Source organism: Crotalus tigris, unplaced genomic scaffold, assembly GCF_016545835.1.
Source record: "Crotalus tigris isolate CLP2741 ecotype Arizona unplaced genomic scaffold, ASM1654583v1 scf7180000019302.1197242, whole genome shotgun sequence".
Classification (NCBI taxonomy): Eukaryota; Metazoa; Chordata; class Lepidosauria; order Squamata; family Viperidae; genus Crotalus; species Crotalus tigris.
The window spans coordinates 473416-545504 of NW_024097477.1; the positions used below are offsets into that span (position 1 = coordinate 473416).

The 72089-nt window shown below is 38.9% G+C and overlaps 2 long non-coding RNA genes across 4 annotated transcripts; both read right to left on the reverse strand.

Annotated features, from left to right (window-relative positions):
- Window positions 1–16724: 16724 nt before the first annotated feature.
- Window positions 16725–30836, reverse strand: LOC120316233. 3 transcript variants are annotated; one of them, XR_005558892.1, is made up of 5 exons: window positions 30815–30836; window positions 27432–27652; window positions 26444–26619; window positions 19905–20042; window positions 16725–18230 (listed from the first exon to the last, which is right to left on the reverse strand). It is a non-coding gene; the product is annotated as an uncharacterized LOC120316233 (long non-coding RNA). The 3 variants fall into 3 exon arrangements; XR_005558890.1 differs by having other exon boundaries at window positions 16725–19812; XR_005558891.1 differs by lacking the exon at window positions 30815–30836 and adding an exon at window positions 28291–28447 and having other exon boundaries at window positions 16725–19812; window positions 27432–27609.
- Window positions 30837–33194: 2358 nt separating this feature from the next.
- LOC120316234 lies at window positions 33195–44827 on the reverse strand. The gene is made up of 3 exons (XR_005558893.1): window positions 44526–44827; window positions 35022–35130; window positions 33195–33683 (listed from the first exon to the last, which is right to left on the reverse strand). It is a non-coding gene; the product is annotated as an uncharacterized LOC120316234 (long non-coding RNA).
- Between the last annotated feature and the right edge of the window lie 27262 nt (window positions 44828–72089).

Sequence of the window (72089 nt, forward strand, 5' to 3'; positions counted from 1 at the left end):
TTCTTTGGCTTTTTAATGATGCAAAACCAGCATAGAGGGTATGACTTCATTAGATTTATTTTATCTTTTTAGTAAAGGGAAATGGGGAAAAAATAGATAGATACACATTCGAAAGAAGATATATCAACTGTGTGCCTCCATGTACACCTGCACAAACTTCACAAATGTAACTTCTGCATCATGAAGAGTGATGGCTCTAACAATTCACACACACACACACACACACACAAACACACACACACACCCCCTAAAAAAACTCAACCGAGATATGATTTTGAAATGTTTCATAAGATTCCAATTTTTATTTGAAAAATGTGGCTTTTCCTTTGGAGGACCAATAGGTTAGTTTGTACAACACAACCATTTCTCTTTTCTGACTTTTTGAAGAGCATGGTCCTATTTAAATCCCAGTTCTTGAAGCAAATTGCCATTTCTTTCTTGTCAGATTTCTCCAAAGTGAATTGCTGAAGCAAATTAGGTATTAGCATCAGTAAAGCTGTTTTATCCATAGTATCAATCACAGCTCCATAATTGTACGGAATGTCCTCCCTAAAGATTCGGTGCTTGTATGTTTAATAAAACAACTAATCCAGGTCTTAGCATCCTTTGTTTGTATGAAAAATTCATAGCTGCAGTTCCTGTAAGCGTTGACTCAAGTTACATCTGCTCTCTACTGTAAAAGAAAATCCTTTCCAAGTGGTAAAAGGAGCAGCATAGATTGCTGTCAATAACACTCTAGGAGGTAACAGGAACCTTTCTACGTAATGCATGTATTGGACAATTTCAGACTATTTTGATTTGCAAATATTAGACTGGAATCTAAACGAATCTATAATTTGGAGGACTAAAAGGCAGAGAACATCTGTGAACACCAACTAGCTGTCAGAAGACACAAGGAAAGCTCTTTAAACTTACAAAACATGGACAAAGTCAATTAGAGTTTCAACTGGGAAACTGCTGCTATCATAGAACAAGACATGTTCAAATATTGCTAGAGAATCCCTGGAAACTTGGCATTCAGATAAATCAGCCATCAATAGACACACAGAGATAAACCACATTAACACACCATCCAAATTAAAAGCCTAGGAAGAATGTAAAAAGTAAAAAAGACTACATCCAATCCAGCAACCCATATTCAGATAAGCAGGGGTCAGTACCGGACAAACAACCAGGAGAAAACAATACTTAAATCAAGGAGCTACCAAAGAGTAAACCTCACCCTCACAAAAAGGGCAAATTATTACAAATGAACAGACAACAAAACTCACACTTACTACACTGATAACATTTCCTAGTTGGGTAATGAAATGTCTGCAAGCAAACAACCAAAAATAGAATAGAATAGAATAGAATAGAATAGAATAGAATAGAATAGAATAGAATAGAACAGAGATGGAAGGGACCTTGGAGGTCTTCTAGTCCAGCCCCCAACTCAAGTGGGACAATCTATACCATCTCAGACAAGTAACTGTCCAGTCTTTTCTTAAAAACCTCCTGTGATGGAGCATCCACAATTTCTGGAGGCAAGCTGTTCCACTGGTTAATTGTCCTCACTGTTAGGAGGTTTCTCCTTAATTCCAGGTTGCTTCTCTCCTTGATCAGTTTCCAAACATTGTTTCTTGTCCTGCCCTCTGGGTGCTTTGGAGAATAATTTGACTCCCTCTTCTTTGTGGCAGCGTCTCAAATACTGGAATATTGTTATCATGTTAACCCTATTTCTTCTTTTCTTTAGAGTAGCCAAACCCAAGTCCTGCATCCGTTCTTCATATGTTTTAGTCTCCAGGCCTTGGATCATCTTAGTTGCTCTTCTCTGAACTTTTTCCAAGGTCTCAACATCTTTTTTGTAGTATGGTGAACAAAATTGGTTGCAGTTTTCCAGGTGTAGTCTCACTAGGGTTTTATAGAGTGGTACTAATATTTCACTCCTCTGCTTATACAACCCAAGATTGTATTATCTTTTTTGGCGACTGCAACACGTTGCTGGCTCATAGTCAAGTGATTGTCCACTAGGACTCCAAGGTCCCTCTCACAGTTACTGTTTTTGAGCCAGGTCTCACCTAATCTGAACTTATATCTTTGATTTTTCCTGCCTAAATGTAAAACTTTGCTTTTCTCCACATTAAAACTCATTTTGTTGGATAGGGCCCATTGTTCAAGTTTGTCAAGATTTTTTTAAGTCCTGAGCTTGTCTTCTGGGGTGTTGGCTATTCCTGCCAGTTTAATGTCATCTGCAAGAGAGCACCAAGAACTGCAGAGTTCAACCTTTTACTACATTTATGCTCTTTTATTAGAGAAATATGTTCTGTACACCCAAAAGTGGATGAGTAGATGGATGAAAAAAAAAAGATTTACAAAGATTTACAAGTAGGGACAGAAGATAGGACTCTATTTGATATATTATAGTACTGGATGGATCTTTGTTTTATATATATATAAAACGTACCAGCTAATTAATGTTATGTAGCAAATGGAGGGAAAACACAAAAATTCTAATGTTTATTATTTAATATTTAAGCCAAATGTTATCTGCCTTCACAGCCACTTCCTTCCTATGTACATTCCATTGTTTGTGCTTTCGGCATACTGATGATAGTGTGTTTTCTGTTTGGTTTTTAAAATTTTCAACAATCCCCCAAAATTATGTGCAAGAGGTACACTTGATTATCAAATCTGCAATATGGGCTGTGTTGCTTAGCTACCTAAATCTCTCATTCAGTACACAGGAGTTAAAAAAAAAAATGTGTGTGGGGAATACTGTGTCACATCACACTAAATTTTATCAAACAATATATTTATCTTTTATTTGTTAAGACATTTACAAGTTACTCAGCGTCTAATTATCAAACAATTCTTTGCTAGAGTTTCTTATGCCTTGTGTACCTAAAAAAATCCAATGCATACAGTTATTATTTATACAGAAGACTCACATTACAAACAAGTAAATAGACTTTGTAGGCTTTAGTTATTATTTATTGATTTATTTCTAAAGGGTGGCAAAATTCCATTTTAAGACTTTTTTGAGCAATCATAATAAATGCTTCGGTTGCTTTGGGACTGAGCATAGAGGGAAAATAATTGTCAATTATCTCTAGATAACACATATGATTTTAGCCAGAAGCTAACCTTTAATGCAATCATGTATTATGTGATACCAATATATCTCTTGACTGTGAAATATGGAAGCCCTTATTAGTGACCAACAGGCTCCACAGTGGTGAATACTAAAATCTGCAAAATAACAAATTTGGAGTCACAACTAGAGATTCATCTCTTTTGTATGTGTGATACAAAAAAGAGGACCTTTGTCTCAATTCTAAGCTTGCCATCATGCCAATATTGACATATACCCACACATAGGCAGCCACATATTTAGGTATATTAGATATTCGTAGAATTAAAATATTCCTTAATGAAAAAAATGTGTTTGGCATTTGGTGGTTCCTTTCCCCTCCCCTTCCCTCCCCTCCTCTCCTTTCCTCTCCTCTCCTCCCCTCCCCTTCCCACTTTTGTTGATTAGGCAGTTGGAAAATAAAAACAACCTGATAATGTACTGGGTAATTGGATACAAGCCATGAGTTTGCTATGACATGGTTTGTTGAACAAGTCATTATGGACTGAGTTGACATCCTCTATCATGCTAAGCCATATATCAGGGTTTACAAATCACCATGGTTGAATGATCACCTTGTACTAAGTCTTAGCCATACAAACAAATCCCAGTTCATCAGTATTTAAACTGAAATCCAAAATTGCAAAGAAATAATTTAGATATTTGGCTTCAGCCACAGTCTTTTTACAAGGCCTTTATATTGGAAAAGCTGCCTGTGAATCTGTTATGTCAGATATTCATTGGTTCGGCCTGTCAAATGTAATGTTAGGAGAAATGTAACAAGTCCATCTCACCCAGCATTTTGATAATAATATTTATCTGAAAGGAAGACAGCCTGAATACACTCCTTTGTCTAAGCCTTCTAATAAATAGGAAGATTAGAGAGAAAAGTTTCTGCTTCTTAACAAATCTAAGACGACCTTCCTATAATTTGAAACTATAAGAAAATGGTTAAAATTAAGGGTAAATTACTGGGAGGAAATGTAATCTTCCTTTCATCAATGTAAAATATGTTTGTTATCATTTCATTTTTTTTCCTTCTGCAAGCCTTACCTATCCATCAAAGCACTGCTCCAATGTACCTCCATTTGAAATAATACTCTGTATTTCATTTGTGCTTTCCCCTCTCATTCAAGCTCTTTTAAAGAGGTTGTAACTGACTTTCTGCTCTAAGAGGCAGTTCCTAGCAGAAGCTACCATGACATCATGAAGTACATCATTTGTGTCAGCTTCATGAAGGGACTGACACAAATTGTATAATCTGCCTCATTTGTACAATGCTGCCATGATGCATGGGATATCACTTGCTCCACTTCATCTGATGACTGTGATTGGGTAGCTGTTTAGTAGCTTAGATGCAACCACTTTCAGCAATGCTGAGACCAGAAATAACTTCCTGTGATCCACAGTCTAGAGACAGATACCTTAAGACAGCATGTCAAAAGATCTTAGTCTCAACCAGAGAAACCTTAGCTGGCTTTTTGCCAGGAGAAGAAAGAGGTATCTGTTCCTTGTTCCTGTGCCAATCTCAATGGTGCAGGCCGGAAGCTACTGGCAGAAGCTGGGACAGGCAAAAGTGCATGGAGCCCATAAGGCAGCTGCCCATTTCACTCATGAATTGTTTATTTAAAAGGTATAATCTCCAAGTCCCTCTTTAAAGCAATCGGCTAGGTTAGCTGTCATTTTACTTCCTTAGGAGCCTCCATGCTGCTTTCCATGGCTGTAGGCCAACAGTTACTTGACTGTTGCAAGACATTTCCACAACCTCTCTTGGACACAGGCCAGCAAATTAAGAAAAAGGAACTCTGTTTGAAACAATGCAGTGATTAGATTTGAAGGAATCACATCTCGGCCCCTTTGTCTCATCTGCAAGCTAGAACTCTGATTTTTTCCATTCCATGGGAGAACATTGATATAGGCGGTCCTCAAATGTATGACCCACAGCTGAGTTAAGTGAATTTTGCCCCGCTGTATGACTCCTCTTGCCAAAGTTGTTAAGTGAATCACTGCAATTGTTAAGTTAGTATCACAGTTGTGAAGTAAATCTGGCTTCCCCATTGACTTTGCTTGTCAGAAGGTCACAGAAGCTTGATCACATGATCCCAGGACACTGCAACCATCATAAATATGAATCAGTTGCCAAGTATCTGAATTTTGATCATGTGACCAAGGGGATGCTACAACAGTCGTAAGTGTGAAAAATGGTCATTAGTTACTTTTTTCCAGTACCGTTGTAACTTTGAACAGTCACTAAATGAACTGTTGTAAGTCAAAGGCTACTTGCATTGAGACAAACCATGAAATTCAATTAAATATGACCAGATACTACATATATCTTAGCTAGGGATCTCTGTATAAATAGAGAGACTTCTACAAGGTCTATCTTGATTACCAATAAAAAGTTTCTGAATCCATGGTCCTTCTTCCAAGACAACTTTTCTTAAAGTTTCTGGAGTTCATTTTCTACAATGTTCCTACAAATAATTTAACTCACATAGCCCTGTTTTTGTGCCCCTCCCCCTCAACATTTTTAGATGTATTGACAACTTGCCCATTATCACTTTGCACATATCACAAGGTCTCACATTTATTGTTATTTTGGAATACTGTTTGCATGAATGATGATGGGTGCTTGTCAATCCATCTCAGAACATTTAGAACAATATTTAAAGAAGGCTCTGCTAAAGATGATTTTTCTGTGGGTAAAAGAAAGGAAAAAAAATAATGTCTTTCTGAAAGGCTGCTGAGAAATTTCAGATTATCTTGACTGCATTAGTTAACAGAAGTAGATTGTCAGTTTATTGAAAAAAGGTAGTTAGAATAAATGCCCACATGGATTATGGGACTTTCACAAGCCACATTTTCTTATTCTTTTTTTTTTTTTTTTTTTTTAAATATCTTACTTGAAATAAACTACACAGCTTTTAAAGAGTAGTTACTTCTGAGTAAAAAATGTAGTTTGAAATTGTGGAGATTCACATCTATGAACCACTTTTTTACTGTGTTTCTAAAACACCATGAGGCCTTCAAAGTTGTTATCTTAGTAAGGGATCCCCCATCCATTGTTGCAGTTAACCCCCTTCCACCCCTCTTTGGAAATCAGAAGTGCGGGCAAAAATAACTAGTCTTTTCTCTCTCTAATGACCTATTTTCAATTTATTCCTTGGCATCAAATAATACAACAAAGAGGGAGAAGGGCCAATCAATAGAATACTGAAAGCTTGGGTTTATTGATCTGTTCTCTTGGTTTTGCTAGAATCAAAGAAATGCAAGACAGAAAAGAAAGAGAAAGGAAACGGAAAAGGAAAGAGGAAAAAAAAAGGAAAGAAGGAAAGAAACAGTTTCATTACTATTCCAGTCCCAAAGAATTGTCTAAGACATTTTATTGTTTGTTCTTGAAGTCTCCCTGGAGAAGAGGGGTCTCCACCCACCTGTTTCTAAGTGAAAGAGGCAGAAGGTAATTACAATCTAATTTACTGAAGTCACTCATGAGTGGCCAGGAGAACAGCTATGTTTTGCATCCAGCTTCATCTCTAAAAAGCTCAAGAACAAGGGTAGCCTTACTTCCTAAAAGATAAGACATGTCACCATCAAAACAAAACAAAACAAAACAAAAAAATCAGCAAGGGCACAAATTAGCATGGGATTGATAGATGATAGCGATTGATTGATAGATCGATCGATAGAGAGATGATAGATAGATAGACAGATATATATACAATATATATATATATATATATATATATATATATATATATATATATATATATAGAGAGAGAGAGAGAGAGAGAGAGAGAGAGAGAGAGAGAGAGAGAGAAAGAGAGAGAGAGAGAGAGAGAGAGAGAGAGAGAGATGGAAGGATAGATGGATAGATAGATGGACAGATTCATACAGTATATGAAAATAATTCCTGGGATTTGTATGGGATACAGCACATTTCACAATCCTAGGAAATTCTTTGACTAGATACATATACATATGTGTGTTTATGGCATATCTACATGATGATGTTACAGGAGCTGCTAAAACATATAAGGAACAGTTGCTAGAATTGGGTATGTCTAGTTTAACGAAGAGAAGGACAAGGGGGGACATGATAGCAGTGTTCCAATATCTCAGGGGCTGCCACAAAGAAGAGGCAGTCAAGCTATTCTCCAAAGCGCCTGAAGGCAGGACAAGAAGCAACGGGTGGAAACTAAGCAAGGAGAGAAGCAACCTAGAACTAAGGAGAAACTTCCTGACAGAACAATTAACCAATGGAATAACCTGCCTCCAGAAGCAGTAAATGCTCCAACACTGGAAGTTTTTAAGAAGAGACTGGACAGCCATTTGTCCGAAATGGTGTAGGGTTTCCTGCCTGAGCAGGGGGTTGGACTAGATGACCTCCAAGTTCCCTTCCAACTTTACTACTACTACTATTATTATTATTACTATTATTAATTCCTTAGCAGCTCCTGACCTCTATAGTCCCATCTGGTTGGCTATGATTTCAATTTACTTCCAGCTCAGCTACAATATACAGTATTTGAAAGTACTGGAAGACTTATCTTTTCTTTGAAATCTCAAATCTCAGTGGAGTTTGTAGGTTGCCCATTCTGTATTTTCAGGCTCTTGATTTGCTCCACTGTCTTCAGACCTCTAGCAGGTCTTTCAAAGACAAAGGTGGTTTTGATGGCTTTGCAGCTCTCCCGACTAACATAGGAGCCTTAGGCATTAATTCATTGACTGATTGATTGTAACATATAAACATAGCATGCAGCAAGAAAAATACAGGGTACGATCAATGCACTATGTTCCTTTTCTGACTAAAGCTGGGATAATTTTTGTTTTTCCAGGATCTGTGACATTTTGGGGCAAGGCAATGATTATTTGAATCTTGTTATCAGGGTTATGAGATGGTACATCATTTTCAAACTACGTTTGAGGGATTGGAGAGCAGAAATGGTGATGCTGGCCATGTACAGATCCTGATTGTGACTGAAGGAGGAAACAATTTTCTAATGCTTCGTTCCCTGTGGAGAAATGGACCAACAAAGCAACCAACTATGAATTCAACTTCATAGAAGCACTTATTTTTCATTTGTCTCCTTTAAATGAATGCAACATGGCAAACCCAGCCACAACCCTTTTGTCATTTATTACGACACTGAGTACAGAAGAGAAAAGAATCATTGAATCACAGGGTTGAAGGGACCTTGGGGGTCTTCTAGTCCAACTTCCTGATTAAGTAGGTGATCTCATCCCATTCTGGATAAATGGTTGTCCAATCTCTGCCTTGAAACTTCCCTCTGAACTTGTGGAGCACCCACAACTTCAGGGGGCAAGCTGTTCTACTGATTAATTATTCTCATTGTCAGAAAATATCTCCTTAATTTTAGGTTGGATCTCTCCTTGATTAGTTTCCATCTTTTACTTCTTGTCCTGCCCTCCGCTTTGGAGAATAGGTTGACCCCCCCCTTTTCTCTGTCACAGCCCCTCAAACAGTGGTGGGATTCAGCCAGTTTGCACCAGTTTGGCAGAACTGGTAGCTAATTTTTTGTTGCCTAGGCCCAGAATGGACTTCCAGAAGCAGCATCCACACAGAGAACCGGTTGTTCACATATTTGAACATTGCCCTCAAGTACTGAAAGACTGCTATCATGTCACCCCAATCCTCCTTTTTGACAGACTAGACATATCCAGTTCCCTTAACCGTTCATCACACAGATTAGCCTCCAGTCCTCTTACCATTTTTGTTGTTCTTCTTTGCACTCTTAATAGGGCCTTAAGTACCTTTTTTTTGTACTGTGGTGACCAGAACTGGATGCAGTGTTCCAAGTGTGGCCTCACTAGTGCAGTATAAAATGGTACTATCACTTCACATGATCTTGATGCTATCCCTCTGTTGATGCAGCCTAGGACTGCATTGGTGTTTTGGCAGCTGGAGCACACTGTTGGCTCATATTTAAGTGGTGGTCCATTATTAGGACACCTAGATCCCTCTCACAGTTGCTACTATTGAGCCAGGCACTGCCTATTCTATATCTGCACATTTGTTTTTTTCTTGTTTAATTGTAGGATGTCCTACTTTCCTTTATAGAGAAGATGCAGACTTGCTGCCCTTCTGTAACCTGCCTCCAATGACTGGGACACCAGTGTATCAGCTGCATCAGCCTTTCATCTGATAAAGATTATACTGATAGAACATTTTATTTCCCCCTTCCTTTCTCCCTCCTTTTCCCCCTTTAAAGATGGCAAGAAAGAGAGAAAGAAGCTGATGGATGCTGGCGATAAACGGCATATTGCAGCAAACTTTAATTAAAATTATTGTTACAGTTGCATGTCAGGAGCCCACCGTTCATCAGGGAAAATTGATTTCCAATATATTTTCGCAAATAAGTCCATTGGTGTGTATTATCTGATGCTGTAATGAATAGAAAACAACCAAGAGAAGCAGCTGGAGGGACTAAATAGAGGAAACAGGTGTTTAGGGGGAGAAGAAGAACAAGGAACAAAAATTGTAATGCAAAAGTTGGACTGACACCGCAGTTTAGTCCAGCACATGAGAGCCAATTTTTATTTTTGAAGCGTTTTTTTACAGAAATAAGGAGGAGCACATGTGAATCAAGTTTTTCCTTCTTTAATTCTTCAGTTAAATGCCCCGAACAACTTATTTCATCTGAATGCCCCTTGCTGAGAAAGCAGAGTGGCAATTATTGGCCAGGTAGCCTTTTATCCAGCTTTGCACCCAAGAAAATGGAGGCAAACTGTGTATCAACGCTCTCCAATAAGGATGTCATAAAGGACTGGCTTGTTGTGAAATTAGTGTCAGCAAGGGCCATTAAAAACAGGACAAAGTCACAGCAGAGGGAATGTCATTCTAACAGGTCTGACCTTTTCATGTGTACTAATCAATTTCAAGACACATTGTCAAATAGGGTCTGGGCAGAAAGATTGATGTCAACAACTCCCCTCCCCAACTTTTTTACTCTATAAAGGAAATAAGTGGAAGAAGGATTCTGGAGTGACAAACACCTGTTCATCTAATGCGGTTGATGTTGGATTTGGAAGTCAAGTTGAGACGAAACTCAGCTAAGAGGACTGAGTGGACGTTCTCAGAAACAGGACTAAGTGTGTTATCCTTGCTCTATGTCACGAGTTTCCCATCTTGGTAACTTTAAGACCTGTGGACTTCAACTCCCAGAATTCCCCAACCAGGCTGGCTGGGGAATTCTGGGAGTTGAAGTCCACAGGTCTTAAAGTTGCCGAGGTGGACACTACCACTGTAAAGCCTTTCTATGTCTTTCACTCTGGGAATGCCAACAATCTGTACCATTTTTTTTCCCCTTACGATTATGAAATAGGGAGCAGGCTAAAACTCTGTCCCAAGACCCCCAAATTCAAGGGGGAGGAAACCACTTGGGTTTCTGCTGATTGGCAGCTGCCAGCAGTTTGTCAGTTCAATTCTCATTGGCTCAAGGTTGACTCAGCCTTCCATCCTTCTGAGGTCGGTAAAATGAGGACCCAGATTGTTGGGGGCAAGAGGCTGACTCTGTAAACCGCTCAGAGAGGGCTATAAAAGCACTGTGAAGTGGGATATATGTCTAAGTGCTATTGCCATACCTCGTCAAAATAAGAGCCTCACTTACTATGAATCCCATGTCCAGTTACACACGTGTGTTGCACTAGAATGCCATTTGTATTGATTCCTAGATGTGCAAACTCTCAGCTTTGCTCCTATGTGGCCAAGCATGTCTTGACGACTTGCCTACTACATGGCTATATTTTTGCAAATTGTTGTCCCTCTTTGAAGAGACACCAGGGATCAAGAGATGATGATTAAGCATTGCATTGCCCATCTGTTCTTCCACTCCTCAGTGAAACTGCTGTTTTGGCAGCTATCTTGGCTTCCAAGGCAGCATCTGTGCATGTGTAATCTTGCTCAACTTCGAAGTGGTTGGCTAGCTGGCTGCTGTGAGGTGGGGAGGGGCACAGAATGAGACATTTGCTATATACAGCTTATTTCCATTTTACCATCTCTGGCAACAGGCCTGTAGTTCAGGTACTGCCTTTGTGTTTCCCTTTTGCAGAGGTCACACCAATCCATATCTGCGCAAAAATTTCAAATCTGTCCAACTGTATCTATTCCCCTCTTCTTTTCTTCTCTTTTTAAAGATGCCAATAAATATGTACCCAAATTACAGAGTGGTATAAATAAAGCAGGCGAGGCAAAACTGCTGCTTTATGGGGCTGCAGATTGATAGACACATAAAGCAGTTTTATTGATGTGCATCTTTGGGCTTATGCAAACAACGGTCGTAGTTATATGGACAGCTAGAAGAAGAAGAAAAAATTATCCCTTTCTTTCCCTGCCATAAACTTGACCAAAAAAAAAAAAAAAAGGTTTTATAGATATTACATGGGACCTATACAGAATTTTCAGAGAGTCCACCATATTATTAGAATGGTATCATTATTTCTGTAATAATATTATAATAAGCAGGGTTACTGAAGAACCTTGTGTGATTTTAATTAAGTTCCAGATATATTCCAATAAGTTTCTTTCACATGCTGTCTGTGCTAAGGAAAGATAAATAGCAAAATGGATTAGGTCCGTGCTGTTTTGAAACGAGAAAGTAAAAACGCCACTCTTCCAGCAACTCATAAAGTTAAAGGATTGTATCTGCAATATATTATTCAGCCACTAAAGGTCACTCTGAGACATGCAGAAAATTAGAGAAGGCTTACTGTTAGTTTTAACAAGGGGACGGAATATCATGAGATGCGAAGCTCTGTGAAATCCTTTTATTTATATAACAAATTTAGAGCCTGCCCATCTGACTCACAGAGTGACACTGTTTCAGAACTGGATATGGATTATATAACCAGTAATCCATAACTTCTGATGGTGTCCGGTATAATCCATTTGGAGAAACCCTTGGAAAGATATTCTTGCATGATGCTGCTTAGTTTTGCCCCAAAGATATTTTAATCTTCAACTAAATGGTTACTGTAAAATAGATGGGTGTAGAATTGTTCTGTAATTCTCCTTGGAAATGGGAAAGAAAGCATTTGAAAACATTCAAAAATATACACTGAGCAACACTGAAATTTTCCTCTGAAATCACTTTTGAGATAGATTGGTAGACAAAGTTTAGCTTGTTTTAGTTGGCTGATTTTTTTAAAAAAAACTTTGTGAGCAATAATAAACCTGGTTTAGGCTTCCACTACAATATGGGGATATTTTTTGTCCCAAAATGTCAGCTAACTGAAATTTCCCAGGACAACCAGAAAAGCTATATAGAAAATGAGACTCACAGAGCAGATCCATCCCTAGGATCAAAACTGCCCCCTAACATTTAATGTACAGGACTCATAAGTAAGCACCCTATAATGTCAGTTGGAAATGTACATGCCCTATGATTGGATTTTTATTTTATTTATTAAATTTATTTGCCTCCCATCTTGTTTCAAAGTGACTCTTGACTGAGTCTCTAGTAGGTGGTAAGAATAACTTGGCATCAAAGGACCATCCATTATGGTGATTCTTACTGAAGCTGTTAGAGATGTAAGCAACCCAATACAGATAGTCCTTGACTTATGACAACCATTTCTGTTAAGTGAGACATTTGTTAAGTGATTTTTGCCCCATTTTACACCCTTTCTTGCCTCAGCCGTTAAGTTAGTAACAAGGTTGCTAAGTGAATCTGTCTTCCTCATTAACTTTGCTTGTCAGAAGGTTGTAAAAGATGATCATGTGACTCCAGGATACGGCAACTTTCATAAATATGAACCAATTGCCAAGCACCTGAATTTTGATCACGTGAGCATGGGGATGCTGCAACAGTCATAAGTGTAAACAATGGTCATAAGTCACTTTTTTCAGGGCTGTTATAACTTTGAACAAGCACTAAACGAACTGTTGTTAAGTCAAAGAAATAGCTGAGGTACTTGGAAGTTCATTTAGAAGAACATAGGAAAACATTAAAGTTCTTAAGTTTTTCCAGTATTTGAGAGGCTGCCATAAAGAGGAGGGGGGTCAACCTATTCCCCAAAGCACCAGAAGTCAAGACGAGAAACAGTAGATGGAAACTGATCAAGGAGAGAAGCAACGTGGAATTAAGGAAAAATTTCCTAACAGTGAGGATTATTAACCAGAGGAACAGCTTGCCTTCAGAAGTTGTGGGTGCTTCATCAGTGGAGGCTTTTAAGAAAAGACTGGGCAACCACTTGTCTGAAATGGTATAGGGCAGGGGTCTTCAAACTTGGCCCTTTTATGACTTGTAGACTTCAACTACCAGAATTCCTCACCACACACAAGTCATAAAAGGGCCAAGTTTGAAGACCCCTGGTATAGGGTCTCCTGCTTGAGCAGACTAGAAGACCTCCAAGATCCCTTTCAGCTTTATTCTGATTGATTCTGAGGAAAATTTACTCCATTTATTTATCCTGCCAGCTTTATTTCAAGATGCTTCAGGACTAATCTTCTACAATTACAACATATTCAAATGTTAACCATTCTTTTCCAGGGGTCTTCAAACATGGCCCTTTTATGACTTGTGGACTTCAACTCCCAGAATTCCTCAGGCAGGCACACGTGCCTGGCTGAGGAATTCTGGGAGTTGTAGTCCACAAGTCATAAAAGGGCCAAGTTTGAAGACCCCTGTTCTTTTCTCTGCCTCTTCTAACATAACTTGTAGATGCTTAGGGTCCATGAATGGATAGCAGCATCCCATGTCCTTGGCTGATCTAAGCAGGTTTAGACCTAAGGACAGTTAGTTCTTCAGTGGGAGACTACCTGAAAATCCCAGGGCTTTAGTTAGATTTGTAAGTTGCAGAAACATACAGGGAGAAAATAGTGGAAAACTAATTCCATGCTATTGCCAAGAAAATTACAGAGATGCTTCCCTGAAATCACTAGGAGTCAAGCTCTCTCAAGGGACTTTATTAGCTACAGCTGCTACATTTTGTGCCAGATGGAGTTTTCAGATCAGCTCTAAAAGTAGCCCCATGTAAACCGTGTTAACAAAAGTTGAAATGTAGATTCCCTTTCATTGTATGGGAATTGGTAAAATTCTTGCGGCTCCAGTCACAGATAGCTAAAAATATAATCTGACTTTAAAAAAAAAAAAATCCAAAGTAACACAAAGTGAAAGAAAAGCTCCGTCTAATTTTTTGACCATTCACACAAACAAAATAGCATTTGGCATTGCCTCAATATGCATGCAAGCAATTAATTCGAGTGCATCTTTTTTTTTTTTAAAGTATTTAGCAAGGGCAGGAATTTTTTCAGCATCTAATTGATATGCATCTAATATCTAGAGGAGTTGGTGTTATATGGATATTAAGAAAAGCTTCCTTCCCTTTCCTTTTGACATCGTGTTTTTGTTTAAAAAAAGAATCCAAATGGTTTATCAAAGTGTGTATTTTTAACTATTTTTAACTCTTCAAAAAAACCCGTCTTTTTAAAAAAATAAAAAGTGACATTTAAGATCATACATTTTGAAACAGTTTTAACACTGTTCAAAGAGAAATTTCTTTTTGGGAAAGGGGACAAACTGCAAATTAAAGGGAACAAGATGATAAAAACTGTCTTTTGAAAGATAGATTCCTAGGCTATGTTATTAATAACATATTGGATTAATATTTTAAGCATAATGGTTTTTTTTTTAATGATGGATGGTTTGGCTGTTCTAGAGGAGGATAAGTTAAGTTGAAATATGGTAGACTCATTTCAAAGCGATAACGTAGTCTCTACTTCTTACCCTCAACTTCCTATCTTTTACATGGGATAGTAAAGATCAATCTGGTCGAATAAGGGTTTAAAAGATGCAAATGAAAGCTTGCAATAATTGACCATTAGAGCCTTTTCTAAAGCCTTAGAACAGGGGTAGTCAATCTTGGCTCTTTTATGACTCGTGGACTTCAACTCCCAGAATTCCTGAGCTAAGCTGGCTCAGGAATTCTGGGAATTGAAGTCCACAAGTCATAAAAGAGCCAAGGTTGACTACCCCTGCCTTAGAACAACCATCTCAACCCTGAGGTCTCCTCCATGAATTAGGCTATCATGCTCATCGCTTGCAGCCACTTTGTCTGTCTGTCTGTCTGTTTTTCCCTCTCTGTCTAATTTTGCAATTTGTATGCTGTTCAGTGCCAGAAAAGACTCTAATGAGGCTAGGAGAAATCTTGATAAGTCAATTCTTATTCTAAGAGTTGTCTTTTTCATAAAGGCAATTCTCTTCCAAAACTCAGCATTGCTTATCTAAGAAGGATTGCCCAAAGATGGACAGAAATTCCCCTAGTCAAGTACAACAGATGATCTTAGAGAGATTTCATGAAATTCTGACTCTTCTTTCAAACCCCAGTGCTTCTAGAACTTCACCCTTGCCCACTAATAATAATAATAAAGTTGGAAGGGACCTTGGAGGTCTATCTAGTCCAACCCCCTGCTCAGGCAGGAAACCCTATACCATTTCAGATAAATGGCTGTCCAGTCTCTTCTTTAAAATCTCCAGTGTTGGAGCACTCACAGCTTCTGGAGACAGGTTGTTCCACTGATTAATTGTTCTCACTGTCAGGAAATTTATCCTTAGTTCTAGATTGCTTCTCTCCTTGATTAGTTTCCATCCGTTGCTTCTTGTCCTGTCTTCAGGTGCTTTGGAGAACAGCTTGACTCCCTCTTCTTTGTGGAAACCTCTGAGATATTGGAACATCGCTATCATGTCACCCCTCATCCTCTTCATTAAACTGGACATACCCCAATTCCAGCAACCACTCCTTATATGTTTTAGCCTCCAGTTCCCTGATCATCTTTGTTGCTTTTCTCTGTACTCTTTCTAGAGTCTCAACATCTTTTTTACATCGTGGTGATGAAAACTGGATGCAGTATTCCAAGTGTGGCCTTACCAAGGCATTGTAGAGTGGTATTAACATTTCACCTAATTTGATTCTATCCCTCTGTTAATGCAGCCTAGCACTGGGTTGGCTTTTTTGGCAGCTGCAGCACACTACATCTTGTTCACTTTTCAGTGTTCTCCACCTGTATATTCCATAGCTGATCCAACATTAGAATGAGAAAGCTTTAGCCTGATGTCAAGATTTTGTACCCTGATCATGATACCGAATAGATTATATAAACGTGGCTCATCAAGCTTCCCTTTTGCCTGTTTCTATAAGGGGCATAATTGCTCTTTCCATTCTTAAAGATATAGATCAAAAAGCTGGTAGATATTTCTTCATGTCATAAAGAAAGACTGACACTCCTAACCAAGGCTATCCCTTGAAAAGGCTGAAATCTACATGGCAATGCCAGCTCTCCATGAGAAAGGATGGGGAGGGACTCCATAACTCACCAGCTGGACATGAGATGCATAATTTATACTTTCAATTCTGCTTCAACTGGTTATTAAAAGGACTCTCATTGTTATTTACTGTGATAAGCATTCAGGAGTGATGTGATATATTTAGTTCCAAAGGTAACTAAGGAGACTGAAATATATATATATATATATATATATATATATATATATATATATATATATATATATATATATATATATATATATGCATACATACATACATACATACATACATACATAGTTACATACATACATACATACAGAGTCAGGTTATTTTGTAGGTCCTTCTGAATATGCAAAAGGCCAATGCCTTCTCCTCCTCCATATAATGAGCATTTATTGCAATGTATAAAGCACCTTCATTCTCTGTTATGTTGCCATCTGCTCATGATAGCACTTGCCATGTCACTGAAGTATTTATTCTACACATGAAAGCTGTCTAAAGCAGAAGTGGGCACCCATTGTCCCTCTTTATATTGTCCCATAGCCCTCATTAGCTATGAGGGCTGGCATTAAGGTTGCATTTGAGTTGGGATGCCAGAATTTCATCACCCATGCTCTAAAACATGATTGGACATCTTTGTCTTCTGGTATGGGCCACCACCACCACCACCACCATCATCATCATCATCACACCACCACTTGGGATCATTTCATGGCCTGGACTGTAGCAAGCAGTGAGGAAGGACCTGAATTCAAACTGGGTAGAGACAATCGTTCATTCTCTGACATCTCTTTTTCTCTCTGTTGCAGATCTCTCTCCCTCTCCCTCTCCCTCTTCCTCTTCCTCTCCCCCTCTCTCTCCCTCTCCCTCTCCCTCTTTCTCTCCCTCTTTGGAGATAACATCTCTGCATTTTGCCTGAAATGATGTCTTACAGTTGGATTTTGAAATTAGAACCTAGAATTCTAGAACTGGAATAGACATTATACCCATCAAGTCCAACCTTTTACTCAATGTAGGCATCCAGGTTAAAACACCCCAGACAAATAGCTCTCCAGCCTTTCCCTGAAAGCTGAATTAAATGAAGAAACAAGATCCATGAAAAATTTCTAGTGTTGCAAGTTGCTATCATTACCTAGACATAGTTGGCTTGTATTTGGGGCTCTAAATATGAGACCCCCCCATGCTATAAGCCTCTGTAATACCCAAATGGGTTAATTCAGTAAGGAGAGGGTGAGCCTTGTGGTACAGGGGAAACTAGAAAAAGAAGTTGTATGAGCAGAAAGGCAGACTTCAACAATGTGCAGCTAAGTTCTTTGGAAACTCTAATCAAGAATTATTAGCATACTGAGAAATGCACCGATATAGGAAGCCTTTTCAAGACTAGTCAGTGCTCACTCTTTCTCTTTTAATGGAGTGCTTTCTCTCCTTTTGTTTTCAATTTCCCTAGAGAGAAGCAAGCTAATTTCCAGAATTTATTATCAGAAGCAGACACTACACTGAGATTTTTGTAACCAATTTGAATGCTTCGCGTTGAGAGAATAGCTAAGGGGACAGAAAACAAGGTTGCACTGAAGATGGGGGTCACTGTAATAATGATAAAGACAATGGAGCACCATTTGAACATCTTTGGCATTGACAAATTCACCATCAATCAATTACAAAAGGTGGCCTTACTAGGAACAGCTTCCATCCTGCAATGATATCTGTGATACCATCAAACATCCACATCTGTCTAATCGATAGTGCCAAATCCAGCCTGAACATCTGGCTGACTGTGTGGTGGTGGTGATGATGATGATGATGATGATTAATGGGTCCAATCTAAAGCTGGCAACTCCTGAAGGAGAAACGTAAATACAAGTATTACAAGATAAGAAGATGCTCCTAGGCCAGCCAGGTGCTGAACTACCAATTGCAAAAAATATTTTTTAAAGACTCCTATGAAAAGTTCCTACTTTTTTTTTAATCCTCTTGATTATATTTTTGAACTTATTTTATGGTTGTGAAACAGTGGAAAGAGATCATTTCCCCCCTTGTTATAAATCTTCCCATCATTCTCCAGTCTTCCCATTTGCCTTCCCTTCTCAAACTAAAAGAATCCCCATGAGATAACTTGGGATTTTAATTGGAGCTTTGCAAGCTAAGCAGTCAATGTAGAGCAGTAATTCTTGACCTGTGGTCCTCGGATGGCTGCGGGCCTGCGATGTCATCACAAGGGGTCTGTGAAGGCTTGAAGAAATGATTTAAATCTGGAGTTAAGATCCATGGCCACCAAAGGTATTAAGGGGGGATCCATGCTGAAGAAAAGGTTGAGAACCACTGATGTAGAGGGACAACGATTTGGCAATACGTACAATGAAGGAATGGTTGGTGAAGATGATGGAACTCACTGAGATGTTTGTCTGGTGTCAATCCCTGTTTATCTGGGTGTTGAATGCTGGGAAGGAGATGTTGTGATCTTTTTATTTCCTTTTTAGATTTTCTATTGTCTCTTTTGAATGGTATATAAATGTTATGTCCCTGTGACTGTTAATGGCTGGTGTGTGTGTGTGTGTGTGTGTGTGTGTGTGTGTGTGTGTTGGTCACTCAACAGTGAGAAACTGGTGAAGTGGGCAGAGCAATGCCTGCATCGTATGAGAAGAGTGCACCTTCCTTCCCTTCTCCTTACCACTTTCTATAGAGGGACAATTGAAAGCATCCTGTCATATTGTATTACTGTGTGGTTTGGGTGTATTACTGTTTTGGACAGGAAGGCTGTGCAGAGAGTGGTGAGGACAGCAGAAAATATTATTGGAAGTTCAATTTCTTCTATTCAGGACATAGCATGTACGTGCTGCTTGACCCGGGTCTACAATATTGTCAGGGACACTACGCATCCTCTCCATGACCTGTTTTCCTTGTTACCTTCTGGGAGGAGATTATGTGGTATCTGAAGCAGAACAACTAGTTTCCACCATATATAACATATAACATCAACCCTGTTAACTCGCAAGACAGATATATAGATATATGTAGATAGATAGATAGATAGATAGATAGATAGATAGATAGATAGATAGATAGATAGATAGAGAAATAGATAGATAGATAGATAGATAGATAGATAGATAGATAGATAGATAGATAGATAGATAGATAGATAGATAGATAGATATAGATACATTATTAAATGTTTGGTGAACCATGAACTATTTTGCAGTGGGACCAAAGTCATCCATAGCTGTGAGTATTTTCAAGGTCCTAGGAAGACCTATGATCTGAGGCCTGCCACAAGCTACAGTTCTCAACATGTCTAATAATCTAGTATGACTTTGGTCGTTTTAGTAAAGCAGATTTCTGTCTTCTGGAGAGCTGGGAAGGGAGCTGAGTCAGTTGCAAAGAGGATCATGACACTGAATCTCCAGTAGAGAGATGGAATACTGAAAAAAAAAATGATATTAGAATTCCAGAGCAGGATGTAGAGGAGAAGATGAGGAGAAATGTGGAGGCAATGCTTGTTACCTCTTCTTACCTCTGCTTAATTGTGAAAAATATAACCACATCCCATGACAAGCTCCTGAAAATACACCTTTGGCAGGCAGTCACCCTCCAACAAACCCAGGATGGAGTCAGCCAAGCTGGAACATGGTTTCTGAATTGAAGCAGCAGACTGTGAAATAGGAATTACCGACAGCTCTTAAGTATATCAAGAGTACAGCCATATCCCTTAATATAGAGCCCATAATAGACATCTAGAAACCTATAAAGCAGACAATTCCTCTATATCATCCTTGTTAAATCAATGTTCTTATATTACCCTCATCATTTTCCTTTTAATGTTTATTGCGTTTTGCCAATGTAATTTATTTTTTCATATCCATCAGCCGATTAAAATTCTTCATCCTGAAGGCACATGGTGACCTACTGGAAACTGACCCTGTGTGTGTGTGTGTGTGTGTGTGTGTGTGTGTGTGTGTGTGTACCTTCCTCATCACCCTCTCCCACCACCCCCCAAAAAACATCGAATGTATACATTACAGAATTTTAAAGAAGAGGAATTCTTTTTTGACTACAAAGGAAAATTTTCATTTTTTTTAAAAAAAAGAGGTTTTACATCTCACTTTTCAAACATGAAGAGTTTCAGGATAGTTTCTAAGAGGAAGTTTTGTTTCATTGGGAGGGAGTCACAATGTAAAAAAGACAAACTATAAAAGGGGGATGGAAAAAGAAGATGGGGAAAGATAACAGTAATTCGGCTACTAGTCCGTAAGCTTTGTTTTACCTTGTGGGGGAGATGGGTGGCATAAAATTAAATAAATAAATAAATATATACTTCAATATACTAGCCACTGCTGGCATACAAGGCACCTCCAATCAGCACCCTCCCCCTCAAAAACCTGTTGTTTTTTTAAAAATCAAACTACTATATCTTCTTCTCTTCCCTAGGCAATCACTTTCAATGTAAGTGAGCCATGCAGCTTTTCATGGTTATTTTTTAAACTACTAATTGTTGCTCCCTGCTCCGACTCAGCCAACGTGATGCCCTTGTGCAATGCATAAATTACACATGAGGTTGTGGTGGCCCTGATTTTGCAGTCATAGAAAAGGATTAATCCAGAATGCTGTGGGAACAAGACCTTGCTGAAGCCACCTAGAGACCTTTTGAGGTTGGGTGACCTTAGAAATCCAATGAATGAATAATACTTAGATCTGACATTAACCAGCTTAATTGAAAATATAGGGCATCAGATGAGTGCTTTCTTAATTCAGTGGAAAACCCTACCTCCCACCCAGTTATAACATGATGGGTTATAGCTGGCAATTGGATCTTGGATGAGACATCCCATGTTCTAGGTTCTGTGCTATGAGGTGTTCTTACCATGAGTCAGTTGCAAAATAAAAGATTAAGATAAGATTAAGATGGAAGAAAAATGGTTTGCAAAAACCATGCCTTCTCTGAAATCTATCCAGTGGTAGCTACACCCTCTGCTAGTTATTCACATAATAGTTGCGCTGGAGACAAAAAGCTGTAGAAGTGAACAATAAAAGCAGTAAATACGTAATGACCTTTGTGAGCCTGACAGTATTAGTCAGAATCATTGTAGCACTTGGGTTTTGTAGAAAGTATATTAAAAAGTGCTGATTGCTTTGTTGAAAATTACGCACTGGGGTTAAGCATCCTGCTTTTTCATAAAGCTGTGACATTTCCAGCATATGTTACCAGCTGAGTTCTTTCCAAAGCTTAGAACAGGGGTCTTCAAACTTGGCAACTTTAAGACTTGTGGACTTCAACTCCCAGAATTCCTTCATTGAACAATTATTTTTTCTACTTCCGGTTCTTGTTCAAATACCTTAAGGTTCAAATAAACTTGTCATGTTATTTGAACTTTCTCTCTCCCCCCTTCATTACCATTACCAAATCTCAGTGCAATTGACAAGATGACTTTCTGCAGCTTCTTCTTTGCCCTCATTCCATCACAAATCTCACTGACATTCGGCTTCATTATATTAGCAACTGAGTATTAACTACTGAAGTTTTTTAAAGACTTAAGGCAGAATTAGAGAACATTGTGGTAATTGTGTGTTGTGCATTGCTTTTTCTTGACTATACACTACCTGGCATTTTTTGATGATCTACCACAGTGGTTCTCAACCTGTGGGTCGGGACCCCATTTGGGGTCAAATGACCATTTCACCGGGGTCGCCAAACAACGCAGTCCGCCATTTTTTCCCCCTTTTCCTTAGCTGTGCTACTCCTTTTATTCTATTGGCTTTCAAAAGCCAATAGGAATTGTCCAGGCTGTCTCTGCCCTGCTGAGCCCGCCAAAAGTCCCATTCTGCAAACGGTGCTGCAAGTTGTCTGCAGCGAAGGCGAGGTGTTTGGAAATTTCCACCCCTCCCTGCTGAGCAACTACTAAAAATGTAAGTAAAAGAGGGCTAGGGGTGGGAGGTGGGAGGCCGGCGGGTGCAGGGAGGGTTGCTGGCACGCGTGGGGCCCGACGGGTGCCTTACCTCCCTTGGGCTGGGCCAGCTGGTGGCCTCAGCCAGTGGTCGCCCTGCACCATTGCTGCCCCTTGCCAGCTACGTCTGAGCCGGCGCAGGGGGCAGCACCACGCATGCGCGGAGCTCCCGGGCAGGGAAAGTCCTCGACTTATGACCGGTTGGGTAGTCCTCGACTTATGACCGGTTGGGTAGTCCTCGACTTATGACCGGTTGGGGTCGCGGCATTAAAAAGGTTGAGAACCACTGTTCTACCAAGTCATGGGAAGCACCTTACACCCATTTGTTGAATGAATAATGTAATTTTCTCAAGAGCCCAGGATAATTTGGAGAGGGTGTTATCTAACCTGCAATTAAAAAGCTATATATAGTCTCCCTACTGGCCAAGACAACACCAGCTCTTACAAGTTTTCCCCCTCTTTTACCTAATATATCTTAGTCTGGTGGTTTTTCTCATTGTAAGATATGTTAAGAAGGTGACATAATTTGAAAAGTACTCTAAAAGTGTTCTACTTTTTTCTGTTCTCTTGCGGTGAGTATCAGAACAATTAACAAGAGAGGAAAACTATTTTGGTGTGTTGAATTAGAGTTCACCTTCACGAGCTGATAGTTGGATCCTTTACTGATGAAAAGTAGGAGAAGATCAGCAGTGTAGCAATTGCCTAGAAAGATGTGTTCAAGTGAAAACTGGACAAACCTTGGGAATGTTTTAATTTGTTGGGAATGCTGTACTTTGGATTCTTGCACACAGTAAGGAGTTAGAAGTAAATAACTTTTTCCAACTCTTTCATTTGAGTTGTATGGTTCCTTTTTTTTATTATTCCCCCTTACTTTTTAGAGTACATTTCTAGCTCTGATCTGCAACCATTTACTTTCTTGGCTAAAATTACACAAATGACAGCTTTAAAAATGAAATCCCTCACCAGGGTCATTTTGCATTCCAAAATTGTGCCTGCTGCTTCTACCACACAATCAAACTCAACCCCAGTCTACCTTGCCTGCTCTCCATAATTGAGGATTCTTTTCTCCAATGGCAATGGGTTAATTTCGTCTACTTGCAGCTGATCCTGAAAGTGCCACATAATCAGAACAATACTATGAGAGTCACATACCTCTCTCTGTCTCAGTTGTAATGCAGCATTTTTAGGCAATTAGAACTCATTTGAGGTTGTTTGTAAGATGCTTATTTTAACCACTGCGGGGATCTTCTGAATACTAGTGTCAAGGATGATCCTGGATGCTGACTTTTTTTCTTAAGAGGAGCTGCATGAAGCTAATAACACGTCACTGATCATTTGCTGTATGCTCCTCCATTAGATTTTGATTGGACAAAAGCCTCTTTGTTCAGGATGCATCAAGTATTAGGCTGCAAAATGTAACTCTTCCTTCATCATCGTTCATTGGTAGAAAAGAGGGTTTGCATGCAGAAGATTATGTTTGTTCCCTGCACTTCCAGATTAAAGAAAGAAACTTCTTCAAGACAAGCTTGATTCTTGCTGAATACAGCCATGCAGTTTTCTTGGAAATTATCTCCTTTCAGGCCCAGAGATCTTAAGTGGGCCCTCATCCAAGTAATAATCAAGATGCCAGATTGCTTCTAAGATCAGCCAAGACCAGTGAGGTGCTGATGTAACTTGAATTTCTATTCCAGTCCCCCTGCTTAAGGATATCTGTGGTTAATTTGTCAAAACCCTAGTTCTTGCATCGTTCAAATGTTTACTTGTAATTTAAACCAAATCCTTATCAGCTTCAATAGGACAGGTAAATCCCTAGCAATATCCCTGGGCAGAAGGATTACTCTCCATTTTTTATTTATATGTCTATGTATGTCCTTTGGAAGAACAGGTACTGGAGCTGAAGTTCAAATACTTTGGCCACTCAAACAAGAAAAGAAGACTCATTGGAAAAGACCCTGATGTTGGGAAAGACTGAAGGCAAAAGGAGAAAGGGATGGCAGAAGATGGGATAGTTAGAAAGAGTAATTGTGTCAACGCTGCTAATATTGAATATTCTTGCTTTGACAAAATATGCAGAACTGTCTGGTATTTTTAGAGTTAATTCAGATGACAGAGAAAAGGGAGGGGAAATAACAAAAGCCCTGGAAGAGGAAGGGAAGTGAATCTCTGCTCTCTGGGCTAATTGGAAGATGTGACTTGTGACTGCAAGAAAAGTTAGATGCCAGCAAGAGGAATTCAGATTCTGGCATAAACCTCCATGATGTGCCGTCAATTTGTAACACTGTTAATAAAGGCTTTAGGATAAACATGCCTGGAAGTTCTTTCATTAGTCGGAACCATGACAAATTGATGCAATGAGCATGAGTTTGGACAGATTCAGGAAGACAGTGGAGGACAGGGGGTCCTGGATTGCTGTGGTCCATGGAGTCTCAAAGAGTCAAACATAACTTAGCAACCATTCATCTAGATCAGTGAGAGTCTTAACCTTAATGATTGCTGTTCTCTCTCCCTACATTATGCCCTTTAGTAAAGGTTATTAAATAGTGTGGTTCTGGACTAATGTTGGTGCTGATTGGCTAGGAAATTGGGCTGAAATGGGTGAGTCAAATTACTCATTGGCATCCAGAACCATTCATCTAGATCAGTGAGAGATAAAGAAGTTGTTTTACATGATTTTAAAGACTCCAGAAGAGAATACCATGCATTTCTGCCACATATATATAATTTTTTTTCTGGACAGATCGGTCTAATTGATGCACCTTGGTATTTTGACTGCTATACTGCAGTTCTACTTATAATCACTTTTGCCTTGTAGCCGCCCAAACTAGGGGCATTAAGCAGGCTCAAGTCGCTATTGTGATACATTACAAATTCAAATTTCTTTTTTGTTGACAAAGAGTTAAAGAGTTAAATGGGAGACTAGAATAGCTATTTCGAGCTCAAAATTGCTATTCTAGTCTCCCATTTAACTCTTTAACTCTTTGTCAACAAAAAAGAAATTTGAATTATATATATATACATACATACATAAATACACACACACATATGCATAAACATACATATACATATACTTTTCTCTTTGGACAATTAGGCTTAAGACTTTAAAAGGAGGTGAAAACAGGACAGAAGATGTCATTGTTGTATCTGAGTAAGCATAGTTTGTCTTGCTTTATTTAAGTATATTTTCATGGATAGGAGCAACTCGTGGAAACAGAGCAGTCATGAACCTCAAATGGAAGCAAGCTGCTAAGAGAATGGGAAAGGAAAGAGCTGCTGTTGAAGTGGCAACAAAGGACAGGTAGATTATAGGAAGTGTGATGGAAACATTTCTGACCGCAAGACTTTTTTTCTCTCTCCCTCTCTTTTTTTTTTTTAACCTGAAAATGTTCATAAAAGATTATTTAGAGCAGTCCTAGTTGTAAGTGCTAATAGGTTTGGAAGGGATGGGGATGTTTTATCCTAGCAATTGCAATCCATTGAAAATTGTTGCTAGGTCAGACAGCTGCTTTATTCATTTAGTTTCTGGAATGTGGCAGAAATGCATGGTATGGCCAGTTATTCTCTTCTGGGGTCTTTAAAATCATGTAAAACAACTTCTTTATCTCTCACTGATCTAGATGAATGGTTCTGGATGCCAATGAGCAATTTGACTCACCCATTTCAGCCCAATTTCCTGACCAATCAGCACCAATATTAGTCCACAACCACACTATTTAATAACCTTCACTAAAGGGCATAATGTAGGGAGAGAGAACACCAATTGTTGGGGTTAAGACTGGATTATCCCACTGACTGATTATGAGTGTTTTTTATATTATTATTGCTGCAGAATCAGTTGTTAAAGTTGTGATTAATTCTCCTTAGTGGCTCGTCTAATCCTTCAGATTTCACATAATTGAGGCTATGGTTAAACCAGCTAAACAGCTGTTAGATAAGGACCTTTGTCTGCTGGTTTGGAGTAGACATTGAAAAGAAGAGAGCTAGTTTAACCCTAAATATGTCTTTGGGTTGTTTGTGCAGGGACACAGTGAAACATTTCACTGAATGCTTTAGTGCCTTGTTTCCCTTCCCCTCCAGTCTAATTAACACTATATTATTAATCATATTCTCTTACCTGTTACTTGTAAGTTAGTTCCAGTTGCTATCCAGTAGCAACAAGAAATAGTGATTATATTCCATCTAGGACTTCCTAGTGAGATTAAGATGTATAACATACTGGGAAGTTAAGATGAATGGTTGGCTGAAAAACAGAGGTTGAATCAGATGACCTGGGATGGAGGTTGATATCTACTGTGAAGAACAAAAAGACTTAATGATTAACACATTGATTATAACATTAGCTTTTCTGGACTCATAAACTTATGCCATAATAAAAAAAGTAGCCACAAGATTCTTTCCTGCTTTACAACAGGAGACTTGGTGACCTCCCTGGAAAGATATATATAGTAATGCAATTGATTGAAGGAGCCCAGCTAATGTGCTTGGATAATAAGAACATTACAAATTGAAAATCAACATAAAATTTAGTAACATGCTTCCGACTCAAGGTAGATTTACAGCCACATCTGTATTTTAAGAGGCCCTTTATTTATGCATTTATTTTTAAAAATGAAATTGCTTGGTCTTGCGGTCGATAATATGGATTAAAAGTACAGAAAAGAAATGGGGCGGAAGGTCTTTTTTGATGTTTGGTTTTTCTAAGGCTCACCCACACAAGCAAAACACACATACACAACAAATAGACCATATTAGCAGTTTTATACTCCCTCTCCTCATTCATCTAGTTTCTCAGAGGAGAATTAGCTAATATAGTTAACACAGAGAACATGTGGAATTATTTCTATATGCCTCTGAGTCCCCCCCAAAAAATGTGTACCACAAAAAGCTATAACACATTTTTTGAAAGTCCACATAGTCCCTTCTGTTGGGGAGAATCAGTGGTCAACTTGAGTGGGTAAGATCAGCTCAATGCCAAAGAGAGAAGTATAAATTCTTCAATAAATAAATATTGTGGAGAATGACATGCTTGAACAAATACTCAGAGAAAAATGGTACAGTGGGAACAAGATTCCATCTATCATCAAATATTAAACTTCTGTTACCTTTATCTTCTGAATATTTGTAGATTGGTTCAGCGCGTTAACAGCAAATCCAAAGAGACATTCACAACTTTAGGAAGTGACAAAAGCCACCTTGTATGTGGATTCTGAAAACTGTCAAGATTTCAACGCAGTAACACATCTGTAAAGGCACCTCTTGGTTTGATTCAGCTGCCAATTTCTGGGGGGGAAACAGATGGCCATCAGTAAGATGTGAGTTTAACCTTAAAGGAAAGCAGAAAAGTGGAGAAATTAAAAACAAAACCTTCACCAATTCTTTTATCTTTCCATGGTGGAAAAGATAGATGTTCTTTCAGACAGGTGAATGTTTTTTATATTGAATTCCAGGTAGGTAGACACATTACCGTTGGATGATTGGTGAATGTGCCATTTTCATTTTTAAAGAAAGCCATGAGACATGCTCAGAAGGACACCAGAATTTATCATCCCTATCTTTCTTCTTCTTGCAAGGTTACCTGGATGTTACATACTCAGGTGAGGATTTCAAGAAGATGAAAGTAATGAGCTCTGACTTTGCTACATGAGTATCTGAGTTACATCTTCTGGAATTCTTACCCAATTTGAATACGGATATTACCCAATTGGAAAAGATTGATCTATTTCTACTATCAACATATCTCCAGAATTTCAAGCACCATCAATACCAGCTTCAAGTAGAGGCACTGGAAAATGAATCAGATTTTATTTTCATCACTGTCACTCCTTTTATTATCTTTTTTTCCTGGAGTTTAGAAGTTCTATATTACATATTTAAATAAATAACATTGTCCTTCCACCATTAATAATGATCCTATTAAAAGCAAAAGATTAGAATCTAGGAGACTGTGAGTTCTAGTCCCACCTTTGACATGAAGCCAGCTATACACTGCAATAAACCATTTTGCGTCCAGTTTGATGTGTGGTTGACCTTGCTGTGTGCACCCAGCTGGAAATAAACTCCCCTTCTTGAAACAGACTTGGATAGGGTGCTCTTCACCGTACGTTCTAACAAAAGGCAAGTTGAGTAGAGGCATCAGACAGTTCTTGCTGGGAATTTTTAGAGCTGAAACCGTGAAATTTTAGAGCTGAAATTGTGAGTTCTACTCCCACTTTGAGCATGAAGCCAGCTGGATGACCTTGGGACAATCACCAGGAGACTATGAGTTCTAGTCCCACCTTAGGCATGAAAGCCGGCTGGGTGACCCTGAGCCAGTTGCTTTCTGTCAGCACTAGAAAGGAGGCAATGGCAAACCGCTTCAGAGAACATTACCATGAAAACTGCAGGGACAAGTCCAGGCAGACACCAGGAGCCAAAAACTGACTCAAAGGTGCAGAATAAATAAATAAGCATCAAGAAAACAATAGAGAGTGCCAAATCATACTTGAAAACATAAACAAAAATGCAGTAACAAATATGCAGGCCATCAACAAAGTTCTATAGCAGGAAATCAGAGGAATCTTTTTTTAAAAAATTTCAATTGGATGAATAATTAACATTTAAAATTGGGATTTCCTTCCTTCCCCCTGTGTAATCATCATTACATTTGAGATGAGTTATATCTTCATACTGATATGAAATCTTAATCTTACTGGTGTTTCCCAGATGTCATTATACCATCCTTAGATGGTAAGGAAGGATTTTGCTTTCGTTTCCTCCACCCCTTAATACGCAAACCTGTTCTCCAAACTAGACTATAAATGTCCTTCTTGAAGACAACATTGTTTATAAACAATGATTTGCATAGCTTCTGTTATTTGGGAGATGTACTTGATGGTATTTTTTCTCTCTCTCCAGCAATCTTTTTTAAAGGGAAAGAGAAAGGAAGGTAGAGAGGAAGGTCAAAATGGTCATCTTCCATGTTGCAGTAGAATGGAAGTTCATACCTCCTCCTCCTTCCTACAACTTGTAGCTAATGGCCAGATAAGATTTTTAAAACCACAGAATTTATTCTGGAACCTGAACTAAGATGCCTTGTAGTTCTAGTCTGGACAGCATCAATTCAATGAAAATGATTTTAAAACAAGTATTTATTGTCCAGAAATTCTAAGCAAAGACTTACTGTGCTGAAGATGCTTCTGGTCATTTGCATATCTGTTCATTTCCATAGAGTTGATGTTGTCCAGACCACAACTACAAGACATCTTAGTTCAGGTTCCGGAATAGTAAAAGGCAATAATTCTCCATATCAGCTTAGCGTGGTTATAGGTGCCAAACATGCATCCACATGCTGGTTGCACAAAGGATTTTTATAACCCTGGCACGTAACAGAATGTCCTGCAATAACTTTTAACTCCTCCCACTGTCTAGATGAACTATAGGATTAACTAACAGCTAAAATTGCATTACCCATAAGCCATCTCTTAAGGAAACAGCATTTAACCCTTTAAATGCTAAACATTCTAACATACAGTTCTCCCAATGATACAACATTAACCCTGTAAATGCCAAATACTTTAACACAGTTCTTAAGCTAACTGACTGGTCCAGCACAGAATTGTTCCAGGACAAAAAAGAGAATTGTATTTGAGAGGGAAGAAGAAAACCTCTCTTCAAACAATATGATATGCATTCTTCTTTCTTAAGCATAATTCCTCTCATGTTATATGAGGAAGAATAAAATGCCTCTAAGAAAAAGGGGGACTAATTGAGTTTTAGTATATATAATGAGAGTAGGTGCAATATTGTCATACATATGTAGGCAATGTGGAGAACAGGTTAAAATAATTCCCCCTACCCCTCCAGAATGTTGGTAGTATTTTTTTTTAACAAGTTTCACCATAAAGTAAACATCTAGAAGAAACAAAAGTTAGAAAAAGAGAAAGGAAAGAAAGAGAAAAGTGCAAAGAGAGAGAGAGAGAAAAGGACAATAACTACCTAACCTTTGGTGCCAAAAATATCAACTTTTTGCTTTGCACTTCACAAGCACCCTTCAGAAATGTTGGGATTACAATTCTCAAAGTTCCTGAAGCAACAACTAGAAATTATCTAGTTTATAAAAGAAAGATTTGACAAAAGCTTTAGTCCTACACTCATTTGGGAGTTAAACTGAATAAAGTCTTAGTCTTGTTTTTTTTTTGTTATTGTTTTTTTTTTTTTTTAGGGGAGGAGGCCACCTCTGTGAGACAGAATCACACAAATCTTAGTTATGTGGACTAAAACATGAAGACTGACCCCTTTTCCTCTACTAAAGAATGAGTAGTGTTCTTCAACTCTAAGATGCCACAGATTACTTATCTAATTCCTGGAACCTTGTCATGGAGTCTTTTGTTGAGTGCCTAGCTACATCTACCAAGGCACAGACAATATCCCTTGAGAGATTTGCGAGTGGTTAAACTAAACACACTATTAAAAACTAGAAATGGATGCAGAAATGTGTGTCACTAACCTTTTTTTTTATTGCGGTTGCCATCACCACACAGAAGAGAAAGGATAGGATCAGCCTTTCCCAGAATGCATTGCAAAGCCAATTTGAACTGACTTGGGTATAAGGATTGAGAATGCTCCTCCTCCTGTTCTTTAACAAGGGATTAGGAGCACATTTCGTGTTTCACAGCTGTAATTAAAATAGCAAGTCAGAATAATTACCTCTTCCAGCTAGAATCTGGTGCTGTTGTCCTCGCCTTTCTCCTCCTCCAATTTAGCTTCGTTTAAAATTACCTGCAATGTTGTTTGCAAATCATTGCATTTCCGTTCAGATACAGATTTATTCAATAATGGGGTATCTGATGATTTAACAGTGGTTGGCATAAAGCCTGTACTGCTATTGCTTTGATATTGTAAGATGTGAGAGCTAATGTTACCATATCTGATGTTGGCATATCTGATGATGGGTGAGTGACATAATAACAGTTTGGGAAAGAATCCCAACTAGCATGAGAACAGCTGTCAATGGCCAGGATCAGAGCTGTCCTCTTTTCTCAGATAAGAAAGGTAAAGAAAGCCCGGGGTGTCAATTCAGATCAGGTTGGAATAGTTCAATGATGGAGAACCTTTTAGAGACCGAATGCCCAAAAACCACCCCCGCCCTGCTTCCCTGCCCCACCCTACCCCCACTCCATTCCCTGTCCCACCTGCCTGCAGAGCCACCTACCACCTCGACAGCCCGCCACAGCAGATCACCCAGGTGGCCCAGCAGTGCCATGGTGGCCACGCCTGCCGCCCGTGCCCCACAGCATCATCTGAGTGTGACAGGGCGCGAGGGCAAAGTCTTGTCCCCACTGCCCAGCTGCCATCTCCTTGGCTGTGCTGCTCCGCGTAGGCTGTGCCTGGGGGCAACTCTCCTCTAGGGGGCTACTGGTGAGGAGGGGGATGCAGGGGGAGGCGGCGCTGAGACAACAGCGTGCGTGCCAACAGAGAGGGCTCTGAGTGCCGCCTCTGGCACACATGCCATATGTTGGCCACCACTGGAATAGTTCATACATATGCCATCTCATGTAAATTTGTTGGAAGGGACTCCATTATGAGTCCCTGCTGCCCTCCAGATATTTTAGACTGCAACTCCCATGGTACCTTGTGTAATGGAATGTGCACCTTCCGCAGCAGAGGGGGTGGATTTGGCCAACTCAGAGCTTTCCCAGAAAGATACCTAGATCAAGAGACTGCTCAGTCCCAAGCTAGAAGGGGGAGGGGGGAAGTGCTTCAGAGTAATCGCACCCTAGAACCTTAGCAACTTTTAAGACTCTTGGACTACAACTCTTAGAATTCCCCAGACAGAAATAACCAAGGTAATGAGCAATACAGCCATGTCTGAGGTTTTTCATCCCAGATACTGATCTCTTAACATGGGGGTCTTCAAACTTGGCCCTTTTATGACTTGTGGACTTCAACTCCCAGAATTCCTCATCCAGCATGGCTGGCTGAGGAATTCTGGGAGTTGACATCCACAAGTCATAAAAGGGCCACGTCTGAAGACCCTGTCTTAACAGAATATCAAATCTGTAACCAGATGATTGATAGCTCACTAGGGAGAACCATCATGAATCCAAATACTCCCAGTTGCAATTTGATGAAGAAATAATTGACTGAGAATTACAATATATAAGTATCAAATTCACAAAGCTGGTTTATCTGTCTTCCTCTGAGTGTTTGCACTGATCTATCTTCAAAAAAAAAAAAAAAAAAAACCCTACTTCTATTGAAGGATCTGACCTCTGCTGATTTCCGTAGATGGGATCATTTGCACTAATTTCATAGGGACGTTTTAAACCTGTATTGCTTTCTGGCAGGAAACATTTTGTTTTTATTGCTTTGATTTTTTGATTGTTTGTTGCTACAATATTTTAAAAAATGTTCCAGAATGCTAATCCAGGTTTTTGAAGTGAGTCTGATCAAGGAAAGGTACAGAAGCAGCAGGATTTGGTTGACAGGCAGATTGACTGATTGGTTGGTGGAGAGACAAAAGAGAGAGAAAAGGAATAAGAAGACAAACTGGAAAGAAAAGTCTTCACGTTTCTCCTAGATGTGGACAGTGAACTCATTTTCTCATACTAATCAGTTAACAAATTCCATTTCAGCCACAGTTATTTTTTTAATTGTCCCCTTCCTTTCTTACTCTTTTTTTAAAAAAAAAAATAGTTACACGATGGCTCTGCATTTTTTTAAACAGTCCTTCATTGCAGCACTCATATATACCCCTTCACAAATGGCAGCCATAATCAATGGTTTTTAAACACAGGTGGAACAATTAGACACAAAGAAGAATTGTATCCGCTAAGTACAATGGTTTATTTAAACATCCATTGTTCGTATAATGATCACTATTCAATTGGGGACAAAAAAGAACAAGTGAAAATTTCTCCCCCATCTACACCACACACTTTTGCTTTTGTGCTACCAATCTGAACAGAAAATAGAAAATTAACCACCCAGCAAGATAGAGGAGAAAGATGGACAAATAGGCTTGAAGTGGTATTGGCCGCGTAGTTACCAAGGCAGAGGGGCAAAAAAAAAAAAAAAAGGATGAACAAGTGCTTTTGAAAAGATGATCCTGGGTGTGCAATAATATTTACACCATTTTCACACACCAATATATTTTAAGAATGCACAGTCAAAGACTGTTGAAATTGAAAAATTCATTGGAGAACAATTTAGCCCCAAGCATTGGATGGAGGAATCTGAGACGAAGCACTTATAGGTGCAATTTACTTCCAATTACTTCCAAATATGTTATACTTACATATTATTATAGCCATACTATAGTTAATTACTGTTCTTGAGGAGTTGGCATTGTGCATTACCAAGCAACAGAGCCTCTGCTGTGAAATGGAGATAAAAAGAAACAAGAGAAGGGAAGTTGCTGGTTTGGTTTCGTATCAGGGCGGCATTGTTCACACATTAGTCTAGTTAAGTGAAATTTCCTCTGAATGCAGTCAGAGTGACTTTTCTTCTGCTTTTCCGGGACATGCCTTGTCCTATTTTAAGGTCTCCACAGAGCTGTCTGCCCCTGAACATAATATTTGGACAGAACATGCATTGCCTAAATTGAAAAGAAGTTTGTGCATGAAGATATTTGAAAAGAAGACTCATACTAATTGGGAATTTCTCAAGGTTCCCCACCCACAAACAAATCTCAAATTGTGATGAAGTTCATTAGGTCATTGTCCTTGCCTAGGTAGGGCTTCCAGAGTTCATTAGGTCATTGTCCTTGCCTAGGTAGGGCTTCCAGAGTTCGTTAAGGAAATAAAATGTGGCATAGGTATCATAGAACCAATTTGGTGTAATGGTTAAAGTGCTGGTCTTGAAACCAGGAGCCTGTGAGTTCTAGTTCCATTTTAGGCATGAAAGCCAACTGGATAATTTGAGGCCAATCACCAGGACACTGTGAGTTCTAATCCTTCCTTAAGTCATGAAAGCTGGCTGGGTGACTTTGGGCCAGTCACTCTCTCTTGGCCCACCCACAGGCTTGCTGTTGTGGGTAAAATAGAAGGAGGAAGGAGTATTACGTATGTTCACTGCTTTGAGTTACTAATAAAGTAGTAAAGGCAGGATAAAAATGTAATAGGTAAATAAATAAAAATAAATAAAACCAAATAATGCCATAGGTACCATTGGTTTAGGCTCAAGAAAAAACCTAGTTTTAATCCCACTTGGTTATGAGCTTACCGAGACAAACACTATGTTTCAGCTTGATCTACCTCCCAAGTATTATATGAATAAAACTGGGAATGGAAAAGTCTATTTACATTACAACCTTAAAAGACAAAATGGATCAAAACAGCAAAAGAGAAATAAAGCATGGCGAAAAATAACAATGATGTTGTAAAAGAACATGGAATTATGGGAATTATGATTTTGCTGGGTATAATTTTGTGACCTGCTTCAGATGAAGGAGTATTAAAAATTATCTAGGTTTCAATTAATTTGAACTGAGGTTATTTTCCCCCCTTTTCTTCTCCTTTGCCTGACAAGCAACAAACACAAATAATATTCAAAACCAATAGCAACCAAAAACATGGCCTCTTTTTTGACCTATTGTCAGCAAATTAATACCTTCCTCCTTCTCATCAGTGAGTTTACATGTAAGCTATAAAAGGTTCTCTACAGGTCAAAAGGAAGCCAAATAAGCTCAGATAAAATATTTCCTTTTAACTCACATTTATATGGGTGTCCATTTTCTGCTAATCCTGTTTGGATAGCCTGAGTCATCTTTCCACACGAATGCATGTATTTTATTTTTCAGGATGACAGGTTTTCCTCTTCACCCTGGAAAAGAGTGTTTTGCATCCCACTTGCAAAATTTGACAGATCATTTCTCAAATATGTACAAACATAACTTTAGGAAAAGGATTCGGGAAAAGAGGGAGTTTGCACCTGCTCGTACATCACCCAGAGTTGTCCTATGAGGGAGATGGGTGGTTTTTTAAATATGGTATATCAATAAATGATCAATAAAGCTTGCACTTTCCATCGCCATAATCTGTACTCAATATTTTTGCAGATTTTGTGCTTTGCAATTAGATAAATCATTTCCCTGGTGGAAGAGAACAATAGATGGCACTTGAGAACAGCCGTTTCTGAGGGAGAAGGGTAAACACATAGTTGTAAAACTGACAGAAAGATAGATGCCTACATAGAAATAACTGTAAAATGGAAGCATCATTAAGGAGTAAGTTTCTGTCTTTGGGGATCTGAGGAGGAATAGTAGATTTTTCACTTGGCATGGCTACACATGAGTGCATTATGCTCAATTTTTGCATTGACATGTGACATTTTAAGTTCCAGGGAAGCTCAACTGGGATATTGCTATTCCTGGAAGTGATCACCATTGGAAAAAGGCATGAGGACCAATTCACTGTAAATAGGGAATGAGGAGATATCAATATAACAGGAGTTCGATTTTCATCTGATTTCCAAAGAGGGATTTTATTACAATTATTCATTGAAATACCACCAAGGCAGGTGTGTTGTTTAGCACCATGCAGTCTCTGATGTGAGGAGTGAAACTATTATTAATTGATGCTTATATTCCTCTTTGATATGAATATGTGTATTCTTGACCGCCCTATAGATTAATGGCAGGGAAATTGATAAACTTTAGTTGTGCTGAATACATTTTTCCCAGTCCTGTGGTATTGCTATTAGTATTGGTTGGCATATAGAGAATCAACCAAAATTTCTAAGGAGAAATTTCCTAACAGTTAGAACAATTAACCAGTGGAACAACCTGCCTCCAGAAGCTGTGAATGCGCCAACACTGGAAGTTTTTAAGAAGAGACTGGACAGCCATTTGTCTGAAATGGTATAGGGCAATGATGGCGAACCTTTTAGAGACCGAGTGCCCAAAAACCGCACCGCCCCCCTGCCCTGCCCCCTACTTCACCCCCCCGCTATGCCCTGTCCACCCACAGGGCCATACACCGCCTCCATGGCCCGCCACAGATTGTCCTGGTGGCCCTGCAGCACCATAGTGGCCACACCCTCCACCCGTGCCCCTCAGCATCATCTGCATGCGATGGGGCGTGAGGGCAGAGTATTGTCCTTGCTGCCCGGCTGCCAATTCCTTGGCTGCGCTGCTCCACATGGACCGCGCCAGGGGGCAACTCTCCTCCGAGGGGCTGCTGGTGAGGAGGGGCTGAGGGGGAGGTGGGGCTGGGCTGACAGTGCATGTGCCCACAGAGAGGGTTCTGAGTGCCACCTCTGGCACACGTACCATAGGTTCGCCACCACTGGTATCAGGTTTCCTGCCTGAGCAGGGGGTTGGACTAGAAGACCCCCAAAGTTCCTTCCAACTCTGTTATTCTATTAAAGTCAGTTGCACTACAGTACTCAACTGCCAAAGCCAACACTGGAAACCCCAAATATCCTTCCAAAGATTTATAGGAATTGATTCAAGATGGGACATTGTTTGGTTACAGAACTAATGTTGAGCTCGTAGAAACAGTCAGCTTCTACTCATACTTTCTCCAATTAGTGCTGGGAAAGAAGTTTGATTGAAGTACTACAGAGCTCCTGTCAGACAGAGAAAATAACCTAGATCTAAATGGAGCCTTGATCTGATTAGCTTCCTATGATCCAGGAGTGGTGGTTAGAATATTGATTTATCATATTCCTCCCTTTCCCATTATTCAGATCTCTCTAAATGCAGCTCTGCATAAATAGGTGCATGCATCTTTAGAACTTGGTGTGTGCATGTGTGTGGGTGTGAGTGTGAGCTGGCGGGGTGGAGAAGACACTTGTAGGACCTTCTGTGAGCTTAATAATAGCAATAAGATGCTGCAGGCAGTTTTACCTCTATGAGGTTTTCTTTCCCATTCAGTCAGTAGAAGTCACTCAGCTGTCAGAATCATTCACGGAATATTGTTGGAGAGATGTTTATGAAATCTCCTCCTGATGAGTTTTTAAACCCCAAACGTGGAAAAGGGCTGATGCAAATTGGATAGCAACAGAATCAAGATATCTAGGTTGAGCACTGAGTGCCATGTGAAACATCCCTGAGGGATTGTTAGGAAAAATGACATGATCAGAGGACTGCTGATGCATGTTTTTTTGCCTGACTAATTGGGACGAGGGCCATGTTATCAGGCTGGGATGCGGTGTCTGAATGTTGCTCAGTGTGGTAGGAGATAAGCAACAGTGTCGTGTAGGCTGTTCCACTCATGCAGTCTTGTCACCTCTCTGGAGAAGTAGAGTTTGCTGTTGTATCTTGCTTGGTGTGGTCAAGCAGTTGATTTTCTAACAATAATTTTAGATGACTTGTGCTCCTGTTATTCTGCAAATAGTTTCACTCAGTGGTGGGATTCAGCCAGTTCGCACCATTTCAACAGAACCGGTAGCTATTTTTTTAATGGACTTCTGGAAGCGACATCCACACAGAGAACCGGTTGTTCATATATTTGAATCCCACCACTAGTTTCACTCCAATAATACTTCAAAATGCAAACTTGGACAAATCATTAACAGTTTCTGAAGTGACCCAGGGAAACTTTTGCTAGCCTACAGCACAAGGAAGCTTCTGCCCATATGCCTTGTGTTCACATCTCATTCAGTCTAACAGGCCAAGTAGTTAACCTCAACTCATTAAAGAGACTTGCCTGAATCAATTGCCAAAGTCATCCTCTTCCTCCTCCTCCTCCTCGACTCCAGGCAATTATGAACTGATATTTATCAATGGACTGCAGAGACTACAATTGCAATCGGTCTACTGTCCATTGAGGACCTGTATATTGCATGGGCCATAAAGAGGGCTAAGAAAATATCTACAGATGCCTCATATCCTGGACATAAACTGTTTCAGCTCCTCCCCTCAGGATGCTACTACAGGACACTTCATGCCAAAACGACTAGACATAGGACAATCTTTTTTTTCCCCATGCCATCATTCTGCTAAACACATAATTCCCACAGCATTGGCTGTATTTCCATTATCCTTCTCATCTTTTCTACTACCTCCTCCTATTGCTATCTTAGGATTATATTACTTTGTTGTTGTATGAACACCGAGAGCTTGTGCACCAGAGACAAATTCCTTGTGTGTCCAATCTATATGCAGTATCTGAATGTAGACTATAAATAGAGTAACTCTGGCAGATCATATACTCAACCCAAGGTTCTTTGGCTATTTGCATTTATAAAGTAATTAAAAGCTGATCTAGAATGAGCCATTTCTGAAGGCCAATGATGCTAAATCAAAATGCCTGGCATGGTTATTCCCCATGACAAGTCTACAATAGCTGCATGAAAGGCATCCTCTATCAATAGGGATTGTAACTATCACACAAATCCTAAGGAATCATAGGCAGAACATGCCAAAGAACATGGATTTGGTTGCTAACTTCTCCTTGGGGCCTGGAAATTCAGAGAGTTGAGATCCCAACATTTTTGGAGGGTGCAAAGTTGAAGAAGGCTACAGAGTACAGAGAACAAAGATGATCAGAGGACTGGAGGCTAAAACATATAAGGAACAGTTGCTGGAATTGGGTATGTCTACTCTAACGAAAAGAAGGACAAGGGGTGACATGATAGCAGTGTTCCAATATCTTAGAGGCTGCCACAAAGAAGAGGGAGTCAAGCTATTCTCCAAAGCACCTGAAGGCAGGACAAGAAGCAACGGATGGAAACTAATCAAGGAGAGAAGCAACCTAGAACTAAGGAGAAACTTCCTGACAGTTAGAACAATTAACCAGTGGAACAATCTGCCTCCAGAAGCAGTGAATGCGCCAACACTGGAAGTTTTTAAGAAGAGACTGGACAGCCATTTGTCAGAAATGGTACAGGGTTTCCTGCCTAAGCAGGGAGTTGGACTAGATGACCACCAAGGTCCCTTCCAATATTGTTGTTATTATTGATCATCGCACAGTCAGCCAGATGTTCAGACTGGATTTGGCATTTTGTCTACCTATCAAGTCCTTACCCAGGACCTGGGATAGGAAGATGTGGATGTTTGATGATATTACAGATATCGTCGCAGGATGGAAGCAGTTCCTAGTAAGGCCGCCTTTTGCAATTGACTAATAGCGAATTTGTCAATGCCAATGGTGTTCAAGTGGTGCTCCAGTTGTTTTGGGATTGCACCCAAGCAGCCTATTACTATTGCTACTACCCTTGCTTGCTTTTGCCACAGTCTTTCTATTTCTATTTGTAGGTCTTTATATGTTGTTGTTGTTGTTGTTGTTGTTGTTGTTGTTATTATTATTATTATTATTATTATTATTATTATTATTATTATAAAATTACCTTTGAAAGCACCTGCCAGTTGGAGCAGTCTGGACAGGATGCAGCGACTGCCACATCTTGTGGCTGCCAACAACTATTTTGCTTCTTTTGCTAGGAGGCAATGCCCTGCTTTTTCCATTCAATCAATCCAATTGTGTTGTTCTGAGGTGAAACGAAGGAAGAAAGTGCTGCCACCAAAATAGCCCATCAGTGCATTGTCTTCTTGCCTGCTTTTGGCTTCTTTGGCTCCTGTCACTCTGCTCTGCTAGGGCAATGGAACAAGAGAGAGCTTTGCTGATTCATTTCCTTGGCTGGCTGCGTGTAAGGATCCTCTCAGAGTTTTCTCTTTGCCCTTCATCAGAGAGAAGCCAGCATGTAGCATCTTAAAGAATCTTCAGATGAGAGGTATCATCGCTGGAAGATGCAGCTCACAAAAAAAAGATTTCCTGATGAACAGCTGGATGGGGGGGGGGAGGAAATACACCTTTCTGGTTAAGGAGCAATTTTCTTGCTAATCAGAATTCACACTCAGGTTACTCTCGGATCATCTTGTATCATAGTTACTGAAATTCTAGGAATGTTAGAAATAAGGAGGTCCTTGAGGAAATGAAAATGTTTTGCATGTATTTTCACAATGGGGAACAAATTGATGCAGAATGGACAGGACTGAAATAAGGCAGAAGGAAGCGCTGACAGCAGGCCAGGATTTAGCCTGCAAGTAAATAGAGGCAATCCTTATCCTGGGATAGGCCTTCAGAAAGAGTGCTAAGACCTGGCTCTGCTAATCGGCAAGGGGGTCAAAGAGTGACGGTTGGTGTGTGTTATGTTATGTTATGTTATGTTATGTTATGTTATGTTATGTTATGTTATGTTATGTTATGTTGTTATGTTATGTTATGTTATGTTATGTTATGTTGTTAGGTTAGGTTAGGTTGTTATGTTATGTTATGTTATGTTATGTTATGTTATGTTATGTTGTTAGGTTAGGTTAGGTTGTTATATTATGTTATGTTATGTTATGTGGTTAGGTTAGGTTAGGTTAGGTTGTTATATTATGTTATGTTATGTTATGTTATGTTATGTTATGTTAGGTTAGGTTAGGTTAGGTTAGGTTAGGTTAGGTTAGAATGATAGAATCCTACAGCTGGAAGGGACCTTGGAGGTCTTCTAATCCAACCCTCTGCCCAAGACAGGAGTCCTTATATCCTCCTGGAAAATGGTTGTCCAATCTTTTCTTGAAGACCTTCAGTCATGTCTATGGAGATTCTCAGTCATCCAGGTCATGGTTGTCAAAACTGAAGAAGCTTCTTAGATGAGAAATGAAACATCTTCAAGGAAAAAGAAAGAAAGTCCAGTTGCCTTTGAAAAAAAGCATGTTTGGGACCTCCAGGGATGGAATACTCACAACTTCTGGAGGCAAGTCATTCCACCAATGAATGGTCTAACTGTCAAGGAATTTCTCATTTTTTCTATGTTGGATCTCCCTCTTTTTCATTCTGAGTGCTGTATTCCTACCTTTCATCTGAAAAGAAAAACAGAGGAGAAACAGAATGTATTGAATTTGGAACTGGAAAAATGGAAGAAATTATACAAATCAAGGCTAATTCATCTATACTCAGTCATTGTGACTTCTCAGTTATAAAAATAGAGAAGACCAAAGGAGAAAAAACAAGGTCACTAAAAGATAACTCAAAAGATCCAATAGTTAGGGCCTGAGTTTTGGAGAAACTGTAATCTTAGTAATTTATATCCTTTTTCTTTGGTTGAATAATTTCTATTTTCAGGGCCCTATTGCCTTAAACAGTGAAGAATTGAAGACCACTTCAAGAAAGATATTAGGGGGGGGGGAATTAAAGAGATGTTTTTGTTTTGTTTTCCCATTTCCTGTCTTCCTTGCAATATTCAACTTATTGAAGTCCTGCATTTAAATACAGATTGATTTTTGCAAAGAGATGTTTCAACTTTTTCCTCCCATCCTTCTCACTTGCAATTTTCATTTTATATATTTGGTTGATTTGTCCATTCACCCATTTGGTCTTCTAAGGAAACCTTCCGTCTCTCTATATACCACTTTTGATAATGCAAAACCCACCCACCTCAGCAGAGACTAAAGTTTATAAAAATAGAGAGCCCATTTGGTATAGTGCTTAAGGCACCAAGCTAGAAACTGAGAGTGTGAGTTCTAGTCCTACCTTAGGCACAGAGCCAAGTGGATGACCTTGGGCCAGTCACTTTTTCTCAGCCCTAGGAAGGAGGCAATGGCAATTCACATCTGAAAAATCTTGCCAAGGAAACTGCAGGGACTTATCCAGGCAATCTTTGAGAACCGGACAAAATTGAAGAAAAGAAAAATAAAAGTTTAAAGCATATCTTAGCAAGATTCCTATACTGTATCTAAGCTAGCCTAACACAGGTTGATGTAGTTTGTGGAAATCCATCCGTTGTCTTAATGTGTTCAATGAAGCAGGCCGTCACATCAAACTATAAGACATAGCAAGTTATGTGAGTGCTACAATTATGGTTTATTGTCAACATGTAGTGTGAACAGCCAATATATTAATTACTCTGCTGTAAGTTTTTTTAATAATGTCTTAATTAATTTAATTAAATCTAAATTACCAAGAGGAGAGAGGGGGAACCTATGTGATAATTCTTACACACCCAGCTCTTTATCCTCATAAATCTCTCTGTTTATCTCACTATTATCCTTTCTACTCCCACAAACAGAACTGCTCCTTTAGCGTTGGGATCACATTGTTTTACTGGAAGGAAAAGAGAAAAACAAGGTGATCTATGCAGATAGCAGGTCTTTGATTTTTTATATCAGCAGGTAGAGCTGATCAGGCTGACTATGACTCAGGCCTATACTTCTTTTATTAGTCTCCTGTTACTTCAATGCATTCATATTTAAACAACCCCTGTAACAATAAATCAATCTTTCTTGAAGATGGAAGCCTAGAAGATGAAGGAAGGGTCAAATACCTGGTGAAATAAAACTACCTTTGAAGGCCCTCTAAACTCTATGAGGGAGAGAGCTTTAGTATCTCCATGGTAGACCATTCTACAGTATGGGGGCTGATTTATAGCATTTTCTCCCAGGAGTTATTATTTTATTGTTTTGGATAAGGTATTCCACTTCCTCATTTTTAACACTATACCCACTGCCTATGCAATTGTTAGGCATCAGTGGTTTTACTGTCATAGCTGTCATTTGCATAATCTCTGTTTTTTTTTAGAAAAGTTATTGTTTATCATTTCACAGACCAAAATAAAAATATTGATTTGTATGGAACATGACTGGCACTCTTGATTGAGATGCTGGGAGAGGCTTCCAGAATAACTATAGTTAGAACTGAATAAGGAATCCAGAGAGCCAGTTTGGTGTAGTGGCTAAAATGCTGGCCTAGAAACTAGGAGATTGTGAGTTCTAGGTATGAAAACTGGCTGGGTGATTTTGGGCCAATCGCCAGGAGACTGTGAGTTCCAGTCCTGCCCTAGGCATGAAAATCGGTTGGTGATTTGGGGCCAGTCACTCACTAATAATAATAATAATAATAATAATAATAATAATAATAATAATAATAATAATAATAATAATAATAATAATAATAATAAAGTTGGAAGGGACCTTGGAGGTCATCTGGTCCAACCTCCTGCTCAGGCAGGAAACCCTATACCATTTCTGACAAATGGCTGTCTAGTCTCTTCTTAAAAACTTCCAGTGTTGGAGCATTCACCACTTCTGGAGGCAGGTTGTTCCATTGGTTAATTGTTCTCACTGTCAGGAAGTTTCTCCTTAGTTCTAGGTTGCTTCTCTCCTTGATTAGTTTCCATCCGTTGCTTCTTGTCCTGCCTTCAGGCTCCTTGGAAAATAGCTTGACTCCCTCTTCTTTGGGGCAGCCCCTGAGATATTGGAATCTAAGCCCAACCCACCTCACAGTGTTGTTGTGAGCCCACAGTCATTTCACAATCACCGAAAGAAACTAAGGAAACATCCATCCTAATGGAACAAGCAGTCAAAAGTGGAAGGCAAGATGTTTGTACTTTCAGAGTTGTAAGGATATATTAATGTAGATATACAGTAGTTCATCTTTTTCTTTTCTTTTTCCCCTTCTTTGCACTTCTTACATTCTCTTTTTACTTTACTTTCTTTCTCTGAGTTTAGTTTGCATTTGTTTTTATCACTGAAATTAAAATCTTCAATAAAAATGAGAGAGAGAGAGAGAGAGAGAGAGAGAGAGAGAGAGAGAGAGAGAGAGAGAGAGAGAGAGAGAGAAATTGGCAAAGCTGCCAGCGCTAAATTTTATCCACTCAGTCTGAAATGTTTCATTCCAGAAACACTTTTATTATATGATGTGGGTTTTTTTTTTTTTTAGCAAAGCTAGGTATCTCTCTCTCTCCCCCCCCCCTTTCCCTTTTCAATGGATGCTTCCCTCAAATTCCTCTGGATGTCATCCAAAACACAGTCGTATCTGGCTGGGTTTGGCCCCAAGGTTTGTGTCTCTCCAGCTAATAGGCTTTTTTGAGCAGCTTGTCAGTCAGTTCCTTCAAACGGATCAACTGACAATGCAAGCTAGGGAAATGAAGAAGGATTGACATTGAACGAGCATAGGACCTGAAGGGAGAGAAAATTGCCTGTCTTGGCATGTTGATAACATTACAAATTCTTGAGAGTGACACTCTCCATTTTTTTGAGAATAAGACAGACCAGGAAAAAGGGGGAAAAAAAGTCACAGTCATAGTTATTCCTCACTGCCCCCCACACCAATTTTTTTCCCCCTGTGCACGAGAATAAAAATGGTTGTCTAATATGTTTAGGGTATTCAAGGCAAAACACTCCAATCTGCATCTGCTTCACATGATCTCTGATGATAAACATACATCCATACATTAATAATGCAAAATAATTGACAACCTGTGGTATTTTTCAAGGCATCTGACATTACCTGCACCTTAAAGTGGATTGCCTGCTGTATGCTGCCAAATGAAGAGTTCCTAATATATCATGACATCATTATCATTATCCTGAAGTTCCTTTATAACTTGATTTGGAGATGTTCATGGAGAAAATGTGCACTGCGTTCAGGCAAAAATCACTTGGTGAATGGCTGCAAAAAAAAAAAAAGTGACAGTTGACAAAAATATCAACCCTAGCTAGTACAATTTTGCAATTGTAGTCTCGGTCTAAAATGTAAGATGCTAGAGTTGTCAACAATGTTAAAATCCAACAACATTCTCCTGTGCTTTCTCTCTTCCCCCTCCCATCTTCTCCCAAACAGAATCGCCTTTTATAACCATTTTTTCCCAAGAAAAAACGAGGAAGAATCCAGCGAAGAAGGACTTTTTTCCACCAGAAGCTGAGAAAAATGAGGCTTAAATTCTGACTCCGTTCCAACTCTGCTCATCTGGGGACTTGCCTGCTTTCATATCTATTTCCTTTCTTAATTGTTATTACAGTGTATGCCATAATAAAGATGGCTTGCAGCATATCATGGTTATTTGTGAACTTTTAACCTGGTTTGTCAAGGTTTTTTTTTTCTTTTAATGATACCATAATCCCTTCCATTGGGGTGGAATCAGGGAAACTGAATGGAGCTAAGCATTTACAGTCCCCTTGCTGGCTGGGGAATTCTGGGAGTCCACCCATCTTCCAGTTGCAAGGTTGAAAGACACTGGAATAATCCAAACTGGAAAAGAAAGGAATGCAGAATTCTAGAAGAGGACATGGCTTGAAAATCTAATCCAGGACATCATACTCTGCAATACTTTGTTGAAGATCAGGGTAGTCTTGCAGACTCTTACTATCACTAGCCTTTGAGCACTTGTGGAGAACAAATCAATCAATGGGATCTAATAAACCATTAAAGTGACTTTGGGATTATTTTTGCTACCCTAGATTAAAAGAAAAGTTGGCTTAAACGAAGAAAGCAATTTAAGAACCCATGATCATAAAAGAAAAGCTCATCAGAATTTGTCTCATGGTGACATTTATTTCTCATTAAGCAGAAGATTATTTTCAAACAATATGATAAAACTCATAAAAATAAAAGCTCCCTCCTGCCTCGTGCAGTAGGTTTGTCATTTGTTAAAGATGCTACAGTTGAAAGAGAGGGAACTCCAAACCAACTGGGACTTAAATAGAGGACTCTCCAGTGGGATAAGGAAAATGAAAGCTGAGTATTTTTGTTTAGGGTAACATTTGACAAGCTTTGAACTTAAGGCAAAAGAATCAAACTACAATATTTTAACTAGAGCATGATCCATATCATTGGTTCAGTGCATGTGAATGGAAATCACATTGTTAGCAACAAAATTACAACAACACACCCATAAACCTAACCTCTCAAGTGCCAGGGAAATCCAGGCAGTTCAAATGGGTATAAAGATTTATTGCAAGCTTAAGCTCTCTACAAGAATCTGAACTACTAATGGTCAAAGCAAATTGCCAGAAGAGTCAAAGAAATTCAAGGTGGGTGGGACTTAGATCTCTTCTGGGCGTCAAGAACTTGAGACTGATGATGTGTTTGACTCCTCCCTCAGCTCAGCCTGGTCATGTCATACATAATCTCAGTCACACTATTCACCAATATTTCCTTACAGCTAATTAATAGAAGATTGTGGAAGACATTCAGTTCACTTTATAATATAAATTTACCAAATGTTACAGTTTTAGACTATTACTCCTGCCAAAACCCCTCAGTTATTCTTGGGAATGGTTCTCTGCAAGGAAACAAATTGTGCATTGTATATCAACAGGACTTTCCTGCAAATAAGGCAAAACTGGACCCAAAAATGTGTATATATTAAAGGTTCTATGTCTGAAAGGGTTAGATTTCAGTATAAATCTATGTGTGATAAAAACCGTTTTTGAAGAGATGTAGAATTTAAACTGAAATCCATCTTTGGGTCATATGGAAGATTATGATCTAGTGATCTCACCTACAGTTCAACGTCCAGACGATGTTATGAGCATCTTCAGAAGCTCTCTTTTCCCATTTTCTGATTCTGTATCATTATATCACACTTGGACTGGACAGTTTTTCAGATAAAAAGATAATAATTTCAGACAAAAGACTGTTCTCTGAAACCTTCCAAATAGGCAATTATCCTCTATAAAATAAGACACATGGTCATTCTGTTCTGTATATGAAATTGAAAGCATTTTGTTCTCTTCTTCAAGCAGAAAACATCTTGTGCTGACCTTGAGAGTTATCCATGAAGAAAAGGCAGATAAAGGCCCCCAAAATCATTCCCAATTTAAATTTCAGAAATAAAATGGCAGCTTTAGATTCTAATCCCCTATCCTAATAACCACAATTAAATCCTTGCCTCCCCTTATTTCCTTTCCTTTTCTTCTTTCTTCTTTCCTTTTTTCTTTCTTTTCCTCTTTCCTTTCCTCCTTTCTTTTTTTTTCGTTTCCCTTCCTCTTTCCTTTTCTTTCCTCTTTCCTTTTATTTCACTCCCCTTCCTGCTTTCCTAGTTTGAGACCTCCGAATTATAAAATATATAAAAATGACTGGAAGACAACAGAATAGAAAGTTTGCTTCAAAAGGTGAAAAACTGAGAGACAAGCCTAAAGAGATGACCTGGGCAACTCAAAATACCATCAATTAGAAGGGCATTTTATATATCCATCAGTGCAGAAGACAAATGAATCAACAAATGAAAGTTACTAATAGGGAGATTAATGAAGCCAAATGCATCAGTTTGTTTTGTCACAGCCAAATTCAGTTTTGGGCTTCCCAGGCATCAGCATCCTTGACCCTGGCACAAAGAATTTTCTTTCCCCGGGTATTCAATATGGTCGATTTTAAAAAATAAAATAAACAGCAAAAAACACCATTTGTAAGGATGAAATTCTACCCCAACTTATCCCAGCATCCGTTTATATATTCAGGATGAGAAAAAAAATGGCCACCCTGCCCCTTCCATCTCTGATCCCGGCACAAAGAATTTTCTTTCCCATGCATCCAAAATGGTTGATTTTTAAAAGCAGCAAACAGCACCATTTTCCACCATGAAACTCCACCCAGGAATCTCATCCTGTTGTCTGTTTTTGCATTTGGGATCTCCTGGCTTCCAGCATCCCTGTCTTTATGGCTAACTTCTCTGATCTGATAACTGAATCTGACAATCCTGCCTGTCAGCATCTAACCATCCAAACACCCAGTGGGTGGAAACCTATGCACAAACCAAACTGCTGTAAGTTTCAATTTTATGCTCAAGTGTACACTTGTTATTTCTTTGTTTCCTCTACAACAGTGACAGATTGCAACTGTTTTGCAAGCATTCATTCAAATGCTGAAGCAAAGCTTTGCTCAGAAGAAGCTGTAGAAGGAACCCCAAAGGGCTCATGCAATCACTCCAGGGAGTTGTATAGTCCCTGTGTTCATCCATGTGGGCCATGCTAAGAGAAGCTCTTGAGATTTTGACAATCCCTGAGCAAGTCCAAACAAAACACTTGCCTATTTATGTTCCTTCTCTTACTTACTGTCTCTCACCCCCCTCCCTCCTTCCTTCCTTGAAAACTGAAAACTAGATGTTTTGGATAAAATCAACCTTGTTTTGAATGCTTATACTGAAAAAATAACAGCTTTTTTAAAATGAGAAACCAAGTGCACATTAAAGAATTTACTTGGAGCTTCAATCCACATAACCTGGAGAACAGAAAGCCATTTCTTCCATTTTAGTTTTTACAGGAGCTAAAGGTACCACTTGAGATTTGAGAGACTCTAGAAAGAGTGCAGAGAAGAGCAACAAAGATGATCAGGGGACTGGAGGCTAAAACATATAAGGAACAATTGCTGGAACTGGGTTTGCCTAGTTTAATGAAGAGAAGGACGAGGGGAGACATGATAGCAATGTTCCAATATCTCAGGGGCTGCCACAAAGAAGAGGGAATCAACCTATTATCCAAAGCGCCTGAAGGCAGGACAAGAAGCAATGGATGGAAACTAATCAAGGAGAGAAGCAACCTAGAACTAAGGAGAAACTTCCTGACAGTTAGAACAATTAACCACTGGAACAACCTGCCTCCAGAAGTTGTGGGTGCTCTAACACTGGAAGTTTTTAAGAAGAGACTGGACAGCCATTTGCCCTAAATGGTATAGAGTTTCCTGCCTGAGCAGGAGGTTGGACTAGAAGACCTCCAAGTCCCTTCTAGCTCTGTTATACTGATAAGCTTTTATTTTACTTTCATACTTTCTCAGCAACTGAAGGTCTGTGCAGTAGAGATAGCAAACTAGAACTTGCACATTGAAACCAGAAAAACACTCAAGTTCATGGCAACTAATAAAGCACCAGTTTTACTTCCTCATCTCATTTCAGGTCTGGATAGGATGTATGGAGCTCATTCCATCTGTGCCTGTAAGCATCTGGACCTAATACTTACTGATTTTATTTTATTAATGTATTATGGCAGTTTATATGGCTGCCTATCCATCCAAGAAACTCTGGAAGGCAAACAAGATAAAAACAAAGAATTTCATTAAAGAAACAAAAGACCTGTATTGAGGCTTGGGAAAACCACATCACCGCTAATCCCATATATCCATGCCAGAGTCCCTACGCTAACATTATTTGCCTCCTGGCATGCATTTCACTTAGGGATGCTTAGGGATGGGGAGGTTAAAAATGAAGTTTTCAACATTCTTATTTGTTCTTTTTTTTCGTGGGCTGGTCCTGCGAGACTAGTTGAAGCTGCCAAACCTAAAGAGGAAGTAGGCACTCAAGCAGGATGGACAAAAGCCAGGAATCTGGTCTCAAAGATCGCTTCAGGAGATAGAAATGAAGGGACTAAGTCATTAAAGAAATGAAGGGAAAAAATGTCACCTAAACCAGACAATAGAAGTTGGCCTGAGCACATGGGAAACTTCTCCCCAAGTCCCATCAACAGCTAACAGTACTGAGACTCAATAAAGCAAGGACATTCTTGGAGTTGTCTAGTGCCTGCCAGCTTAATTGAAGAGGACCTGGGTAAGTGTAGATGAATCTGTGGGTCCATATTTAGCAATAGCAATAGCACTTAGATTTATACACTGCTACACAATGCTTTACAGCCCTCTCTAAGTGTTTTACAGAGTCAGTATCTTGCCCCCAACAATCTGGGTCCTTGGAAAGATGGAAGGCTGAGTCAACCATGAGCTGGTCAGGATCGAACTGCCAAACTGCAGGTAGCTGGCAGTCAGCAAAAATAGCCTGCAGTACTGCATTCTAATCACTGCGCCACCACAGCTCATTTAATCAGTAAAGTTATTTTAAATTCATTGGGTCTCTGTGTATTCTAAAGCAGGGATCCCTGATCCCCAGTCCTTGGACTGGCACCGGGCTGCAGCATGCCAGAAACCAGAAACCACGCAAACAAGCAAAGCCTCCTTCATAAGATAAAGGGAACATGCGAAACCATGCCCCTTCCGGTCCATGGAAAAACCTCTCTCCATGAAACTGGTGCCTGGTGCCCAAAAGGTTGAGGGCCGCTGTTCTAAACAACCCACAGGGCTTCAGTGTTCGGTTGAAAGTGATTTGATTGTGGCTGTTTCCAGGGCTGTGAGTGTGAAAGGAACAACCATAAGCCAAACTGGGGAGTACGTGTAGCAGTTCCTCTCACTTTTATTTTTTGCTGTAAAGATCTCTTTGTGTGATCTTGGCGTTGCATGCTCAACAAGGAGTTGAACAGCTCAGGATGAAAGAGTAAACCCAGAACTTCTCTTTTTCACAAGGTGATGCTAGAACAGGCGTGTCCAATCTTGGCAATTTTAAAGTTTGTGAACTTCAACTCCCAGATTTCCCCATGCTAGGAGTTGAGGTCCATGGGTCTTAAAGTTGCCAAGGTTGGATACCCCTATGCTGAGCAGCATTATAGGATCCTCAAATGGACATGAAGGGTCCTAAAATGGACATGAAGTGGGCAAATGTATGCTTCCATGGGAAAGGAGGCATGAAATGAATGCCTCTGAGATCTGCCGCTGATTCATCCCAGGCTGGACAAATTATTGACTGATGGAACAAATGATGTGACTGAGCTTGGTGTTTATTCTCCCAATGCATTTTTTCCCCCAATTCAAGCTTGATCCCTGCAACCCATTGGCTTCAAAGTCTCCTATTTAGCAAGAATCTTGCAATAGGCGATTCTATCTTCTCCCCCACTATCCAGTACCTAAGGTGAGCAGCTGGAGTAATATAATGACCCAGCCAGTGCAGTTACTGTAGCTCTGCAAAGATCCCAACTCATCCTGGAATTCAGTGGAGCATGCTACGTAAATAGCTGATAACTGCAAGGACAAGTATCTGTTCTCATTGTATAAATGTAAGCCTTAAACAATCAATGTTCTCGTGCAGGAGACAACATGATAAATTAAACATCCCAATCAATATCCTTTAGTGGATATTGGTTTCAAAAGGTTCATGGGCAAACACACTCTGACCATTTTCAATATTGCCTTTTTTCTTCCTCAAATCAATGCCTACTGTAATTGCAAAGGAGGAAAAAAAAGAGAGAGAGAGAAGAGTACAGATATTTCTAAATAGATCTAGCATGCTAGAAATTAGCAAGCTCGGAGAAAGTCTTTTCATCTGTTTTATGGAGAGCTCAAGCTAGCATTTCTTTCTGATCTCGAGTAAAGAAGGTGTCTAACCTCTCCACTAGTTCCACAAGTCCCAAACAATGAGATGTATCTCATAAGATGAATCATTTATGTGCAATACTCCCCTGAAATTCACCGTTTTGGGAGGTTACTGAGCTTTGTGGCTCCCCTCCTAAATTCAGCCCAGAATCCAGAATCCAAGATCAAGGAGAGAAGCAACCTGGAATTAAGGAAAAAAAAAATTCTAACAGTGAGAACAATTAGCCAGTGGAAGACTGGATAGCCACTTGTCTGAAATGGTATAGGGTCTCCTGCTTGAGCAGGAGGTTAGACTAGAAGACCTCCAAGGTCCCTTCCAGCTCTATTCTATACTATTCTTAGTCAGCTCCTACATCTTTGCCAGGCTCTTGTAGCAAGTTATACGCAGGACACTTAACCTTGTCTTGGCTTTTGGGCAAAGCAATGCTGTAAATCCATCATTTTCTGATGGTGACTAATTAGGGACTAATTATATTTTTTCCCCAAAGGATACTATCCAACTTTGGACAGATAATAAACAGACCTCAAAAACATTCAAGATAGCAAGTCACCAAGATAGCAAAGGATAAAAAGGCATGAAATGTACATATTGAAGCAAAGGAAAAAAATGCAACCAAATTGGAACACACTTTCCACCTTGCATTGTGCTCCTATTAATCCACGTGTCTTCATAATATTTCTGCTTCCCCCTCCTTTGTACTATGTATGAGTAGTACAATTTCTCCCCAACACTTAAGACCCATTAAAAACAACAGAAATCTGAAAATCATCATGTTATATCAAGCCCAAAATCATTTCAGTTGCTGTTGCTTAACTTTCCTTCAATTCCCCTAAAACATGCTCTCTGAAGGGTTTCTTCTGATATAGAGGATAGATTTCAGATGAAAATGATTAATTACTCCTTGCAGAAAGAAAGCATTAATAATTTTGCCTGTAAACAGCAATGCATGTTTTAGTTAATTGCTGTGCATGCCAAGAAAAGAAAAGGAAAGTATATGATAGTGGGCAATCTGTTTGTCCATCTCGCTGTCCATCTCTCCATCTGTCTGTCTGTCCATCTGTCCATATTTCTGTCTGTCCAGCCATCCTTTGGTCTGTCCATCTGTCTGTCTGTCCATACCTCTGTCTGTCTGCCTGTTGATCTGTCTGTCTGTCTCAGTTCATTTGGCCATCAGTCTGTCTGCCCATCTGTCTGTCCCACAGAAAAACAGTGCCGTGTGGATGGAGAGTCCACCTGGAAAGGTTTCAATTCATCAGAAATGGCTTTAATAGCAAAAGTGCTATGGGGATATTTATTTTGCAACAGCTTGAGTTTCAGTCAAATGTCAGGCATCTTCCACATCAAAGTGATTAATAAACAGGCAGATAAACTCAACTGCACTTGGAGAAAGAGCAGGAAAATACACACCCATACAAACACACATGTATATATATATATATATATATATATATATATATATATATATATATATACACACACACACACACACACACACACACATACATACCACACACCACACATATATTATCATCACCAAATACAGCAGTTATTGTTTTATTGTTATTGTTGTATAGGAAAGATGTATTCTTTCCTCTCTTGGGCAAAGGATTTGTGGTATCCACTGCTGCCTTCTCCTTCCATTTTCTTTTCCTAGGCAAAAGTACTTTGACCTTGAGAGTGGAGAAATAGATGTGATGGACACTACAATGAAATAAGACAAACCATCTTTCTTCTCTAAGATTTGTTTCCTTCCACGAACCTGAGATTTCATGATAAGACTCCAGATCTTGAACAGAAATGGATGCTGCTGCAACCAGGGCACTAAAATTTTATCATACTAATGCCAGGAATGGTAGAGGACAGGAAGACCTGGAGGAACATTGTCCATGGGGTCGCGACGGGTTGGACACGACTTCGCAATTAACAACAACAATGCCAGGAATCTTGTCAGAAGGGACTGTATATCAAATATCTGATCTGGATGACTGAGAATCTCCATAGATATTTCACCAAAGCAGTTCCTTAAAATTATGTACTGTGCGTATGTGCATGATTCCCAAGAGCCAGCTCCCATGGACACAAGCAGTACTGAAAAGGGATGTTTTTGGAAAAAGTGCTTTCATCATCACTCACAGTGATATGAATCATTCTACTGGTATATTTCCTGAGCAGCATAGTAGGGCACATTCAGGTTAAAGGGAACAGACCAGTCATCCCACACCAAATTCCAGCTATACAATCCCAAAAGTCCACTCCTTTTATCTCTCTTAAAAGGCCAAACATTAAGGGCGAAAAGCAAGGCCATCTTCCAGAATGTAACCACTGTCTTCCACCCATTCTGATAACATTCCAAATATCATTGGATTTTTAATGAGTTTGTACAGTGGTGGGATTCAGCTGGTTCACACCACTTTGGCAGAACCGGTAGCTAATTTTTTGTTGCCCAGGCCCAGAATGGACTTCCGGAAGTGGCATCCACACAGAGAACCGGTTGTTCCCATATTTGAATCCCACCACTGAATTTGTACCTCACTAGACAGAATTCAATCAAATGTGTACTTTTTATTCCTTGGCACAAAGGCAATTCTAAACAGGAAGACTCAGCTTTAGAGTTGTCTTCCTTTTCCTCATTATAGTTGATTGCATTAATTGACACTTGTATTTTTGTTTCTTTCTCTCCTTAAAATCAGTGCTTGCTTTTTTTGTTTTTTTTTGTTTTAAAAATCTGTGTGGAAGAAATTGTTAATGAATTGTTAGTTTTTAATTAGCAACTAAAAAAAAGTGGGATGAGAGAGTATGCTTCCTTTCAAAAAGATTCATGCAGATGTGAGGTCCAAATTTCATCCTAGCTCATTTCTGAATTGCCATTTGAATGGAGAGGAATAGGCCATTACAATTAAATTGTTTGATTAAAGGAAGATGAGATATTAGATTACAAAAAAAAAATGAAGATAGGAAGGCAAATGCCAAGACTATAATATAATGGCTGCTTCATAAAATAACCTTTGTGGGTTTGTTTTTCATCTGTAGAGTCCTAAGTAGTTTTAGGTTTTGGAACCCTGGACAAAAAACTCATTCGGGGCTGCATAGAAGATTAACTTTTATTAAATTTCATTCTGAGAATTCTTCAGCCTATGATACAGCCATGAAAATATACTATCATAACTTATAAATGAAAAGAAACAAAAAAATCATTGTAAATCATCATGCTGAAACATCATCCTATCTACACATGGTTTCTTTTTTTGACTAAAATTATTCCAAAATTTCTACTTCCTAGGAATTGTCCAGTTTGCCAATTTTTCAAGCCACTCCCAAGATCCTAAGTTTTCCAACAAAGGCAAATTGTAAAACAAAAAGGTTAGACAAAAAAAGTTAACCCTAACCCTAACATCACAGACTCAGGTTGCCAATTAGAGAAATTCTGAAGTTTAATACCAAAGTGAGGAAATGTGCTCCCTTCAGAAATTGATAAACTACAATTCCCAGAAGACCCAGTCACACCAGCAGTGACCCTATTGAGGTAAAATTGTGCACAAATCAATATATATATATATATATATATATATGTTTTCTGAGGTTTTCGCGGGTATTTGTATATAGGTCTTTGGTTGTTCGGGTTTTCTCCCGCGTAAAATTGGAAGTGTCTTGGCAACGTTTCCCATCCAATCAGTTCATACCCTCACTGGCAGTTAAAAGGAAGAAACAGCTAAAACCACACATTGCTGCTCAAAGCAAGAAGCTAAAAACACCAGCCTGAAGATGACGAATGTGACTTCGTCGAAACGTTGCCAAGACACTTCCAATTTTACGCGGGAGAAAACCCGAACAACCCAAGACCTATATATATATATATATATATATATATATATATATATATATATATATATCTGAGGTTTTCACGGGTGTTTGTATGTAGGTCTTTGGTTATTTGGGTTTTCTCCCGCAACAAATTGGAAGTGCCAAGACACTTCCAATTTTACATGGGAGAAAACCTGAATAACTATATATATATATATAAATATATAAATATATATATATATTTCAAAATTAAAAGACAGGGCAAATTCTGCTTCTGACTGCGAAAATGAAATAATAGAAATTGAAACTGATAACTCAATTTAGCCACGCTTAGGGAGAATTAGGATTTTGAGATCCAACTGGAACTAGGAGAGAGAGAGAGAGAGAGAGAGAGAGAGAGAATGATAGATAGATAGATAGATAGATAGATAGATAGATAGATAGATAGATAGACAGACAGACAGACAGACAGACAGACAGACAGACAGACAGACAGAAAGACAGACAGACAGACAGACAGATATTTATATACAGTAAGGAACAATGTCCAAAAAATGGTGTATCCGTTTTTACCTGATTCAACATACTGTCAATCTGATGTGATTATCAATATTGTAAGATTATATTTGAAATAGCCTTTCTCATTTTTTGCCATTCTCAGCATAAATGGAGAAAGTCTTTGATGTAGCCAGAAACCATTTGCATTCCCAAGGGATACATACATACCTTAACAAGGGTGAAAATTTAAAGACTTGCTTTTATATTTTATATATTATCACAGAATTTATTCTCAAAAATGTCCTAATATTGTGAAACAGCCATTGCCTGTTGAAGAAAAATCATGTTCCTCTTTGCTGCATCGCCAAATGACAGCAATCTTAGAATGAAGGCCATAAAATTGAAGGCCTTTTAGGAATATAAACAATATTCTCAAAAGCAATTTTTTCCCTAGTATGCTTCTTTATCTATTAACTACCATATGGACATTACAATCACTATTCGTGTAAGCTGTGGAGTTTTGGTGCCTCCACGTTTTAGCTATGTGTACAATGATTGCCAAAAATAAGCAATGCCTCTTTTTTTTAACCCAACAAGACACTAGGCCTCAAATTTGTAAATGGACCTGATTATCTAAAGACTCTAAGCCCAAGATTTGACCATAATCAATGAAAATTGAAGCAACATTGAAAGGTAAATGTCATATTTGTCCGAATGAGAAACATCTTTTTTTCCAATAAATTTACTAAGGATTATGTTAAACAGATAAAATGAATACAAAAAAAACGTAATATAAGCATATACATGCAAAATGTGGAAAAAAAGAGAAAAAAAAATCCCTCCCAAAAAAGATAGTAAGAGAAAAGAGACTTCTCCCTTTAACATTACTAACATGAGTGTCTCTTAAAATACAACCAGATACTTCTCCATTTTCCCATTTTCTATAAACTCATCTCTCAGTCTTCAATGCCCCTTTTTAATCAGCAAAGGTCCAGTAAAAATGATCAAAAATGTCTCACAACTTAAATATACCAGCCCCCTTTCCATTTAGTTTAAATCCCCCTCATCCCACTCTTAACAATGACAGGTTGTTATTTTTTAAAAAAGCAATTAAATCTTACTAGTTGGAATAACCCCTTATTTAAATATCACAAATAATGGCATAAGCTCTAAACGAAGCTCAGAGTGGTTTGATATGACTCATGAAAACTCTTGGAAGAAAAATCAATGGCAGTAGCAGTTTGTTGGGATGAAATGGCCTCCTTCTAACAAGCAGTTGCCTACCTACCCATCTTTCTTCCGTTATGCTAGCAGCAGTAAACACACATGTGCACCCACACATAGATTCATTTGGGCAATAATGTCTTTACGGAGCAAGTATATGATAATATGCTTGGTCCATAAACTGCTACAGCCATGCCAAGTAGTGGTGATCTCTCCACCAAAAATCTTGAATGTCACCTCTGCTGCGTAAGTCAACATCCTAGCATCTTTCCAAGCCTGGACAGAAGAAATATTTTGAAAAGATTAGACTAGATAACCTTTATTGTCATTTTTTTTCCTGTAGGCACATTAAAAATGAAATTTAGTTGCTTCCTCTCTAAGTGTACACATACATAACACACATTTAAAACATACTATATACAATAGACCTACACCCTTACATATAAGTAACATGTAAACATTATCCACTGTGCATCTTGAATACATAACGGAAGAAGGAAGCTTTAGAGTTCACAAGGTTAACACTGTATGGAACAAAGCTGTGACTGAATCTGGATGTTTTGCTTCAGATACCATGGAGCCTCCTCCCAGAAGGTAACAAGGAAAACAGATTGTGAAGAGGATGTGTCAGATCCCAGACAAAAGAAATGGCTGGTTTGTACACATTGAAAAGAGCAGGTGAGTAATAGTAACACCTGTGGCTTTGTTCTACCAAAGACTTTCTGTCTATAGGTCAATCTCTCAATGGCTTTCTCTGTCTCTCAATCCACTTATCTCAAGTGAATTATTTGCTTCTCCCTCACTCTATGCATTTCAGGGCTGAGAATGTTGATATTATAAAAGCTTCTTCGGTGTTTAAAATGATTCTGTGCTTCTTTTCTGTCTTATTTATACCACATCCTTAAAATAATAATTGTTCAGTGGAGAAAGAAGACTTCTCAGCCAATCCAAATTCTCCATCACTTTTTTTTAAAAAGAAAACACAGAGAGTAGCTTTGTGTGCCCACAAGTCATTTGCAAGAAACATTATGCAAACTGATGCCAGACCGGGGAGGGGGGGAATCGCTTGCATCCCCCCCCCAACCAATTCTGATTCAAATGAAAAGAACTTGCTTTCAAAATTCCTTTGGAGGCAAAAGACAATTTCCGTGAAATTCCTCTGGGTGTCAGGTGGCGTTTCTAAGTTTGGAAGTGGTCATACTATTCCCATCCTTTGTTATATAATCAGCCATCTCTTTATTATTGTTGGCACCCAATATTTTTATTACATCTTAGGGGAAACCATCATGTGAGAACTGTTCTTTTTTCAGATAAAGAAGAGGGAGGTCAATCTATTTTCCAAAGCACCAGAAGGCAAGACAAAAAACAATGGATGGAAACTAATCAAGAAGGGAAGCAACCTAGAACTAAAGAGAAATTTTCTAACAGAATAATTAATCAGTGGAATGGCTTGCCTTCGAAAGTTGTAGGCGAAAGTGGGGACATTTAAGAGACTGGATAGCTACTTGTCTGAAATGGTACAGGGTTTCATGCTTGAGTAGGAGGTTGGACTAGAAGACCTCCAAATTCCCTTCCGGTTTTATTATTCTGTAGATCAGAAAATGTGGGCAGGCACAGGGTCTTCATTACAATACTAGTTAACAGAAATCCACACATTAGGCATGGCGATCCTAGGAATAAAGCCAGCAGAAAAACAGCACCCCCCCCAAAAAAAAACTTTTAAAAAGTTCTCAGGCCCTCTGCAGATAAAGTAAGCCACCATCACAACTTTTGTTGTGGAAGAAAACATTTGAGAAATGGCAAGGAATTAGTGCATTGTAGCTTATAGCAAAAGTCACAACAGGTCCCCAGGCTTAAACCCCCTAGAGAATAATTTGTTGACCTCCTGACCTTCCTAAAGTAAATGTCAGCTACAGACACTTGTGACTGGAGTTAGCCTAGTGAATCCCTTTGAACTGTCCTTTGCTAAAGGACCAGTCTGGGAAGACATCATGGGGAAATTAAAATGTGATTGCTAGCTAGCTCCAACTGTTTTTATGCTACTGCTACATCTGTGTTGGCTATGGAAGACCAATCTGCTGAAATGTTCTATGCCATTTTTATGCATAAGAAGCTAGGGGAAAAGAAACAGCAAGGGGAAAAAAAAGCCCCATCTATTTTAGCAGTGTATGAATCACAGTGTAGAGGACAGCCAATTAGACTTAGGTGGTTAAGACACCCTGGGCTACATATGAGGAGATGGTGAGTTCTAGTCCCACTTTGGGCCAGTCACCTGGACTCAGCATTCAGTTCTACCAAGTGGTGGTGGACTCTGTGCATGCTGAGGTTCCACTGTGATGGGAACTGGAGCCCGGAAGAATATAGGAAGCTGGAACACAAAGAACTGTGAGACTTGTGCCACTAGCCCTTTCAATCATACTGCTGGAGTCCCAGGATCCAAAAGGACCAGGACTTTTTCTTTTTATATTCATTGTAACCAGCAGTAAGCCCCCTGCAGGGGAGATGGCCTGGCAGTGATATGCAGGTTCTGAGGTTTTGCTTGATAAACAATATAGGAAACCAGAAGTTGCTTTCAAGAGTTATGCGTTTATTCAGCTGAGTAAAGACCGGCTTCTGTAAAGAGAGAGAAAAGCCCCAAATATCGAAAAAGCCTTATTTTTATACCTACTTTGATTACATAAGCAATTCACCCAGCAATTCACTCTATCTCATTCACATAGAGACTTCACCCTTTAAGGCTGGCACACTGTAGATAAGAAGGAAGGAAGCAGAAGTAGCTACTATGTTCCCTTTTGGGTGGTTTGGGTGTTTCTCCAAGGCACCATATGTTCCCAGGTGGGTTAGAATTTTTGAATAAAATTTTTAAAAGGTGGGTGTGGTTATAGAAACTTAAATAAACAAATAAACAAGCAAGACGCTTGATGTTTTGCATCAGGAATGCCCTAAATGGATTTTGATGTCTCTCATGGCATGATCTACATCTCTTTCTTTGACAGTTATGGAGAATATTAACTCAGAAGCCAAATCAAAGAGGAACTTTGAACTAGCAGAATATTACACTATAATGGGAGCAGACGGGAATGTTGCTGAGCCCTATCAGAATGAAATCCATGGGAAGCAAAATTCTCTTTATCCTGACTGGTAATGTAGAACACAAATCTGTTTATATCTGCAGGTTGTCAGTGTAGGCTTTGCAAAAATAAGCTAGTCAGTTGTCTCTCCACTGAACAGAATGTGGGAAAGTAGCGTGTTTTCCCCAACCTTCACAGTTAACTCTAGAGTGAATAATAATAAATAGACTTCAAAGCTATATTTTAGGAAATCACTTGCCTTTATTGCAAAGCACAGCCCTGGCACATAATCTGAGTGGTAGAGGGAAATAAAGATGTCAAGGGAAAATAAAATGACATTTTGAAACCCTCAATGGCCATTGAGAGAAATTGAGGCTTCCAGATGCAGCAAAATGGGTCAAGGGAGAACATCAGTAACATCGGAGCATAAACTGGAGGTCTACGTGTTTTTCAACAAAAAGCTTTCCCCCTTTAAATCTGCTGATTCAGAAGTAACTTTCTATGCTGATTCCCTTCATCAAGTCTGGGATCTCAAGGGGAATATATAATCCCTGGGTTCATTCATTCCTTAACAGCCAGTGAGAGCAAGGCCCTGATAAGCTGACATTTATTTATTTCTTATGTCAATTTATGTAGCCATCCATCTCTCCACTCTGCATGCCTGAAGGATAGTGGAGATTTCAAGGCCCTGACAACTCAGTCTTGATTTGGAATCACAACTGTGTTACAAAGGAGTTATGTAGCTTTGGGTTTATGGGGGCAGAGGGGGGAGAAGCAACTAGAAGCAAACAAAGTCATAACTAGTAGCCAGCATGGGTTTGTTAAAAACAGATCATGCCAAGCCAATCTTATCTCATTCTTTGATAAAGTGACTAAACTTATAGACCAGAGAAACACAGTGGACGTAGTAAACTTAAATTTCAATAAGGCAGTTGACAAGGTACACCACAACCTACCCCTTGGTAAGCTAGGAAAAGATGGAATAGACAACATCACCACCAGATGGATCTGTGGCTGGTTGACAAACCGTACTCAATGAGTAGCCCTCATTGGCACTACATCCACATGGAGAGAAGTAAGCAGTGGGGTACCACAAAGTTCCGTCTTAGGCCCAATACTCTTCAATATCTTCATAAATGACCTAGATGAGGGAATTGAAGGGGAACTCATCAAATTTGCAGAGGACATAAACTGACAGGAGTAGCCAACACCCTAGAAAACAAACTCAGGATCCAAAAAGATCTTGATAAACTTGAACAATGGGCCCTAGCCAACAGAATTTGAGTTTCAATGTGAAGAAAAGCAAAGTCTTACATCTAGGCAGGAAAAACCAAAGGTACAAATACAGATTGGTCAAGACCTGGCTTAAAAACAGTAACTGTGAGAAGGACCTTGGAGTCCTAGTTGACAATCACTTGACTATGAGCCAGCAATGTGCAGCAGAAACCAAAAAAAGCTAATACAATCCTGGATTGTATAAACAGAGGCATAGAATCAAGATCACACAAAGTACTGTATTAATACCGCTTTATAAAACCCTAGTAAGACCACACCTGGAATACTGCAGCCAATTTTGGTCACCATATCACAAAAAAGATGTTGAGAGTTTGGAAAAAAGTCAGAGAAGAGCAACTAAGATGATCAAAGACCTGGAGACTAAAACATATGAAGAATGATTATGGGATTTGAGTTTGGCTAGTCTAAAGAAAAGAAGAAATAGGGGAGACATGATAGTGTTCCAGTATCTGAGGGGCTGCCACAAAGCAGAGGGGGCCAAGTTGTTCACCAACCTGGGAAGGGAAGGATGAGAAACAATGGTTGGAAACTGATCAAAGAGAGAAGCAACCTGGAATTAAGGAGAAACTTCCTGACAGTGAGGACAATCAACCAGTGGAACAGCTTACCCCCAGAAATCGTGGGTGCTCCATTACTGGAGATTTTTAAGAAGAGACTGGACATTCACCTGTCTGAGATAGTATAAGTTCTCCTGCTTGAGCAGGGGGCTGGACTGGAAGACCTCCAAGGTTCTGGTCTATTCTATTCTATTCTATTCTATTCTATTCTATTCTATTCTATTCTATTCTAGTCTAGTCTAGTCTAGTCTAGTCTAGTCTAGTCTAGTCTGTGTGGGTATATGGTCATTGTGTTTGGAATGATCAAGGTGTACTCTCTGTCTGACTAGGGCAGCGTTATGGGCATCTTATGTCAGGATGGCTTCGGGTCAGGTATAACCAATCCCTTCCACTTTGTTTTTCAGGTCTTTTGCTGAAATCTTGGACTCATTGGAAGAGTTCTCTGCTAGCACATTTTGAAGATAGCAAGAAAGGAACCACAGAAGCCAGCAACTATAACTGACACCTCATCCTTTCCTCCCCTCCAGCAGAAAATTCTGTTTTATTAGAAGTATATTTTTAAAAGCTTCCCTTCCAGATTTTCCAGTATTCAGCTTATTGCCAAAGGCATGGCTAAGGAATTATATATATTTTTCTCAGCCCTGACAGGGTATGAAAATATCAAATTAAGCAATGACTATTCTGAACTTTTCACTAACTTCACATCTTTAAACTGTTTACTGCTCTGCTTTATTTTGGTTTGATTTTGGTGTGCACATGTAAATTAGCTTTTTTTTAAAAAAAAAAATACCAAAATACTCTGGAATGTTGTAATATCGAAGCAATTTAGAACAAGAAAACAGCATCTGCTAAGAACCGTCACAAAAAAAAATCAACACTGCTGCTGCTAAGAATAGGTAGAGACGCAATTTTCATTTGCATTCACTATAAAACTAATCAAAGTTGAATCTGATTGACTCCATTCCATTCAGTGCTTCATGCATTCCAAATTGGACGTATATCCCTGAGTTCATTACCATTCCAAACTATTTTTTTTCTTTTTTATAGAAATTTTATTTTTAAAAAATACAATAAAAAAGATTAAAAACTAACCCAAACTGAAAAAAAAAGAATAAAGAGAAAAATAGAAAGTATGGAAAAGAAAAAATAGAAAAACAAAGAAAATAAGAATACAGTAAAGAAAAAGAAAAGAAATAAAGAAGTGACTTCCTCTTTCCTCACAACAATTATAAATAATTTTAGTAACATTACCTTTTCTCAAAATACAACAAATAATCTCTTCTTCCCATATCCCATCTCTTATCTATAAACAAATTTTTAAAGCCTTGTTATTCAACCCTGGTCAATAAAAGTCCAGAGTTAACAGAGATAACTACGTATCTAGTTGAGCCTTAATCAGATAAATCAACTTTATATTCCTTCATTTTATTTTTAACAATTTTGACTATTAGTCCATTTGAATAATATCCTAGAACTTGTTTTCTTCATATATATATATATATATATATATATATATATATATATATATATATATATATATATGAAGCTGATGTTTTGATGTTTTAATAATATATCCAGCATCTTTTTCCAAATCATATTTATAGCCTATTATTTTTAAATCCACTTAAATCCACTTGTTCAAAAATATCCTTCAATATGTCCTTTGCTAAAATATTTTGCTTCCTTCTGTATAAGTAAGTGAAAGTGTTCTTCTCCTTTAATTGTATCTTTCAGTTCCTTCTGGTTTCCTCTAGTATCCAACTTTCAAAGACTCCTCCCACCATGTTTCTTTTTAAAGGGAATTCCAAACAAAAGTATTTTCCCATGGGAAGGATTCTTATAATCAATTCCAAAAGCCTATTTAAAATCCATCTAGCTCCTTACTCCGTTTGAAGTTCTTCAAAATTAAAGTTTTAATCAGCCTTTTGCTATCTATTGCCAAAAAAAAAAAAAAAAGATAAGTCCTTAAATCAGTATTTAAAACTTCTTTTGCTAAGGATTGGAAGAAACCCACCTGGTACTATTAAAATGGTTAGTTCAAAAGCTTCCTAACAACCCAAAAGCAATTCAAAATTTCCAAAAGTGATTAGCAAAGGAAGTAAGCAAATCCTTTTGTATTTTTTGGAAGGTGCCAACTGAAGTTTGAGCATAAAGTAGTTTCTCCTTGTCTCTCAGCACTCTAAACCCTAGAGGCTGCTGTTTTGTGATTTCCTGACAACAACTGTTTGGAACATTTGTGAATAATTTGAAGTCCAAATCACTTAGACTTATACACATAGTGCATTATACAACTCTCTGAGTGGTTTACAATGCCAGCGTATTGCCCCTAACAATCTGGATCCTGATTTTTCCAACCTTGGAAGGATGGAAGGCTGAGTCAACCTTGAGCCCTATCAGGATCGAATTCCAGGCTGTGGGCAGTGTTAATTTAGCATTAATACTGCATTCTCACCACTGCGCCACCAGGGGTCCTAATCCTTTCTTTGTCTGGAGAGGAATAATGAAGAGCCGGTCTGCTTACTAGCTATTCATTCACTCATTTCCACAATCTTAGAGTTGGAAGAGGTCACTTAAGCATTGAATCCAATCTGAGGCTCAGTGCGGGAATCTAAACGAAAGCATTTTGCTAGAAGGCCTGTTTCTAATTGTCTAATTATGTTTATTCTCTCTCTTTGAATCTGTTCCATTTTCTCAGAGGTCTTCTCTGTGTGACGTCCCAAACTGGACCCAGTTCTTAAAACAAGGTCACTCCGCAGCAGACCGAAGTGGAAATTTCTATTATTAGGAAATTAAATTTCTACTGATGTCATGCAAAATTGCAATGTCAATTCTAGTTATCTTTTAAAAACAAATTAATTGGTTGCTCTCCCCACATCTGATGTGATAGCAAATTCCATAGCCTCACAGTGTGTGGGATGAGGACACCTTCTCCTTTATCAGTCCTGGATCTTTTGGCATTTATTTTAGTGGCTGATTCAGCGCTCCAGCATGAACCTTCACTTTGTCCAAATTTTTGACAGCGTGCACAATTTTATACCGCACTGTATAACATTGTAAAAAGCTAAGTGAATTTAACATTAGACATGACTCAAAGTTACAACGACTTGATTCGCGTTTGCCCTTCTAGCTGCTACACAGCACCAGTTTCGTGATGAGACCTAAGCTTCAGAATGTGTCGCTTCAGAAGTCAAAGCAGACACCCAGCACATCCTGATTTAGTGACAAGTGCCATAGAAAACTCTTTTAGAAGTTTTTCTTTTAACGTCAGCCAGATACAGGAACCAGATAAGTATTTTTGCACAGAAAAAAAGGGCAACACATGCATATAGAAAGAGAGACAGACAGATAGACAGACACACACATGCATATAGAAAGAGAGACAGACAGACAGACACACACATGCACGCACGCACACACAGTCAACAAATTTTGAAATTAGAATTTTTTTTTTTTTACTGCTCATGTATGACCTCCTCAAGCCCTGTTTTGACAAGTTGTTAGCAGATTGGGATCTCACTTTTAATCTAAGCAGTTTTCCTTAAATTAATTTTCATTGTACTGAACAATTCATTAGCCCTACTCTCAGAACAAAGCGCTAATGTTTCCTGTCACCTCCTGCTCTTTTCTGGCTTCCTTTATTTAAAGTTGCTGCAATGAGAAATATCAAAAGCAAATCAAAGAAGGCAGAAAGCATGCAGAATTTGGGAGCCAGCAAGTGCCTTAAGAAGAATGAAATCCTTATTTTTGGTCCTTTGAAACCTGTGCTATTGTGGGAAGAAGTGATGGGGGATAGCAAGTCCCAGCACTAGATTTTTTTGGGCAAGAAACTTTCACCTAGAGATGCATTGTTATTCTAAGGCTTTCTTCCCAGCGATATCCTGAACATCTTTCAATTTTGTGAAATTTTTCATTATCCTAAAATATCTTCGTGAAGTAATTCTTAATCAGTCTGAAGCTTGAGAACTAGGCTGGTCTAATGATTGGCTAAGCAAGACTCCAGCAGTTTTAAATTGCAGATTAACTTTAAAATCCTGGATTCTTGTTTAGCGAGTCATTAGATCAGCCTAGTCCAGGGATCCCCTACCCCTGGTCCATGGACCAGCACCAGTCCGTGGCAAGCCAGGAACCGGGCAGTGCAAACAAGCAAAGCCCCATCTGAGAGATGCAGGCAGCACATGAAACAATGCCCCCTCCAGTATGCAGAAAAAAACTCTCTCCACGGAACCGGTCCCTGGTACCCAAAAGGTTGGGGGCCATTGGCTTAGTGTACAGGTTGTGTCAGCATGCATGGTTATAACTATAAAGAAGGCAACTAACAGGAATACTAGTGGTAAGAACACAAAGGTGAGAAGCTGTCAGTCTGGTAGGTAAATCGGATCAGGAAATCAACTCCACAGAAAGGCTAAAACTACTTTTATTAAGTCAGCTTTAAGAACAGAACCTTGATTGTGCTGTACTTTCTCTCCCTTCTTATACTCTAATGAAAAAGGGTGGCATCTGCTGGAATCATTTTCAAATCTCTTCCTCATAGTAAAAAGAAAAAAAAAATACATGTTGGTTTTCAAGAATTGGACCAGTTAAGCTACAATTCTTTATTTAGTGTACAGCGTACAAGACCAGGGAAGCTACAGTGTTAAGCACACAGTGGGAGTCCTGGGAGATGACAGTTGCTAGTCCGTTTGTTGACCCAGTGCACCACAAGGGGGTAAGCTAGCTTCACACCTGTTTGCCTGCAGTGTTCTCAGAGGAAATCAGCTCATGTGATCTTCCTCCACCAATCCTCCACTGATCCTCCAGCGATCCTCTGCTCATCACATCTGAGCAGATCCAGCACCGGTTTCCAACTGCCACCACAAAAAGCAGGCAGCAGTTTCCCACCATCAAAATGGTGGTACCTATTCATCTACTCACAAAAAAAATGTTTTTCAACTGATAGATGGACAGGAGCTAGGGACAAGAGACGAGAACTCATCCTGTCCCACAGAACTGGACTCAAACCACCAGAGTGCTGGCAATTGCCTCATTAAGCCTCTGTGCCACCCTGGCCCCAGTCAAGCTAGATAATATCCCTGCTTACTTTATCATTGCAAACACAACACAGATACCTATTCCCTTTGCTTTCTTTTCATCCCCTTGGATCGTCCATGGCTGCGGATGGTTCTGATTTTGTAAAAGGCTCCTCTTGGATTTTAGATAAAGAACAGAGGATAAGCTTTCCCATCTGCATGAGCTCTTCTATGAGTATGAAATGGAGCTCCAGAAGAAGCCTGAGAGGAGAGACATTGGAAATACTTTGTAGTAAAACTGATTCACAACTGTGCCATGCAAGATGAGGCTCCATAAAATCCTGTCAAGAAGCATAGAAATTTATGAAAATCAGGGTTGGGACAAATCTTGGAACGAACAAAAGAAAATGGTAAAATGCCAGGAAGAACTTTTCAGGTTTCATTAATCTAAGTGAGGAGAAGGCTTCACAAATAATTCTTCTGATCAATTAACTGCCAAAGATCTATAGTTGAGTTGAAGTGGTATTCTGAAGGTAAATATATTGATTTTTGCAAGTGCTTAAGTAATTCAAGAAAGTGGTGATTTCATTTCAATACTGTATAATCTATTTTTCATTTTTTCAGCCCAATGTCGCAACCTAAAATTGATACTGGCAATAGAAATAAAATGCAAAACCTTGGACAACAACTTAAATGAAAATATAGGGTTTGAAATGGTAGAGCTTATTTCTTGAGCAGGGGCTTGGGCTAGAAGACCACCAAGGTCCCTTCCAACTCTGTTTTTCTGTTATGTTCTGTTAACTAGCTATATCCGTGATCAACACCTAAGTTTCTGGTTGTTCTTTTTTTTTTAAACCCCTAGATGGACAAATTCTGGATGTTGCTTCCAGTTCCACTCTGATTAGTTTACTTCGTTTATTAGCAAAACAAGCTAATAAGTACTTGTTAATAAGGTCTCTGGGTCTTGCTCTACTACTTGGTAAGTGTCATACTTAAGTGTCTATGGAGATATTCAGTCATCCAGGTCATGGTTGTCCCAAAAGTGCTTTTTTTTTCAAAAGTCAACTGGACTTTTCTTGTTTTGCTTGAAGAAGTTTTGCTTCTCATCAAAGAAGCTTTTTCAGTTTGGGCTGAATGGTGGAGAATGGAAGGATTTATATTCATTTATAGTCATCTGGTCATTAGCACTCTTTCTGAGAATTGTTGAGGCCACTTGGAGTTTTTTCTGTGCCTTCAGGGTCACCTGAATTCTGTAGTCTGCAATTTTTTTCTGGAAACCTGTTCATACTCCGCACCATCAGAAGGGTGTTCATCTCAAAGTGCAGAGCTAAATATCTATGGAGATTGTAATAGTTAAGGTATTGTGCCATTGCAGAAGTAGGACAATGGAGGACTACTTAACAATTTGCTGTCATTGTCTTCCATCAGTTGTCTTCTCAATGTGGGCTTGTTAATTTCCTATTCCCCCCCCCCACCCTTTGCAATGGCAGCACTGCCTGAGACCTTCTGAAAATCAATGTTCTTAGATCTGAAAAGCAGCCAGCAAGATAGAATATTATCTCTCAGTAATAACTAAGTTAAGTAGAAAACCTTTTGCAACTTACCCGCCAAAATTTCATTTATATTGCTCGTTTTTTTTTTAATTTTGCCTCCTCCCCCCCAAACTAATTATATGGGAAAAAAAATTAACACCTATTTGTAAAGGTGCCAATTTATATCATTAACATTGATATACAGTAATAGCAATAATGGTACTTGCTGTAATTAATGATGATTTTTACGTTTTATTTTAATTAGATGTACAAAGCATTTTTGGATCATATATTCTCATTAAGATTAAAGAACCAGCTGGAGTTCAGCTGAACTTCTTTATGCAGAAAACTACATATTGTTTTTTAAGTATACACTGAAAAATCTCCCAATTTTCTTCTGGGTTAAAAACAAAACAAACATCCTACATGCCCAGAAGTCCAAAAGCAGGAAGATATGAAGCCGAGAGCATGTCATTGGGGTGTTTTTAATGACTGATGCTTATTAAATAATAATAGAACAGAGAGAAAAAAGTTTTGGCATAGTGTAATTTTTCTCATTGGGAAGAAAAATATAAAGATGCTGGTTCTGACTCAGGGGAAATTTAGTAAACTATTTCACAACCATACATGCTCCCAACTCAGATGTAGGGCAGCTTAGAACATATTACAGTTTCTTAGAAAAACAAAAGCCACACAGTTACAAAATGATTCTCTTTCCCCACATCCTCTTTGTTTTCTTTTTCTAATCAAAATAAAGTCAATTTATAATTTGAAGTATTCTTCTTCATTTTTTGCCTCTCCGTCCATTATTGCTGAAAGGTATAAGGAAATCACAGGGTGGATATTACTCAGAAACTATTTTATTGAATGAAGAATTGTCAAGTTTTCAGAATATTTTTAAACAGCGAGGTACTCACAATGGATGAATCTGCTTTTTGAAAAACTATACGAATGCCCGACAACAAAAAGTATCAGTTCACATTGAATGTGTTTATGCAGATTTTCAGTCATCCAGATCATGGTTGTCCCAAAGGTGTTTTTTTCAAAAGACAACTGGACTTGAATATGTTTCGCTTCTCATCCAAGAAGCTTCTTCAGTTCTGACAGCTTCTGGAGAACTGAAGAGTCTTCATAGATGAGAAGTAAAACATCTTCAAGGAAAAACAAAGTCCAGTTGCTTTTTGAAAAAACATCTTTGGGACAATCAGTTCATGCTATGTTTCTTCTCAAACTAGTAACATGGACCATTTTCTGTGGATGCAGGGCTCCCTCAAGTCTTTGGATGAAATAAAGGGAAGATGATTCCAAAATATTTATGTACAACCAAATGGGAGAAAACCTGCATCTGATGATATTTCACTTCCTTTGAAACATAATCAAAGTAATTCTTTGATTTAATGGACCCACATTTAGTGGTTTCCTAATGTAATAGATGCAATGTTGTCGGGTTAGCCTCCCCAAATAACATACAAGATTATTATATCCAAAGTAATCTGGATGACTCACATAAATGAACATTAGATTGCATTATAGGGAAGCCATTTGTGACAATTAACACGATTGCATAATGACATTGTTAAGCAAGTGAAGCAATTTACGTCATTTGTGAAAATGACATAAATCATTGTAAATTAATAAATTCACAGATTTAATGGACATTTGGGAGTAACAGACACTACCCCCGCTCAAATGGTCTGTTAAATCAAGATTGCACTATAATATTATATATGTAAGTATGTACGTAAAATACTAAAAAATGCGAATCCTGGGCATCATATTAGCAAAGTTAGAAAGAAAAATGAACACCAGGATATGATAAACCAGACTGTTTAATGTATACAAGCTCTTTGCAGGACTGGGGTGGGGGAGGCATGGGCGGGATAGCAACGGCCTTGGGGGTGGGGGAGGATAACAGCCCGACAGTATGCCTTAATCGCAGCGTGAGATACAACAATCAAGATCCCCCCAGAATGGGAGGGGAGGGAGACCAAGTGCAGGGATGTGTTGATAGTAACCTTCCAGGCACTTGCACATGTGCCAGAAGAGCGCTTGAGGATCATAAAACAACCTGCAGGGCCAAGGTCAGGTTGCCAGATGCGGAACAACTCGGCGCTGTACGGATGAATACAATCAACGGGCCGATGACATGCTCAAGGAGCTGGGCGCAGAGGCAGGAGGCTATATGAGCTGGCTCCCAGATCTCCTTTTATTCCAACTCTGACGACGTTGGCAGTTTGGCCAACGAAAGCTTAGTGACTTTTTTTTTTAACTACAGGCTTGTATACATGAAACAGTCTGGTTTATCATATCCTGGTGTTCATTTTTCTTTCTAACTTGGCTAATATATAATGGAACAGTATGTATGTATGTATGTATGTATGTATGTATGTATGTGTGTGTATATATATATATATATATATATATATATATATATATACACACATACATACATACATACACACATACATATATATTTATAAATTTGCCCTTATTTTTTCCTTGGTGTAGAAAGAACTGCAACTTCTGCAACCAGAGTAAAACCTTGAAAAAAATGTATTACCCAAAGTTTTCATAAAATACTTTTTTCCCCTCCTCTCACCAGGCATTAAAACAAATTAATTAGACCCAGCTAATTTCTCATCTCTAGAATTGCTGCAGGATATCTGCCTGAATCTCTTCATATTATATCAATTCAGGCTGAAAGATTTCTCCAGGGATGCATTTTTTTTTAGTCTTTCCTATGGAGAGACTGAAATAGATGTGTGACTAACACAATTTTGATTGGCAAGTTTTGTCTAATTCAGTGTGCTCCTTACCAAGAATCAGCAGTGTTATAACAGTATTGTCGCAGTCTGTGATGATATGCTGCCCTTTACCATGAAGCACTTCCAATTAGCCTTGGTTTGCTTATGAGCTCTGTGCATTATTGGAAGGGGGGAAAAAGAATAATATGGATCATTTGATTCGCCTGTTGAACTGATTATTTTCCCAAGTTCATTAGTGTTAACTGAGAGAACCTACTTTATAACCCAGACATACAAAAAAAAAAGGTGATTCTTTTTTGAGTCATGGAGATGGCCCAAATTAAATTATAGGGTAGGTTGACACTAGTTCTCTAAAATCAGCCTGACCTTTTAAATTGGTAGACTTTCACCTTTAAAGAAAACCAATCACAGCTGAGATTCTCATTCTGTAGTCACTCTATCAACAACAGGAACAATAATATGAATCGGAAATGAGGCAATTTCTATGTTTGTCATACTTAGTCACATCTGAAACAGGACCAGTAGTTAGGAACCTCAGCTTTCATTACTGTCTCTCAAGTTTGCTGGAAATATGCTTATTTCAAGAACAACGGTCTGAAAGCAGCTCCTCATTATATCCACCTTACAAACTGAACACACAAATTGGATCTGCCTTCAACTTTCAGGACCTAGGAAAGATAAAGTGGTGGTTTCCCCCCCCCCTCTTTTTGATTCTTCTTTTCTACACTACCATCATCACCTTGTCTGAAAAAGTATATAAGGCTTAGAATGGGGGGAGGGGAAATGTTACAGAATTGCATTGTTTTAACTCAATGGGACATCCCCTGCTTATTACCCAGAAAATCAAAGTTAGATTTGAAAGAAAAGTGTCAAAAGCAAAGAGTGAGGTGGAGTACATGCATCAGAAGCTAGGAAGATGTGAAACAGATATTAAGGAACAACAAACTGCCGCTGCTAGAACAGGCAAACAAATCAGGAATACAGACAGAAACATATGTCCAATGCAGTAATAGGTGAGGGAAAATTCACTTCTGTTTTTCAGCTGCGTAAGCAGGTAATCTGCCAGTATGGCTGCTGGTGGTTAGAGGGTCAAACTGACTCTTGAAGGAATAATGCTCCCAATTTGATCTTGGACCTA